Consider the following 72,089-nt stretch of genomic DNA (forward strand, 5'->3'; position numbering starts at 1 on the left):
CAAAAAGCTTTCTTTGTAGGCATTTATACTAAGAAAGTTGAAAACAAACACATGCATTGTGCATTTTGCATTTGATAAGTTTGCATGTTGGATTTAGGGAAAGTTCATTAGAGTGTGCTGATTTCTCTTTGAGAAAAGATAGTCGCTCTCTTTTCCCTTAGTAGCTAGGATTTTCAAAGTTGAAAGATTGAAAAGCTTGCTTATCATCTTAGACTGCATTTAGGAAGTTGTATCAGACATCTCGTGGTGAACCTTGAAAGGCAAACTTTAAAACGATCAACCTAAAATAAACTGAATGAACCTAACAACGCTTTGTAACATAACGCACAACATAGAGGTCTAGGCTAGAGACGTGTTCCGACGTCGTTAAACCTAGTGACTGTCGATCTCTAAGAAGGTGGGTGATTCCTCCTGAGAGACGGTAGCGCTAGTACGGATTTGTGCTCCCACGTACCGTCGCGTATATATTGGGAGACCCCTATAGGCATATATCCTTTATCCTTAGGAAGCCGTGTCGGCCGCCCTACTGATCGCAATGCAGTGAACACAGCATTCACGAAGATCGACCACCCGTACCGTAAAAAGTATTCTATGGTTTTGCGAAAAGTTTGGCACACCCTCTGCCTAGATCTCCAGAGCAGTTTCTTTTGGCCTTTTTCAGACTCTATAACAGAAAGGGTCCATCCGAGCATTTGTCACTTCGGGCTCGTTAAAACATCGAAGGAGGCTAGAGTCATCTTTAGCTTTTTCTCGACTCTTTAAAACTGAAAAAGCAAGTTGTGTCTAAAGCGTCGTTAACAATTTATTTTAAACGGAACAATCACCCTTTATTCCTGCGTTGATCTTCGAAGTTAGTCTACCTTCATCACAAAGTTCTTGTAGAATCGCTAGGAAATCTTTTGGATAGACTAAATATGTCTGAACAACCGTCGACATCCAGGACTGTGTCATCCGACATAGCAGCGGCAGAGCCTCCTGCTGCTACTCCAACGATGTTCGCTGGTATACCATCTGTCCCGACAAATTGTCAACAACAAGCTGGAGTCCAATCAGAGACTGTTTCGACGACATGGTTAGTTCCTATTTATTCATCCGGATTATCATCTGGTATTTCTTATGTTGAAACTCAACAACTTGATCCAATGTGTCTTCAAAGGCCAATCTACCCTTTAAGCACTGGATTGCCACCATATGGAGGGCAGTATGCTTTTTCATTGTTCCCCCCCGGAGAACAACCATATGGGAGTTTACAACAAAGTTCAGGTCAAACTGGAATTACGTCTAGTGGATGGGTACCAATACTGCCTCAGCAACCAAGGGTTGCATATTCAATGCAACCAGTCCACCCTGTGTCGAATGTTGCCACTATACCTGGTATGTTGATTGCGTCGCAAGTACAAGCGCTACCTGTTGTATGTCAACCCCAAGTTTCTCAGGTTGCCATACAACAGCCTCTTGTCTCGACAACTCAATCACAACCTCCGGTTAGTGCCTCCTTATCTGGAGCGACTCAGGCTCAAACAAGTACTATGACTCCTCATCTTGGTCAATCATCCAGTATTGGACGACAGCAAATGGTCCAACAACCGGAGCTGGTTCAAACTCAACAACCGCAATTCCAGCAATCATATCAAGGACCCGAGCAACAAGTCTTTGTAAGTAATGGGCAACCGTATAATAACGGTTATGCCCATCAAACTTGTCAAAGTTGCCAGCATCAATTACATTATGCTGGTATGCAAAGACCCACTGCTCAGGCGATTCCATCTTATCCTGGGTATGCTCCGCCTAACCTGAATCAACAGTTGCCCTTTGTAGCAACTCTAGAATTACCAGATCTAAACCGGCTGATGAATGATCCAATTGCTTATGCCCCTTGGTGGCCAGCGATTCCGCATAAACTTCCATCGGATATTCCTAAATTCAATGGAAATCCAGGTGAAGACCCATCGAATCACGTCATGACTTTTCATCTGTGGTGTTCGTCGAACACCCTGAACGATGATTCGATAAGGCTTCGCCTTTTTCAGAGGACATTGACGGGTCCAGTGGCTAAATGGTATATTGAATTACCTAGAGCCTCTTTCGACAATTTCAGTTCCCTAGCCACGACTTTCTTAACCCATTTTCAATTACCGATAAGGTATGAAACTGGAACGGAAATCTTAACCAACTTCAAGCAGACGACGGCCACACATATATCCGATCATATACATGAGTGGCGTCGTCATCGCAGGATGGTAAAGACTTACGTTCCAGATCAGCTGTTAGCTGAATGGTTTATAAAGTCGTTACTTCCTGCCATAACGGAAGATGTGGCTAAGGGGGGAGTCGTAACGGTGGAGCAAGTTATTGCTCGTGCACAATATCTAGACTTAGTATATACTCAGTCCGTCATGCTCTATGATAAAATACCTGACGCCCCTAGACCGGAATTTTCAATTCCTCCTCCTCCTAAATCAAATAGTGACTCTCATGTCGGCGATGGCGTGATTGGCGCAACAGACATGAAATCGATAAAGGCTATATCTAAAAAGGCCTGTATGATTTCCGGTCAAAATGCAAATGAGGAACTTCTTGCCTCGGAAGTAAGTGCCGTGTCGGACGACAAGGGCAAACGACTGAAGCAACCAGGGGGCAAGAAGAAAAAGAAAGGGAGAAAAAGGAAACCCCCTACGGGGTGTCATATATGCGATGAGGATCATTGGACAGCAGATTGTCCATACAAAGCTGAGCTTAAAAGATTCTTTAAGAGTTCGAAAACCTCAGCTGTGTTGACTGATCCGTTTCCAAGCCCGAGAACCGAACTGGTTGCTAATCAAAATGCTTCCCGATCCCAAGTGCTTATGTTGTCTGTATCAAAGCAGCAAAATGATGCTTTGACGAGGAATAAGGATTACAGGAATCCAAAGCTGTCGAACAACAAGGCTAATGAACAACCTAGTAGTTCGACAACAACTTTGACCGAAGTTGTGCCACCCATCATTCCTGAACCAATGATAAAGTCGCCAAAGGGAGGAGTACACAAATCGACATTTAATCCTCGTGCCAAAGTAGCACAGAATTATAATATAGTAGAGGACCTGGCCCAATCGCTGTCCGCTATGTCGACACTTGAGGTACCGCAAAATTGCCTCTCCCAAGAGCAAGCTTTATTATCAGCAATAGGTGGGATTGGCCCAAGGGATTCCAATCTTGTGGCCTTTGATCATAAAGGATATGACCCTCAGTTACCAGCTCAACTAGCTTTCCTTATTCAAGTGAAAGCCCTCAACAAAACTTTTCATCGAACAATTATTGATGAGGGGGCATCTACGTGTATTATGTCGATGAGTTGCTGGAAGAATTTAGGCTCACCACCCTTGTCGAGATCGTCAATGACGTTAAAAGCATTTGATGGACGATCATACACTCCATACGGGATTTTAAGTAACTTTCAAGTTGAACTAGGGGGAAAAACAGTAGGAATTGATGTTGAAGTAATTGATGGAAACCTCGATTACAACATCCTACTGGGAAGGCCCTGGATATATGCCATGGCTGCAGTTGTGTCGACCTACTTCAGGAAGATTGCATTTCCCTTTCAAGGAGGAATTACAGTCGTCGACCAACAAAATTTCCTCCCCGACAGTTCACAAGTTACGAGAAGCATTCCAATGATCCATGGAAGCAACCATTCACTTCAAAATATTGGAGTAGGTTTCCTAAAAGACCCTACCTTAATGGGTACTTTTGCCCTACCGCCTGCAAATAATCTGGCGGAAGTGGCCACAGTGGAAACCTACAATATGAAGTCTTCTATATCTAATGGATTCAGAAGATTCCTAAACATTTTGTCAGCGTGGATCATCGCCCTAATAGAAATACTGTAAATACAGTGGGCTCCGAGGACGGTTCTAATCTCGTGTCAACCTCGTTAAAAAATGAAACAAGGAGTCATGAGGATAGTTTTTTTACTGTGTCAACCTCATTAAAAAATGAAACAATCTCCTTTCCAAATCTCAAAGGTAAACCTTCATTCCAACCACCAAGTTGAATGCAATGAAGCTTGGGGGGCATGCACCTCGATTTGCGTTGTTATGCTGGGGGCATGCAAACTTATCATCGAGCAGTTTTATCATAAAGTTCATGCTCGTTAAAAAATAAACGCAAGATTCGAGCAGTTTTAGCATAAAGTTCATGCTCGTTAAAAAATAAACGCAAGATCCGAGCAGTTTTAACGCGGTCTTCATGCTCGTTAAAAAATAAATATAAGCAGTGAGCAATGTTTCCTCCAGAGTTTAAGCTCATTTTTAAATAAAAAATGAACCTATCCTGGTAAATAACTGCTGTGATCGTAAATTTATCAGCCATAAAAGCCTTGGTCGTGTTTGCACCTGCCACCTCCACTTTCATTTGACCGATCGTTCACCTCCATATGATTGTTTACCCATTTTGAGGAACAGCTGCGAAGAGTGATTTCACCTAGCCATCCTTGTGACACTGCCATGATTGGAAAATTCCAACCTGTACCTCGAATCAGTTGCTATCCCTGTTTATCACTCGTTCCTCAAAAGACGAGTCTTCTTTAAGCTCTTTTCAACTGACTCGTAAAATATGAAAAGATTGCCGAGTTTTGGCCTTCCAGCTCGTTAAAGGACCGGAAGAGCTATCCCTCCTCTAGATTTTAACCTTTTTGGACCTGAGGGATTATTGCACAAAAAGGTCGAGCGCTTGTTTTATTCAGCTCGTTAAAGTTATCGAAAACTCATCCCTTCTGTATTGTTTTATACTTTTTCGGACTTAAGGGATTAGATGACGAAAAAGGAATTTTGGAGTTAACTTTACCTACCTTTTCAGACTCTCTAAAAATGAAAAGGACCGAGTTATCCTTGTCGTTAGACTCGTTAAAATTATTAAATAGCGACAAACTTGTCTTTAGACGAGAATGAGTTTCACTATCGCTAGGCTCGTTAAAACATAGCGATGGGCTTGCCCGAAGGGCAGGTTATAGAACAAGCATATGTTATCCTCCTCAAGCTTGACAAAAATAAAGAGGTATTGGTCAGCAATGACTGGGGAAAAATTGGGAAAAATCAAGAAAACTTTGATGGTAGCAGGTCGCTCTTGAACATGACACTTTTCCTCTGTATCACATTCGGGTTGGGTTGTTTCATTCACCAGTCACATCACCATGGTCTTGCCATACCATCCATATTTGGGGTAATGCTACCGATCCATCGCATCAGTGTCGCCATATGTTCAAGAGAAGTCGTTCAGAAAGAGTCAACCGGGTCCCATCCACTGCCATACATTATCCTTCATCCATTCATGACCGCCACCCTGAATTATATGTCACAGATTGTTTTCACCTCCATTAAAATCATTAGCTCCGTTCCGTGTCACTGATGTGGGATTCATTAAGGCCCTCCTTTAACGGATCGCTCCTTGTCGACATCAGCTCATTATCCAAGGAGTTGATCTAGGAACAACCCCTTCAGTACTTTGAAGCTTGCATGCCTCAATGGCAAGTTTCTCACTTCCGGCGACAGGTATACATCAATGACCTTCGACCAGAAGATTTTGCGTGGTGTTCGACGCCAAGTCCTTTATTCACACCACGTGAATTGTACTGTAGTACCTTGAGGGTCATTATCATTATCGGTGATTCCTCTCGCGCTTATTTACATCATTGACCGGTAATCAAGCGATGTCTTTCCATGTTCGACTTCAGCGCAATTCTCACATGGATCGACTTGTACTTAGAGTGAAGATCGAACGAGTTTGAAGACCCCGTATCTAGTTTCATCCATCTGGGCTGCGATATATATTCAGGAAAGATAAAGACATTTGACATGTACATCATTGCAGCAGATGATCATCCTACTCAAAGGATGATAATTTCACCAAAATTATCAGTCTACCATCAGACGATCGTCTGTTCCATGTACAAAAATGAATTTATAAAGCTGAGCATGGGAATGCCCGCCTCAGCTAGATCATGAAAGCAGTATGAATCATAATGTATTGTATTGTATTTTACTACAGGTCTCCTCCCAGCAGATGGATGAACTTCGGACCCTCCTGGATAAAGCATTTCACCCGATAAACGGCCTCATACTTTAGGGGGCAACTGTTATAGACATTTTTGTGCCTTGCATCACTGAGCATGAAATGTCAATAATCAAGGGATCCAAAGTCCCTAAACATGTTGTTCCTACCCCTAGAGGAACAAGGCCAGCAAACCACAGCACTTAAAAAAAGTTCTCCACCTGAAAACACTCAAAAACAAGGCAATTCTGGATCATGTCAACTGCTCCACTGAGCATCTGCGCTGAATGTCAACTGCTCCACTATCTACCTATGTTGAATGTCAACTGCAAAGAAGGCTACCTGTGCTGAGCGAGTTTGGACAAGTGGCAGAGTCATTTCTCAAGGTGTCAATGCCCAGGAAGCTTCCAAAATGACACTTGGATCAGGGAATTCGACTGGTGATGAGTAAGAGGTTCCAAATCTCCAAGTGGAAGCAAGAACCTCCAAGTGGACTCAAGAACTGAAGTGGGAGAGGACACTAGTCAGTCTCAAACCAGCCTCAAGCTGACTCATCCTCTCTCCAAAACTCCTATATATAGATCTCTCTCCATGAGGTCAGGGGAGGCTGGAATTTGGTATTTGCAAAGAATTGCTATTGATTTGTGGCTAGAAACATTGGGTGTGTTATGCTTTGAAGGGAGCTGAAGAAGGAATTCCATTCCGCTGGGAAGGAGATGCTGGGTTGGAGCCCTATGGGTTGTATCTCTTCCTGAACCCTGTTACTTTCAATAAAGCTATCTTGATTCTTTCCTATATGTTGGTGTATTTTGTATGATTGCATTAGTATATTTGATTTACTTCTAATCCTAAATCATTTATGAATATGTATATTTGCCTTTGTATTGTGTTCTTCTCTTGTTGCAAGTAGTTGTTCTCTTGTCACAGGTAGCTGTTCTCTTATGATCTCGTGGGATTCAAGTAGTTGTTCTCTTGATCAAGCGAGGATCCAAGTAGCTGTGGACACACAAAGAGAAGAGGATCTAGTTCGAGGGACAACCGAAAGACAACGGTAAGTCTGCCGATCTCCTCTCTTTCATATTTCATAAAGGAAGAAATTATGATAGTTGTATTCGTTTGTTGCTAAGGCGCTGTCACACCTTAGGTGGATAGGATCGACCTGCATAGGCATTTTTCCCCACAACAGGATGGTTCACTCCTAGGTGGTTCATGCATCCCAAAAGTGAAGGAGCTAATCCCTTGATGAGAGGAGCTATCCCTTTGAAGGAGGGATTTATCCCTTTGAAGGAGGACCTAGTAACTTCTCTCCATTGCACCATAAATTAAGGCATTGGGCTGGTTGCTAAGGAGGTTAGAAGCTGAACATTTTTTAGGGTAAATGCTAGTGGAATTGGGACTTCCTAGTTAAGCTTGAGAGGAGAGATCACATACCTTTTGGCTTCATTGGGAAGAGAGTGAGACTTGTCAAAGTAGAGGAGACTTCTTGCTGGACCCTGGGAGGAGCTCGTACAGCATCAAGGCACAGGTTGTTAAGTTCTTCTTTGATTTAAATTAAGACAATCAGATTCATTTTTCTCAACAAATTGTCTTATGTGATTTGTTTCATGAATTCCTTGATCATCATGATAAGTATGCTTTATTATATTGGCTTTTCAGGTGCTATTTAATTTGTGTGCTTGTTTGTGTTTTCAGATTCTCTATAAGGGAGTTCATTTGGATCAACGGAGCAAGGCTTCCACAAACTTGCATTAGACCCAAGGTAGGCCTAAAACACTTGTTTGCCTTTGTTTATAAATTTCATACTTAGAGAAAGATAGGATTTGATTAGCTTGCTTGTCGCTAGATATCATTAGATACTAGGGAGGTCGGTCTTGTCTGCAAGAACGACTCATTCCGTGCGACACCTAGGTTCGGCCAATCTCTAAGGATACAAGGTGTCCTGAGTTACAATAGGAAAATCTACTGTTACATGTGTATCAACCTTACCCAAATTGGTTGTTACAGCCATAACAGTTCTTTGTGGGTTGGCTGTTACAGATGTAACAACTTCCTCTATATCAGTTGTTGTAGGCACAGTAGCCACCTCAGAGCCTCCAAAATCTCCTCTGGATGGTTCACATTCCTATTTGTAAGGATACAGAATTGACTAGGGTTAACTACTATGCCCAATCGTAATTGTATTTCATTAATCCCCATGGAGGTAATAAGGTAGGTCTGGAAGGTTGTCGAAGCCTCTATGCCTTGAGCTGCTTTATTGTTTTGGTTTGGGTTAGGTTGCACAGGTAGTTGGGGTCGCACAGGTGGTGGATTAAGAGCTTGGAAAGGAGGTAACTGCAGCTACTATTGCATGGTGGTCTAGGCAAAACTGAATCCTGGGAATTTCCTCTCCAATTCTAGTTCCAAGGGTATAGTTGGGATTGAGGATATTTACTAAGAGGAGATGGATACCATTGGTTCGAGGGTGAAAGAAACTATTCTGAAGGAGGGGTAGAATATTGCCATGGATATTGCTGGTTATTACATGCATTGTTCCATGTATTGAAACATACCTGGAGGTCACAGCTACCATGGCCTCCTTGGTTTGATGAATTAAGAGGACTGCACCTCTTCACTTGACTCTCTAAGTACTGCCTTTATTCTAGGAAGCTCCGAACATTGCTTTGTCGAATGCTCCAATTCGCAGATATTACAGAAGTTGATGTTGTTCAATTCACATTCCCTGAAATGATGTTTCTTCCAACAAGTCGGAGAGAATATGGCCAGGGTTATGTCCGCTTCTGGTTGTGTCTTCTTGATTTATGCTATTGTTATCCAAACAGAGAGATTACTGAGGATATCGGTCTTGAAATTTTCAAAAAAAATCCTGATCTCCTCTCTAGTTACTCCTCCTAATGCATATTTTTGTATGGGAATAGAGGCATCTCGAATTGTACTCCTCCCTTTGGACGATCCTTGAGAGCATCTTAGGCAGATCTTTACAATTTCAGCGAATGACTCTTGCGATATATCCCATTTTCCCAATAGATTCAAGGTTTCAAGGTAGTCATCCCTCATTCCTCTAATGAATATAGTCTTCAAGGTTTTTGTTGGCTTATTGGGGCCTAACCTAGGTTCAGAACTGATTTAGCCAAACAAATCCTGCACTACAGGCCCTTTCGGCAACAGTCCGCGGAATGCAGATTGAGGTATCACCCGAGGTAGTATGGAAGGGTGCTGGAACCAGGTTTTTGCACCCTAGGGATGTCTTGATGAGGTCTGGGAAGTTCACGAACTGATCTTGTGCACTTGTACTATTCCACGCAGCTGTCTGACCTTCACGTAGCTCTTGTACCAAGCGCGAAGAGGCATTGTCTAGATCCCTTACCCTTAGTATGTTATTATTATATATCTGCTTAATTTTGTGGTCCCAGGAGTCTTTAGCAATCATTCAATATTCATAAATAGTTCATGCAACCATAAAATATAAAGAGATGCATAAGAATATAACATAAGCATAAACACACAGATCTACGAGCAGATACACAATACTTTTAGAATCAACTTATCTTTTATTAAACTTATGTTCTGTTACAACCTCAAATCTTCCCTACGCACTCAGCTGCAGGGGTTCGCGCACACAGCTACAAAGCCTCTGCTCACTATTACAAACCACGACTCGAACTTACAGACTCAGAGAAAATTCCTTATTCAGAAACCCATAACACTTCAGATCCAAACTGGAAAACCTACTTTCTACCCTTAGAGCCTCACTCTATTTATACATTCCCATGGTCCACGGACCATGGGTAGGCCGACACATTCTAAATTACATTATAATATTTTAGGGCAGACTACCCTAGACTCTCGCGCTCTGCACCCACATTTTGTGGGGTATTTACATTACATTGACCCAAAACTTCGGGCTACAAGCCCCAAAAATCCACTATGTGGGGATCCGCTGCCGAACAAATTTCCTGGTCTAAATCTTTGTGTTTAGACCTCTGTATATTATAGTGGAACCGTTCCACATAATCTTCCAGGATTTCATCTTCCTTCTGTGTCATTATAAATATCTCTTCCCTTAAGTCTCTGGTCACGCAATAGTCCTGGTACTTTGACAAGAACGTCTCCTTCATACCATTCCACGTTGAAATAGAAGTGAAGCCCAATCCCATGAACCATCTCAAGGCTTCCCCTTTTAAGATAGTAGGAAATAGCTTTAATTTCTGAGCATTTGCTATATAATCATAACTTCTACATAAGACATCAAACTCAAATAGAAATGTATCTAGATCTTCCACAGTCATCCCCTGAAAGGATGGTAAGGATGATAGAGGAATATTTTTCATAGGAGCTTCACCTTTGATATTCCTGATTCGGAACTCAAAGGTGGTGATAGTGGCGTATGTTTTAGCATTGTTATCATTGTTTTCCCCCACGACTAATTCTTCTAACCCTTGCTATAACATATGTCCTTCGAGCTGTGTTTGTGATGGCCCTATACATGTGGTCAGTGCCTCAGATACCCCTAGGGCTGGCTATTTCACCACACTACCTGTATCTGGATATTAATAAACCAACAGGTGCTTTTCCATCTTAGGTGTCCGATGTTCCCCCTCAATTTCCCCTTGCCCTTCAATCCTCAAATTCTAGCTACTAGCTTCCCCTTCTTTCTCGTGAATCGAATCCTTAGTCTTGGGGGTATGAGTGCTAGCTTTAGAATGATACGGTCTTGAGATGAAGGAATTAGAGGTTTATGCTTTCGCTATGGGAGTAACAACTTTCTGCGGCCTTGTTTTCCTTGCATTCCGTTGAGAGCTGGACTGTTATTTTTCCACCTTAGAGATTAGTTCTTGGATAAATTTCTTCCTTCCTAAATCTTCGCCCTTCCTTTCCTTTTTACGACCTGTTTTTCCTGTGACTTATTAGAGTGGGGGTAATTTCAGTGTCTCTATAATTACTACAAGAGCACACATGGACCCTATGTGTATTAAATCCCACTCTAGTAATCTCAGTCTTAGACATTGGTGAGCCCGCCCAGGTATGTTAGAGTGATTTATAGGTTCTTACCTCTCGTCTTACCGGCTAGTGACTAAAGAGCTGAAGACACACTAACAAAACATCAAAATTTCCTAAGTGTCCTAGTAATCACAATGGTGATCCCTCCTAGGTATGTTAGAGCGATGCACAGGTTCTTACCTCTCGTCTTACCACCCATCAATTGTGGACTATGAACACTCTATATCAAACAAACAACTTAGTTGACTGTATCGTCAACTACCATCCCCAGCAACGACACCAAAATGTAGTGCTTTTTAATCAATCTTAATTGACTACGACTACAACATTAATTGTCAACCTAGGGTAGGTCTTGCTATTTCAATGGATTTCACATTGTCTGTGCTGATACACTCTAGCCAAGCATAATAAAATGCAGAAAACTGTAAAAGATGTCGTTGATCTAAATTGTTGAATCAAACCATGCATGTAGACATAAAAACGCTCTACAAAATTAAATCACAACTCACAGGTACCAAAGTAAAGGCGTGCCACACAGGAACTAATATCTACTCCAGCTGGTTACTACCATTCTATTGATTAACTCAGTGTAACAACATAATATAAATAGAAACAACAGCGAATGTAATCCACGATTTGTATAGCAAGCTGAAACCCTAGTAATGGTGTAACCCTAGGTTACCATGGAGACCTGAACCTATTTACCCGCAGCAATGGAAATGGTTTTCACTGGAGGTTTTACCACATGGGTCTGACCACGTTTTATGAATACAATATTTTTTTTGACCTCATGAACAACAGACTTGTCAGTCATTGTCTTTTGTTTTGCAATAGCGTCCATCATTCTAGTGAACACCATTTTCACAATAGTCTACCATTCCCTGGTTATACGGAGGTCAGATAACTGTCGGTTAGCAATGGTAGAAGAAGACCTTGTGGGCTATGAGGAGGACTCGATACCAGAATAGGAGATTTGGGCACATCAAGTTAGACCTGACATGGGCCCCTGGCAGATAAAGTTGCCTCGGACAACAGCTGCACTACAGGTGCCACAACACCCGCCCTCCACCGAAAAACGTCTCCCCCCTGTTGTCATCGTTGAAGACATCCCCGATTTGGAATGCCCTCCACTCTCTCCGACCAATTTGAATATGCTCGGCGCTAGTCTTCAGGGCTCACCCTCTTTTGACTCTCCCCTAACTCATCTTCCGCACTTTTCCATGCCTCTGAACCCTCCGTCCTACTCTTTCGCTCCAGATGGCCCTTCAAACCCCCCGCACCCTGCTCAATCCTTTGCACATCTAAGCTCATGTAGCTACAACCCTCACTCTTTGATAAGATCTGGGTGCTTCAGTTCACCCATACCAAACCCTAGACCTACATTATCTACCCAACAAGGCTCCTCGAAAGTGTGCAGAAGTTTACTCAGAGAACATCCCATGAGTCATCGCACAGACAAGCCCAAAAAGGGTAGGTGCCTTAGAGCGGTGGACACAGACATAAATTTGACCTTTGGAGAAGACGTCCGTATGGCGGATGCAATGGACACGGCAAGGAAGGTTCTTGTTGGATGAGTTCGAGGCATGAACTATTCAGTGGAGCGTCTGCGTTAATGGACCATGGAGATCTAGAGTTCTTTGTTGAAAGAACTTCCAGTGATTAGGGTTTTGGCTAGAGGTTGGTTTGTCCTTCGCTTTCATAGGGAGGAGTATACGGACTTTATACTATCGCGCTACTGGCATATAGAGCTTGCTCCTGTACTGCTTAAGAGATGGGATCCTCTTTTCAACCTGGCGTGTGAACAGTTGGGGGTAGGACCTATTTGGGTTAGACTTCCTAGTTTTCCCATGCAGTACTGGAACCCTCAGGTCTTCAAACGTATTGGCAATGCATTGGGGACTTACCTTGAGCACGATCAATCCTATGAAAAGACCGGAATTATGAATATGGCTAGGATTTTTGTCCATCTTGATACCAGGGAGGGACTGGAAGAAAAAATCACACTTCACAGGAGACATTTCTCTCACAGACAGCTCTTGGACTATGAAGGATTCCTATTCCGTTGTAGGAGGTGCCACAAAGTAGGTCACCTATACAAGGACTATCCACTACTTTCACCGGCGACAACAGAGACCTCACGGGGGACTAAACATCATATCTCAGAGGAGCTGAACAAGGGAGACCAGCAACAAGGACAGGCTCCACCTGAGGCTACAATTCAGACTACACAGAAGGCAAAAAATCGGCAAAAGAATCCAACCTCTCCTCCTCTAACTCGCTCCAAATCTGTTGCAGAAGCGACTCCTCATCCGGGTAATGAGTCTATTACCATAACCTCTGTTCTTTTATCAGATGTTATGATTACTTCTTTGCTTTCACCTTTTACACCCCCTACCACCTCCCCTTGTTTTATCCCCACCATCCCTTGCTCCATTTTTCCCCTTCCCCCCACATTCTCTACTACACCTACCTCCCTCTGGGGTTATAGTACTCCTCCTTCTCATACATCCTCCCCATCTGGGATGGGATCTCATCCCTACAACCTGTTGTGGTCACCAACAACCCCCCCCCCCCCCTCTGCTTGATATTAGCAATAACGTCGAGCAAAGGGGGGACCCTGAACAAAAAATCCCAAAAAATATTTTGTTAAATTTTTGTATTTTTCTCCCTAAGGCTTAAATCGCATCGCAAAGAAAGGTCGAAGCATTACTTAGAGCACGAAAAGTAAAACTGCGAAAAAGTGACGCAAAGATTCATCGCGTCGCATGCATCTCACACGCGCTCCAAAAGGAAGACCTCCAAGAAGCGCCGATCGCCGATATGCGACATCACACATCGCAAACGTCACGCTATGGCACCATGAACCATTTAATAAAATCTGCGATCTGCGATATCACTAAACTGCGATCTGCGATCCGAAAAGACTCATCACACGATAAACCCAAGGCCAAGCGCGCGCCTTAAAGGAAATTAATGACCGCATGCTTGAGTATCAAGAAATGATTGCATCGCATTTATCGAAGAGTCAAGTCATGATTCATGTCACGATTATGCATTCATTAGAATTTAATGCTTTTTACGTCAATCTTTTCATTTCCCTTCTTCTTTGCGTAGACTGCAAGACACGCAACTGATATAAATCTATATGCAGGAAACATCTGAGAGAAAGGGGAAAGCGCCAATTAAATAGCAGAGAGAAGATGCCTCCGCAAACGAATGCCGCATACAGCAGGACCGCGGATTCCAGACTATCAGACAACCGGCACTGATGAAATTAGACTATCCAAGACTCAGAGTCAAAGGCACACAAAAACAGCGTGTTCACAAAAGATCTTGAGGCTCAGACTGGGTAAAGCAAAAAGAGAAACGCAAGAGAAGGAGGACGCTCCAGAAAAGCCTGGAACAAAGAGCGGAAACAATTCTTGAAACAGAGGGTTGTCCATACAGCGCGACTCCTAACCCACTCAGTCATTCGCACGACCGGAAACCAAAACTGCAATAGCAAAATCAGTTCGAGAAGAACCTGGGTTGTGCTAAGTGTACACGCGGCGAATACACCCAGCTAGAGAAAGGTTTTCGAAAATATCTTCTGGTCTATCAGAAGGAGGTGCCAGCTCTTGTCATTTCCACTTTTATCTCCCGAGTAAAAGAAGAAGGCAGCCAGTCGACTCTTCCCAGGAAAGCGTTGCGTAGTTGACAGCACTAAAGAGAATATACAAAAACGGTCAGAAATTAGATTTAAAGTTTTAGAAATAAATTTGCTTTTAGTGAAGGGTGGTCATTTGAAGCCGATTCCCTAGATTCGTGTAATTAATATCAATTAGCTAGTAGTATTTAACCCTTTTCATGGGATTTGGAGAAGGGTCCGGAAATCTGTCAAAAAACTTATCCTCAGAACATGCACTTCTGCACCCTCAGAGGAGGTTTTTGATGAATGGATGGATCGAGATTTATTTATGTTTGCATTTTAATGTCTGTTACTGATGTTGCACTTCTGTACTCTTAGCAGATATTAGAAACAAGTAGAAGTAAATCATTATTGCTTGAAGTTTATTAGTGAAATCAGTCATAAATGGTACTTTTATCTCTTGACTAAATTCTGCTAGTATCCCCAAAGTGATATACGGCTGAGTTCTTTATATGTTACTGTATGAATGTCTGTATTACCATTTGGCACTTCTGTACGGTGGAGTCATTTATTTATGCTTGACATATAGAAAACTGATTATGCGATATGCTGTTCACAACTACTCTGCCTAACTTCTTATGCAGAATGGTTTATCTTTATCGATTTATATTCTGATAACAGTTGAATGATCTTTATTACCAGCTGTTGTTAGAAATCTTTCTAGATCGCATAACAAAAGAGAACACCCCGGGTTAGCGTAGATTAGATTAATTGTTTTCTCTTCATTAGATCACATTAGTATAGAAGTAGTTTAGCTGTTAGAATTAAGACTAGTTCAGAGAAACCTTTTAGATTAATATCATCAAACTCTACAAACACACGCACACCCTTCACATTGGGAAACTGGTCCCATTATCCCCAGTCGGACCCGCTACTCCAAACGGGCAAGGAGTCGCCAACCAGGTTCTGGACTGGGTGGGTATTCCCCTTGTTGTTGACCCGACTTCGGGGCCCTCAACATTTCTGGCGCTAGAAGGAGGGCACGAGCTATGAATGGCACATAATTCAAAATCCAAATACCATTCTGAGAGCAAATCACCCTCACCAACTTCCCCGACTTCTCCAGTACGACTAAACTCAGAACTAGAAGTCGCTCGGACATCCACCGCTGCTATACACCCCGATACATTAGACCGTCCTATTATCGATCCCCCTGAAGTTCAAACTTTGATCCGTAAACTCCAGGGATTCTCTATCTTCACCCACAAGTCTGATAAATCTAAAGGCAGCTTGACTTCACAATACAACCCTGCTCATCCCCTGAACCGATTGAAGAGTGAAAAGTTTGGCATCCAACCAACTGAAACCCCTCTCCCTACTAGGAAAAGAGCAAGGAAAGCACTTCCAGAGTCTGACAGAGAGACTCTTTCATCCACTTCGTCCATCTCAACTCCCTCTCCGCGAAGTCTACCACCCACGTCGTCACCTCAAAACACTCATCCATCTCCTACAACCCTTCCTCCGCAATCGTCGAAGGTCGTAACATCTCCATCTTCTCAACATCAAAGATCATCTTCTGCACTTTTGTTAACTAGTCACTCAGCGATGGCCCAATCTCCATGGAAAAATCCTGGGGCGGTTTTAATGCCACCACCCCTAAGTCCAATACCTGCCCATCCTGAGAAATGGCTGCCGAAATTCAATCCGGAAACAGGAATGCTAGCTGAAGAACATATCAATAATTTCATGCTTTCTGTTAATCTCAACGGAGTTACCAACGAAGATGCCATGGTCTGACTTTTCCCCTATACAATGCAAGGGACAGCTGGGTCATGGTACTTTTCGCTGCCCTCCGGATCTATCATCAGCTGGGACATTTTTCAAAATCAATTTCTCACCAAATTCGGCGATGATAGATCGACAGCGACACTAATCAACGATTTATCCAATCTCAAAGCTGAGGCTAGAGAACCCATTAAAGATTTTAACTTACTGTTCTACAAGATCCTCAACAAAATCCCCGCTGCTTCTCAACCCAGCGAGGAAGTAAGATGTGAATGGTACATCACGGCCTTACCTTCAAACTTGGCCATCTTCGTAGATAGGGCGAGCAAGACAACCTTAGTCAAAAATTTGGCTGAGGCGTTGGCAGTTGAAAGACGCGTAGTAGCCCTAGAAAAGAGATCTACAATCGAAGAGCGTAAATCTAAGAAGATCTCTTTCAAAGAAGACACCAAGAAGAAGCAAATGAAAGATCCTTTCGACATGGAAGGATTACAAAAGGTATTAAAAGCCATGTCCAATGAGATGATTGATATAAGGAAACAAGTAGCAGAATCGTCCCCAAGAAAGCCTTTTAGGAGTTTTAAGAGAAATCCTCCTATGGAGACGAAGCCACCCAACGTGGTCTCAAACGTGGAATCTGAAGAAGAAGAAGAAGAGAGCACCATCGAAATTCAGACCGACGATGAAGAAGTGGTGGAACTGCAAGGAATGTGGGATTTCATCCTCCCACAAGAGGAAGATCAAGAAGCACTTCCGGTCAGCACACGAAGCAGAAATCAGCTTGATCCTCCCCAGAATATCCCAAAACAGAAGGGCGCAAGCCCTGCAGCAAAAGAAAGGGTCGCACCAAAGAAAACAACTGCTAAAGCGACCTCTTTTAGCCCAGTCCAATCAGAGCAAATGCCTCCATCAAAGACACTAATAGTGTCGGATGAAATGGAGTATAACATCATCGATGACATGAAAAAGACTAGGGCTAATATCACCCTGTACGAGTTGAGCAAATTGAAACACCAACAGAAAATCATGATGAAAGAGTTACACGCCGTACCTACTACGCCTTTACCTACAGCCGTAGCTTCCCATAATATAGGAAGACCTCCAATCAACACGATCAATAAAATTGATCCAAATGACATCGCTTTGATTGGAGGGAGATCTAGATCTCATACTCCTCCTTTCCTCCTCACTTATGAAATCTTTAACAGAAACGTGCACAACTGCTTGGTTGATTCTGGTGCTTCAACCAATATTCTACCCAAGTCAATATGTACCAAACTCAACGTTCAACCGCAAAAATCCGCAGTGCGCATAGTTCAACTTGATCGATCACAAGTCGAAGTGATAGGCGAACTGAATCAAGTGACCATAAGATTGTCGTCTAACCCCAAGGTATGCCAAGTTATCGACATCCTAGTGGCTGACATACCTGAATTTAATGGCCTGATTCTTAGCAGGGACTGGTCCGAGAAACTCCATGGATACTTTTCGACCGACTGGTCGCACATGTGGTTACCCTTCAACAGGAAACCAAATCAAATAAAGGTTGAACGAGAATTGCACCAAAAATACATAGTGACGGATTTGGAAGGAGAGAATGAAGCCATAGCATACAAAAGCAACATCATAGGCAACTATTCGGTAGACTCTTTCCTCGGAAATTTCAATGCTCACATATCACCATATTTAGAAAATTCAGTTTTGTCCCAAGTAGAAAACTTTTCCCAGACCGATGATTCAAAATGTGTTAGTTTCTTAGATAACCCTATAAATACTTCTTTATTTTGGAAATTATATTTTGATGGCTCTAAATCCAACGAGGGAGCGGGAGCAGGATGCGTTTTGATTAGCCCTAACGGAAATAAGACCATGCTCACATGCAGACTGGAGTTCGATTGCACGAACAACACAGCGGAATACGAAGCCTTGGTCCAAGGCCTATACAAAGCAATCGACTGCAACGTCAAATATCTTCAAGTCTTTGGAGATTCCGATATCGTCGTCAAACAGGTACGTAACACCATACACTTCCTGTCTAGTCATTTAAAGCACTATCAATCTTTAGTATAAGATCTCACTGCACATTTTACAGCATTCAATATTTCGTCAATCCCGAGACTTCACAACGCAAGCGCAGACCTGTTAGCTAACGTAGCCTCCAGACTCATTCCCTCAGAAGACTTTAGTCTAGATAGGTTTTCGATAGAATTGATTTTTAAACCGTCCATCCCTGACAACATCACTAACTGGAGAGTATTCAACGACGACCCAGACATCGTAAGTTTCCTCACCTCCGAAGGATCCTACTCAAACCAGATAATCGACGAAGACTGTCATGACCACCAGATACAACAAAATAGCACTGATAATGCTATACCCAAATCGGTGGTCAAACTAGAAGATTTATACGACTTGAAAAGTCGGTTCAAAAGGTCAGCTAATGCCAAACTTTACAGTTCGACTCTGAACTATGAATCAGTGAACCTAGGAACCGATGAGAAGCCACAAAACGTTAATCTAGGCCAAGGCCTGGCTCCTGAAGAAAAATCAGCATATATCCGTCTTCTACGACAGTACAAAAACGTCTTCGCCTGGAATTACGATGAGCTGAAGACCTACAACACTTCTATCATTAAACACACTATCCCCATGATTGACAACGAGAAACCTGTCCAGCAGAAGCTCAGGAAAATCCACCCCAACTTGGAAAGTCAGATAAAAACTGAGCTGAATAAATTGTTGAGAGCCAGAATAATCTTCCCGGTCAGAAATTCCAAATGGGTATCCAATATGGTACCCGTTAGGAAGAAAAACGGAGATATTAGAATCTGCATCGACTTCCGGAACCTCAACAAAGCCTGTCAGAAAGACAATTTTCCTCTCCCACCTATGGAGCAAATATTACAGGCAGTCGCAGGCTCAGAGTTAATGTCTTTCCTGGACGGATTTTCAGGATATAACCAAGTGTTGGTACACCCAGATGATCAGTTAAAAACCACCTTCCGAACTAAATGGGGTACCTACGCGTATCGAAAAATGCCGTTCGGTCTGATCAACGCCGGCGCTACTTTTCAAAGGGCTATGGACATCGTGTTTAAAGGTTTAGTCAACAAATCGGTAGTGATTTACCTGGATGATATAACTATGTACTCCAAGAACCGAAATGACCACCTCAAAGATTTGAAGCAAATCTTTCAGAGATGTTTAAGGTATGGGATCTCGCTTAACCCGAAGAAATCTTTTTTCGCGTTGAGTGAAGGAAAATTGCTAGGGTTCATAGTGTCCAAATCTGGCATTCACATTGAACCTGATAGAATCAAAGAAATTTCCGAGATATCCATGCCCCATAACAAAAAGACCATGCAATCTTTCCTAGGACAGATCAATTTTGTCAAAATATTTGTCCCAGATTTTTCATGTATTATTTCTCCTTTACAAAAAATGATAAAAAATAATTCAAACTTTAAATGGGGTCTAGATGAGCACGAAGCATTTAATTTAATCAAACAAGCCATCATCAACGCTCCATCTCTAGCAACCCCAAACTTTTCAGAGCCTTTTGTCTTATACACGTTTGCCTCAGAGAATTCTTATGCTGCAATCTTGACTCAAGCGAATCAAGAAAAGGTAGAAGCTCCGATCGCATTCTTTAGCTCAAACTTACAAGGTGCTGAGCTGAAATATTCGGACGTAGAGAAACAGGCATGTGCCATTTTTAAAGCGATTAAATATTTCAGACCATTCTTGCTAAAAGCCCATACCAAGGTCATAGTACCGTTCCCAGCGGTAAGAAATCTCTTGATACAGAAGGATGTGGGCGAAAAGAGAGCGAATTGGATCACCGCCTTGCAAGAATACGACCTGGAGATCAAGCCGGCACACATCGTTCGGGGCCAAGACTTCTGCAAGCTGTTAGCTGGAGCATCGCAAATCCCCGAAGAATCGTCTGAAGAGGTACACGCGTATGAGGTAAGCCTAAATGACGCAGAATCATTATATGCTGACATCATTTATTTTCTAAAGAACGGGCATGCTCCATTTCACCTGGATCACATCAAGAAGAGAGCCCTGAGATTAAAAGCCAAACAATACCAACTCGTGAATGATGTCCTGTTTAAAAGAAATTATGATTCTGTGCTTCTTAGATGTCTTGAGAAAACTGAAGCCAAAAAGGTTTTGCAGGAACTCCACGATGGACCAGCAGGTGGACACTATGCTGGAGAAGCCACCGCGCACAAAATCTTACGTGCAGGATACTACTGGCCCACGATGTTCAAAGACTCGTACAATCACGTAAGAAAATGCCAAGTCTGCCAAACTGCTGCAGGAAAACAAAAGAAGTCATCCATGCCACTGCAGCTGGTTAACATCGAATAGTCGTTCAGCCAATGGGGCCTGGACATAATAGGTGTGATCGTTCCTCACTCCTCTAAACAGCATAGGTATATCCTCACGGCAACTGACTATTTTACTAAATGGGTAGAGGCAGTTCCTCTCAAGACAGCTAACTCTGAAAATATTATTGAATTCATAGATCAGTTTATCATTACTAGGTTTGGATTGCCAACGGCCTTAATATTCGATAATGCTTCATATTTTTTTGGAAACACCATGACTGAGTTCGCGCTCAAAAGAGGGTTCAAACTGAAGTATTCTGCCAACTATTATCCGCAAGGTAATGGGTTGGCTGAATCAACGAACAAGAACCTAATCAGGATTATCAAAAAGACAGTCGACCAAAGCCAAAAGAATTGGCATAAAGCGCTAGTAAACGCTCTATGGGCAGACAGAATTACAAAGAAAGCCTCTATCGGCACTTCTCCCTTTAATTTAGTTTATGGGAGAGAAGCAGTTCTTCCTACTCACTTAGTCATTCCCTCCTTGTCCTTAGTACAATACATTGATGAAGTATCCACTTCTCCCTTACAACTAAGGCAAACGGAAATAATGAAGCTAGAAGAACAACGAGAACAGGCCAAGAAAACCCATGCTCACCACCAAGCGCTGATAAAATCCTCTTTTGATTCGAACATAATGACCAGAAAAAACTTTCAGATGGGAGATTTAGTTTTGAAGTGGGATAAGGCACATGAAGAAAAGGGCAAGCATACGAAATTCCAGAAGCTATGGCTTGGTCCTTTTCAGATTGTAGAGGTCATAGGCCCGTCGACTTTTGTGTTGCAGGACTTGACAGGCAGAAGAGATTCTCTGCCTGTAAATGGACAAATCCTCAAAATGTATTTTCCATAGAAGCTTATCCTTCTAAATTTTTGTAGGATAATTTTAGTTTTATTTTAGTTTTATTTTTCATAAATAAGGTTGGTTGTGAGTGATCATAAATTGTATTTATGAATAATATGCCATTTCTCTATCAGATTTTGATTTCACTTGTATAAATAGTAAAACTTTTCGAAAAATCTGACTTTTATTATTGACAGATAGAGTTAACTTTAGCCTGGATATGATGTTAGTTTCAACTTCACAAAGAAATCTGGGATGAAAGTAACTTTTGGCAAAAATTGTTTTATTCCAACGCAATGAAAAGTATCATCAATAGCAAAATAAATATTCTCTACAAAACTGCTGTTCTTAAACTCTATTATTGTCGCCCAGAGCTTTCTTAAGGAAAAACAATGACTTCCTCCCTGTTAAGGAAAATCGCAGCATCCAGAGAAACAATCCAAGAAAACACTATATCTCAAAGAATAAGAGGTCTCATCACGAGCCGGCTTATCATGATCACAGATATTATAACTTGCTGACTTTGCCACTACTGTCTATCAAAACAGGGAAATGACTCAAGATTGTTGCAATCAAAAGACAAGGGGTCTCATCACGAGCCAGCTTGTTCAGCAAAAGTGTAAATCAAGTGAATGACTGTGTCATAATTTGGCCACCAAACCAAGACATTGTTCTTTAGAGAATATAAAAAATAAAATCAAAAAAGAAAGAAAAGTGTCAAAAGGATTTTTCTCTGGAATGTTGTAGATAACCTCAAGCAGGAAAAAGGATCATTGCTGGATAATATGGTAACCCTGTCGAGGCTATGGACGCTTGCGGGCAGCAGAGGCTCTACCTACGACAAATGAGCATACTTTACAAAGCCAGTACGCAGAGAAGACCTTATTTTTTCTTTGAAAAAACTGAGTAATGTCTAGGTGTGAATATAAGAAATAACCCAGAGGAAGCAAACAATCGGAATGAAACAAAAATTTGTGAATGAAACATCATTGACAGGATAAGGGGTAATACTCTATCCGTCCATAACAAAATTTAGACATAAGAAAATTTTTTCTGTTTTGGAAGTGAAAATGCAATAGAACAAGCAGAGATAACTGGTTCCTCACAGTGAATCGCCATTGTTGTGGTCACCAACAACCCCCCCCTCTTTGTTTGATATTAGCAATAACGTCGAGCAAAGGGGGGACCCTGAACAAAAAATCCCAAAAAATATTTTGTTAAATTTTTGTATTTTTCTCCCTAAGGCTTAAATCACATCGCAAAGAAAGGTCGAAGCATTACTTAGAGCACGAAAAGTAAAACTGCGAAAAAGCGACGCGAAGATTCATCGCGTCGCATGCATCTCACACGCGCTCCAAAAGGAAGACCTCCAAGAAGCGCCGATCGTCGATATGCGACATCGCACATCGCAAACGTCACGCTATGGCACCATGAACCATTGAATAAAATCTGCGATCTGCGATCTGTGATGACTGCGATCTGCGATATCACTAAACTGCGATCTACGATCTGCGATCCGAAAAGACTCATCACACGATAAACCTAAGGCCAAGCGCGCGCCTTAAAGGAAATTAATGACCGCATGCTTGAGTATCAAGAAATGATTGCATCGCATTTATCGAAGAGTCAAGTCATGATTCATGTCAGGATTACGCATTCATTAGAATTTAATGCTTTTTACGTCAATCTTTTCGTTTCCCTTCTTCTTTGCATAGACTGCAAGACACGCAACTGATATAAATCTATATGCAGGAAACATCTGAGAGAAAGGGGAAAGCGCCAATTAAATAGCAGAGAGAAGATGCCTCCGCAAACGAATGCCACATACAGCAGGACCGCGGATTCCAGACTATCAGACAACCAGCACTGATGAAATTAGACTATCCAGGACTCAGAGTCAAAGGCGCACAAAAGCAGCGTGTTCACAAAAGATCTTGAGGCTCAGAGTAGGTAAAGCAAAAAGAGAAACGCAAGAGAAGGAGGACGCTCCAGAAAAGCCTGGAACAAAGAGCGAAAACAATTCTCGAAACAGAGGGTTATCCATACAGCGCGACTCCTAACCCACTCAGTCATTCGCACGATCGGAAACCAAAACAGCAACAGCAAAATTAGTTCGAGAAGAACCTGGGTTGGGCTAAGTGTACACGCGGCGAATACACCCAGCTAGAGAAAGGTTTTCGAAAATATCTTCTGGTCTGTCAGAAGGAGGTGCCAGCTCTTGTCATTTCCACTTTTATCTCCCGAGTAAAAGAAGAAGGCAGCCAGCCGACTCTTCCCAGGAAAGCGTTGCGCAGTTGACAACACTAAAGAGAATATACAGAAACGGTCAGAAATTAGATTTAAAGTTTTAGAAATAAATTTGCTTTTAGTGAAGGGCGGTCATTTGAAGCCGATTCCCTAGATTCGTGTAATTAATATCAATTAGCTAGTAGTATTTAACCCTTCTCATGGCATTTGGAGAAGGGTCCGGAAATCTGTCAAAAAACTTGTCCTCAGAACATGCACTTCTGCACCCTCAGAGGAGGTTTTTGATGAATGGATGGATTGAGATTTATTTATGTTTGCATTTTAATGTCTGTTACTGATGTTGCACTTCTGTACTCTTAGCAGATATTAGAAACAAGTAGAAGTAAATCATTATTGCTTGAATTTTATTAGTGAAATCAGTCATAAATGGTACTTTTATCTCTTGACTAAATTCTGCTAGTATCCCCAAAGTGATATACAGCTGAGTTCTTTATATGTTACTGTATGAATGTCTGTATTACCATTTGGCACTTCTGTATGGTGGAGTAATTTATTTATGCTTGACATATAGAAAACTGATTATGCGATATGTTGTTCACAACTACTCTGCCTAACTTCTTATGTAGAATGGTTTATCTTTATCGATTTATATTCTGATAACAGTTGAATGATCTTTATTACCAGCTGTTGTTAGAAATCTTTCTAGATCGCATAACAAAAGAGAACACCCCGGGTTAGCATAGATTAGATGTATTGTTTTCTCTTCATTAGATCACATTAGTATAGAAGTAGTTTAGCTGTTAGAATTAAGACTAGTTCAGAGAAACCTTTTAGATTAATATCATCAAACTCTACACACACACGCACACTCTTCACATTGGGAAACTGGTCCCATTATCCCCAGTCGGACCCGCTACTCCAAACGGGCAAGGAGCCACCAACCAGGTTCCGGACCGGGTGGGTATCCCCCTTGTTGTTGACCCGACTTCGGGGCCCTCAACACAACCTCAGATCTAGAACTCGACAATTATCTCCTCATTTTGGATTGGGCCACTCCCCTGGAAGGACCAAAAAAAATCCCACCAGAGGGCGCCCATCCAAGATCAAAACAGCCATCAAGACGATGGTGCCTGATGTAGTGAGGGGTCGACAATCCACTATTGAAAGGGCACTTAGAGCAATTGATCCCTCTATCCCTGTTTCCCCTTGATCTAGCTCTCCTACAACTGCAGGGGACTAGCCAACCCCAAAAAGAGATTGGCTCTAAAACGTCTTTTACACAGCTCCAACTGTGACATCCTTCTCCTTTAGGAAGCCCTTGGCTCATCTAACATCATTACCAGAACCCTCCACTCTATCCTACCGGTCTGGTATTTTCAGGGTTTGGATGCATTTGGCAGATCCGGGAGTCTAGCTATAGGAATCAATCCTAAAACTGTTAAGAATATTTCATCCTGGGGCAGTATGGGCTTCATTGGTATGGATTTATTTGCGAGTGAGCTGGGGATCCAATTAAAAGTGATAAACATATATGCCCCTAACCAGAACAGAGTTGAGTTTTGGCACAACTTATTGATCATAATCTTGTCCTGAGCACCACCATTATTGGAGGTGACTTAAATTTTTCATTGGGTATGGAGGAATCTTGGGGACATCACTCTCAGATCAACTCTATATTGGACACGATGAGCACACTACTAGATACTTTTAAACTTGTTGATGTTCCCATGAACAAGAAAATTCCCACATGGCATAACAGGAGAACAGGTGAGGTTGCCCTGGGTCGGAGACTAGATCGCTTTTTGATTCACGAAGATCTTCTCCGTACCCTACCCTTATACAAGCAATGGGTTGGTATTGGAGGCCTATCTAATCACCTCCCCATATATCTACAAATCTCTGGCCCCTTCAAAAAGCCTCGTGCCCCCTTTAAATTCTTTACTGGATTCCTAAAAGACCTAGAATACATCAATCTGGTAACTGAATATTGGTGAGCACAACCCCCTCTCAGGGAGCAGAGAATGGCAGAAGATTTCTATGGTCGACTTAAGAAACCTAGGACTATCACAGAGGAATGGTCTAAGCAGAAAAAAATGAGAGATGAGCAGAACCTAAAGGACATTGAATTGCAGATATCCTAGCTCATGGATGAATCAGGGCTTGGGTACTTAACAGATGACACAAAACTCCAACTGATAAATCTAGAAAACCAAAAGGAAAAGATTCTACTTGAAAAGGAAGAACAGTGGAGGTTGAAAAGTAGGGCTATATGGCTACAAGCTGGAGATAGAAATACTAAGATTTTCCACAATTTTGCCAATGGCAGGAAGGCCTCTAACACCATTTAGTAGTTGCCTTGTGAACAACATGGATGGACCTCTACCCACCCACAATTAGCCAGGTTGAGGAATACTCATTTCAAAAATCAATTCACTGCTCTGGCAACCATCACCCTCCTGGACATCATTAACCTGGCTGGAAACTTCCCTAGGTTTATTGATCTGGATGATGTGGATGACCTGATACAACCTGTCACTATGGAGGAATTGGAGAGCACACTAAAATGGTTCAAGAAGGACAAGAGTCCCAGTCTGGATGGCTGGCCGGTTGAGTTCTACACTGCTTTTCTGGAGCTTCTGGGACAGGACTTGCTGGCAGTCATTGAAGAAAGTAGAATTACTGGGCACATCCACCCTCCCTTAAACTTCACCTACTTGGCCTTGATCCCTAAAACTGACTCACCAACCTCTTTTAATGACTTCCAACCTATATCACTTTGCAACTACCTGTATAAAATTATCTCCAAAATCATAGCCAACCGCATTAAGCCCATTTTATCCAACCATATCTCTCAGGAGAAATTTTCTTTCCTCCACCATAGACACATTTAGGATGCTATTGGCTCGGCCCAGAAAGCCCTACACTCCATTAAGCTCAAAAAGCTCAAGGGACTTACCCTCAAAATTGATCTATCAAAGGCTTTTGACAAAGTGAGTTGGTTATATATCAAAATGATAATCACTCATTTGGGTTTTCCCCCAACTATCAACAATTGGATCATGGGTTGCATCTCCTCTATATCATTTTCCATACTCATCAATGGGTCAGCCACTACATCCTTTAATATTGACAGAGGGATAAGGCAAGGCTGCCCATTATCACCATTACTATTCCTCTTAGTTATGGAAGGATTGAGCCGACTGATTGATTCAGAAAAAAGAAGAGGGGGTCTCAGAGGACTTAAAATTATGGATCATTTCAATCTGACACACCTACTATTTGTGGATGACATTTTAATTTTCTTGAGTGGTGGTGTTCTGGACACCACATCAATGTATGAGATTCTAAATCTCTTCTGTAGAGCAACGGGAATGGAAATTAACCGAGATAAATCCACCATCTCTCTATCTGATTGTACACAATAGGAATCATTGCTCTCCCTACAAAAATTCCCATTTCATACTACTGAGCTAATGGAGGGGCTCAAATATCTGGGCTTCAGGCTAAAACAAGATGGGTACAAAATCATTCATTGGACTTGGCTTATCACAAAAGTGGAGAAAAGAATAAACTGCTGGTGTCACAAGTTCCTCTCTAGGGTAGGAAGATTAATTCTTATAAAATCAGTCCTAGAAGCCACCCTGGTTTACGGGATGTCACTGGCCTGGATTCCAAGAGGGGTTCTCCACAGAATTCAACAAATCTATTGCAAATTTCTTTGGAATGGAAGAAAGGAGGGAAAACCTTTTGCCTGGGTTAAATGGAACAGAATAGCCACTCCAAAAAAATGGGGAGGTTGGGGCCTTAAACTTCTTCCTGCTTTTGCACAAGCCTTGGCTGCAAAACAGAGCTGGTTATTACTAAAGAAAAAAAGTCTATGGTCTGAGGTTATCCTACATAAATACATCTGGCCATCAACTATCATAGACTGGATTAGAAGTCCAACCTGGAACAGAAAAGGCATCTCGGTGATCTGGAGGGCCATTCTTAATACTCTTCCAATTATCAAGGATGGTCTGCTATGGAAAATTGGAAATGGAGTATTAGTTCGCATTGGAATTGATCCCTGGACTGGAAGTGGAAACTCTCATCAGCTTCCAAATGGGCTGATAAATCACTTAAACAACAGAGGCATTATGTATATTGAACAGATAATATATCAACAAAGCACCACTTTTCTTACAAAAGCATGGCTGACTGGATAAAACTTGAACATTCCCAATGAATGGAATAGAACATGGTAAAACTACATTCAGGCACTCACAAAATCACATGTTAGACTAAAGAATGAAGCGGATGAACTTATATGGGCACACTCAAAATCCGAACACTACTCCTCAAAGCAGGGCTATGATACCATTATTGCAGATAAAAAACCAGAGGCCTTAAGGAGTTGGTGGGTATCAAATTGGAAATTAAGAGCCCCACTGTGCACCAGACAGTTGATGTGGAATATTCCAGAAAATAAGATCCCCACTGGAGCCTATTTAAAAAAGAGGGCCTTTTTGGGACCTACGTAGTGTATCCTTTGCCACTAAGAGGAGGAAATGACCCAACATCTCTTTCTCTCATGTCCGACCACCAAGAACATATGGATACAAGTTCTACTAACTCTAAATCTGAATATGAGTTAGCAGGGTGCTGATATCATTACGGCATGGGACAACTGGTGGGTTATTTCCATGGAAAAAACAAGAAACCTCCCCCTTCTGGTCTCATGGCACATTTGGCTCAAGTGAAACATCATAATATTTGAAGACAAGCCGGTTAACTGGAACCTACTCCCTCTGAAAATCTGTGCTGCTTTTGAAGAACTACCAAATGATGAGAGCTAAAAAAGACCTAGGAATATTAGATAGGAACAGATAAACAAATCAATACCTTAGGCCTATTTTGATGGTGCTACTCAGTAGCGTGGCTGTAGGGGAGGCATATACACTATTTCCAGATTAGCATGGGATTGGGACAGGGCACAAATAATCATGCTGAACTGATATCTCTTCGTCACCTGATTTACTTTTCCATTATGCAACAATGCAGAAACATACAAATTTTTGGGGACTCAAAGATTGTGACTGATTGGTTTAACAACACAGCTATTTGTAATGCATACTCTCTGAGATCTATTATGGAAGAAATTGTTTTTTTCAAAACATTCTTTGATCATATTTCTTGCTCTCATATTTACAGGGAACGAAATGAAACTGCAGACCAGCTATCGAAAGAAGCGACGCATCGCCCTCTAGGAGAGTGGATGATTGCTAAACATACACTTGCAGAAACCTAACATTACTTCCATAGGCCATACATTGACGAGAGATTACAGAGGGGCAACAACCCCTAATTATTAGCTTTTGTTTTTGAAATTTTGATACTGTTTGCAAATGATTGTAAATATGGACAGTACACACCCACGAGGGTGAATTTTTGAACTTTTTATTGTGGTCTTGGAGTTGCACAGTACACTCTTTGGGGTCTCATTAGAAATATTTAGTTTATAATAGTGGATAGACAACCACGATACAACATATGCCATTGGGCATCTACAACATGTAATTTCACCAATGAAATTATGAATTTTCTTTCAAGGAAAAAAATCCACGATTTGTACAGAAATAGCAAGAAACCATAAATCAATTAACTAAACTAGAATGTACACTACCTATATCACTGCAAGCCCTTCCAAAGAGGAGGGCCCTTCCTCCTCAGCAGGGCACAAGAAGAACAGAAAGGTGATTAACGAATCAGTTGAAGAACAATAACAACATCACCGTGCTGATTGATATTAAAAATAAACTCAGAATTACAGAAGTAGAGTAACAATACTCTTCTATATGCCATGTCCTTTTTTACATGAAAAATCAAGTCTTTTATAGTTATTACAACCTGAAATTAGAAATAGATCAGTCACGAGAATATCATGATTCTCATGCTAATAAAAAATAAAAGTAGTTACAACCTATTGCTAAATACAAATATCCATAAGTTATGATTGCAACTGCTTGAGTCTTGTTGCTTCAAAAATAAACAATCCCTACTGTTGATAGTTGTTATGTGGAATAGTACCCACATTTTCCAGCTTTGGCGCAAAAACATCGAGTAAATGGCGGTTCGGGATGACGCGACATTGCTACGACAACACTATTGGTGTGACGAAGGATAAGCGCATGGTGTAACAACATCTTGTAACAACATCGAATGTGTAACAACAACCCGTAACAACATCTAATGTGTAGCAGCAACCTATAACAACATCCAGGGTGTAACAATGAACCATTCTACCATTTTCTATAGTTAATCCTTGCTGCCCGTCTGCTTCATATCTTTGTTCTCACGAGCTGTCACCTGAAAAGAAGGACTTCCCAAAATACATCTTCAATACTCTCCCAGTTAGCCACAAAAAGGAATAAAGCCTCGTATAATTCGGTAAAATAAAACAAAGTAACATGACAGTAGAATAGGTTAAAAAAGTAAGAAAAAAGGGAATTTGGTCATATAAATTCATAGGCTTGGAGGACAGAAAGGTCAAAAACTGGGGAAAGAATGTGTAGAAAATAGGTAAAAAACCACACCCAGCACTAGGTTCATAAGAGGATGCATGCTTTGTTGTACCATCAAGCCTAGCAACAGGAAACAAAGTCTATATCATCCCTTACCTGTACATACTCGTCCTTGGGAAAGAATTTCCATGGACTTTGTAGGAGGTTTACTGACAACTAGGAAGGGACATGACTACCTTTTCATGGTAATTGACAGGTTTAGCAAGATGTGTGTTCTGATGTCTTGTAAAAAGACCATAAGTGGGCAAGAAGAAAAAACTTGTTATTTGGACAAGTCTAGGTGCACTTTGGGATACATAAGAGAATCATTTCAGATAGGGATACAATATTTATTAGTAAATTCTGGACTACATTGTGGGAGAAGATGGACACAAATTTGAAGAGATCTACAACATTCCATCCATATAAATATGGTAAGACGAAGTAGTCAACAGGACATTGGTGTAGCTTCTGAGGGGATACAACCAAAAGCATATGAATACCTAGGATGAAAATATGGTATATATATAAAATTCTTACAATAGAGCAGTCCACACTTCTATAGGAAAGTCCCCATTTGAGATTTGTTTTGGATATTTCCCACCTTCACCTTTGGATATTGCATATGGGAAAATAGGAGGAGTGATTTTAGGGCTAAAGAAATTATAGAGAAGATTAAGAAAATCCATCTACAGGTACAAGACACATTGTTAAAGTCACAGGAGAAGTGTAAGGCTAGGCATGACCAGCACAAAATAGAGAAATCATTCAAGGTGGGAGACAAAGTATGGTTACAATTGAACAAGGAGAGGTTGCAGGGGCTTGGTAAGAAAATCAAGGCTCTAAGGTATGGCCCCTTTGAGATACTAGAAGCGATGGGTGATAATGCATATCGACTCATTTTACCACCATATATGCACATTTACTTAGTTGTGAATGTGGATAATTTGAAACTCTATGAGCCTTCCATGCTATATCAGCAAGAGGAACATGTCCTACCTTCTGTGGAAGATTTGGCACCAAATGCTCAGGTAGAGTTGACATAAGATACAGTTTTGTAGAAGATGTCCAGAACTACAAGATAGGGGCTTCATGACCTTTGGTAGATTGGATTGAAGGGAGAACCTCCAAGAAAAGCTAAATGATACACTAGAGAAAAGGGGGAGGAAAATTTTCCTCACCTCATTCAGTAGAAGCTTTTTGGGACCAAAATCCTCCCAAAATGGGGAGGTGTAATCCGAATTAGATCATTATATTATTTTTCATCCATATCAATGCATTTGGACTGGAAAAAGTGGAGGAATCAGCTCATAGGACCATTTTTACCGACTGGACCCAGTTTGGCAAAGTAGGGTCTGAAACTTTCCTGGAGCATTTTGAGGCACCACACGACATTTTTTGGGGGGTAAAATTTTTTCACTATAATATAACACCATTTCATGTTATTCTACATACAGATATATTTCCAACAACATAGGAAGTACGTCAATCAGAGTCTACATGCAAAAGTTAAGGCACTAAGGAGTTCACCTTCCCATTCTCACACCTATAGTTCAGGAGGATGCCGCGTCAAACCCCATTATTCATGGAAAATGGGATAGACACATGACTATTATTGAAAAAGACTCTAGAAGATTCTATATTTTAACTCTAGCTAAGAGTTGATGTATTCCAAATTAACCACTAGTAGGCTATCGTGTTGTGTTATAACTGGGCCACTAGGGGGAAGAGGCATTCCATTCTTTCGAGAGCATTTGTTCCACAACTGATAAAAGATAGCCAGGAGAGATAGGAGGTAGAGCACATAGAGAGGATTTGTGTACTATAGAATCCCATGGGCCACAAGCATTACTTCTTTGTACTTGCAACCATATTTCTAGACAAAGAAAGAGAGCAAAGCGACCTCACCTTCCAGCTGGGTTTTCTCTTAAAAGGGTTTCCCAAAGAGCATATATTGTGTGTTATGTGTGTGTGTGTGTGATTATTTTGTCGTTGAATACCTTTTTGCATAATTTCCATTCACACGCATGCACTAATTATAGTTAAATTTATAGCTATTAAAGTTTAACAAAACTGTAATAGCGTAGAGTCTCATATTTTTAATATAATATTATCAGATATGTAGTGACAAACTGTCTGGTCGAATATCCATGGCAGTTTATGGATCAATAATATTATTCTATAAGATGCCATAATAATAAAAAAATTAGTTATATAAAATCAAATGATAAAAATACTCTACAAATTTATTAACCAGATTGACCAAGCTCTTAAGTCTCCATTACATTCAACAGATTTGCACTCTAAAGTTCCTTTGCCCTTCACTTTTCCACTTGCATTCTCTTTTATAAGAGCTAAAAACCTTCTCATTAACTATGACTCAAATACTTAAGTTTAAATTAATACAATATTAATGACCAATACCCATATCCACTATCATAACCAAATGAAATGGAGCTTTTTTGTAGGATTTAACCCTATACAGTTGATTGTTGCAAACAAATTCTTACTAAAAAAATTGGTTGCAATGGAAAACACAAACATTAACACAAATAATTTTCCCTAGAAACCCAAATAGGGAAAAATAGAAATATTTTTTAGTATATGTGTGTGTGTACACACACACATATAGACACACACAATGGTATCCATAAACCTTCAATCCATTTACCTTGGACTAGAGTGAAAACCATATTTCCTTAACCAAAAGTAGAAAATCATGGGCTAAAACACCATGCACCACAAAACCACTCAAAGTGAAAATGTTGTGCCAAAACCATAAAAAATTGCCCATTTTTTTTCCAAGACCATTGCTTTCGTACCACGGAGATGTTGAAATAAGTTGCCATTGATGTTAAAGGTTGTCAAAGAAAAAGAGAATGTAAATTTACTCTACTCACCTAGTTCACATGGAAGCATGACATAGATGGTTGGAAATATTATTCCGTGACCTTTCCAATGATATATGGCACTCCCTCTAATCTTGACGATTGAGGATACATTATTTTTGAATTTTTTATGCCCCATTTGAATACCCTATCTTTGAATGCACTTTTACTCCACTTACCTAGATCAGACTGAAAAATAACATATATGGTTGTAAAGCTTATTTTGAGAATTTTCCAAAAGTTTGTGGAACTCCCTCTAACTCCTCATGGTTGGGGATAAATTATTTTTCAAATATTCACTATACATTTTTCCAGTTACACAACCTAATCCAGCCAATATAAAATTCCATCCAATCTTGACCCCGATAAAATTCAGATCTATTCAAGGAAGCACATAAAAGAAGGGTTTCTAAGGTTCATATCTCATGAACCATAAGTCAAGATTTGAAGTGATTTTCTTGGGGAACATTTTTGGCACATGTTTAAGGTTTTTTAGGCTTGTTTTAGAATACTTTAAGGACCATCTTGCGGAGTTGATTTGCTGGAGGATAAAAACAAACTCAGAGTATCTTGGATTAGAGTCTTTCATCACAACATTCTAGGTTGCGTTGTTTCTCTTGAAGGGCCAATTGTTAGGAGCAAGTAAGATCCATATTGAAGTGTATGTGAGAGGGCCAATATCCCTAGTATGGGAGTCCTTGTTTCTCTTTATTAAATCAAGGGCAGTAGGGTAGTGCAAGAAAAAGGAGTTGTAGCTTACTTCAGATTGAAGCCTATAAATCAAGAGGTTGGTGCCTTATTATAGTAGGTGTTGGTAAACTAGGAGGTTGTAGGCTCCTTCAAGTTGATACTCATAAAAATTGAAACTATTTAAGATAAGTTTCATGAATAACTTAATGTGTTCTTGATAAGTATTATTTTCATGTTGTATTTGAAGTTTTAAACAATTTTTAGAAGTGTCCAATATTGATTCACCATCCCTCTCTGTATTGGTTATATTTTCAACAATTGGTATCAGAGCAGGTTACCTTCAAAACAATTTAATCATTGTAAGGAAGATAATGAACAAATATGGATAAAATGGAAAGCTTCTCTCCAAATACAATTAAGGTATTTGATAGAAATTATTATGCATTATGGAGAAATAACATGGAGATTTACCTAATGATTTAGGAGTGGATGTCTGGCTCTCTATTGTTAATATCTACAAAGTCGTAAAAAATCATCCAAATGATCTTCATGAGAAGAAATTATCTAGTTGTAATTCAAAGGCTCATCATGCTATCACATGTGGATTGTCAAAAACCTTTAAGACCAAGGTGGTGCGGTGCAACACAACTAAAGAGGTTTTGGATGAGCTCAAAAGTATTTATGAAGAAGTTAAAATGTCAAATAGGTCAAGCTTCAATGAAATAGAGTGTAGTTTAAAAATATGAAAATGAATGAATCATACAATATAGCAACCTATTTACTCAAAGTAGATGAAGTTGTCAATGGTATCAAAGGATTAGGAGAGGAGTGAAAATATTTGATTTTGATGAAAGTGTTGAGATTTCTTCCTTTTAGATATGATGCCAAGGTATCTTCCATAGAAGAAATTAGGGATTTGACCAAAATGACATGGGATGAACTACATGTCACCCTCACAACATATCAAATGAGAATAAATATAGAATATGTATAACCAAACAAAGAAGTAGCCTTTAAATATTGAAAGAAGACAAGGAACAAAGAAAAATGGCACAATGAAGATTGGACGATGAATCAGATGAGGAACAAGAAAATTTTGTAAGGAATCTTGAAAGGGGAACCAAAAGATACAAAGGTAAGCTACCCTTTAAATGTTTCAATTGTGGTAAAATAGGACACTATGCTAAGAGATTTTCTTTTGAAGAAAATAAAAGCTTCTACAAGAAAATAGTCTTTACTAAAAAGAGGATGATAGTTCTTCATATGAAAGTAATGGAGAAGAAGGTGATGTAAGGGAAGTTCACTTCATAACTCAAGAAACCCATAACGGTGACCATGAAACTTCTTAAACAAATGATATTGATTATGAAGAATATTTCATAAAAAATACAATTAATTCTGATGCATAACAAAAAAATATGGAACTAAACACCTTTTGGGGAATCAAAGATAATACAGAAACCAAAGAAGATGATGAGGAGAATATTGAAAACAAATTGAAGTATGCTAAAAAGAAAATGTCAAGGTTAGAAATAAAAACATAGAACTGAAAGGACAAATGAAAAGGTGTGAAGAAGAGAATAATGAGCTTGAAAATACAATTAATAGTTTGAAGGAGAAGTTAGATAAAGCCAAAGATTATGAGGAACCGAAACCAAAATTGGATCATACAAGAAAGGAGTTGATGTTGAAAACAAAAAAGTGGAATGATTACTTGAAATTTGAAAGAAGTACTGAAATATTAGATGAAATGATTAGCAAATTAATACTTCATACTGATATGACATGACTTGGTTATAACAATAATTTATAAACATCGATCATAGATAAAGAAGATACAAAACCACCAATAAGGGAAGATGAAGGGAAGTCTAGAAGCTATTCCAATTCTTTGATGGATGAAAAAAGAAAGGAGTTTCGAAACAATAGGAACATGTCACCACCAACTAGAGTAGAAGAACAAAATCCATGAAAATTGACCCACCAAGAAGCTCCATTCCTACCATGTGTATTTTTCTTGGTCATTATTATTATTGCATAAACTTTGGACATAAAAAAATTCCTTGTAAAATACAATAAACAAGTATACAATAAATGAAAATGATTATGGATATACAGAGGATGACCATACACCTGCAAATGCTGATGGATTTGTTAACAAAACTTACAATCCATTTGATCCACTGATGGATCACAACATTGTATGCTACAAATGCAATGGTTTTAGTCAAAAGGAAAAATATTATAGAAAGATAAAATAATATGCTCCTATCATAAAGAAGGAGAAACTAATTGCAATATGGGCAAATAAAAGGAAAGAAGATTATAGATTATCACAGCTTACTAAAAATAAAGAAGATGAATGGTACATACAAAAAGGGTGCTTGACACACATGACTGGGGACCAAATCAAATTTATCAATTTGGAGAAAACAAAAAAGTGGTAGTGTTGGTCATGTTATCACCCCGAGAAACTCTCCTAGGTTGTATATCAGAGATGCTCGGGAACATTACAAACTCAAAAAAAATGTTGGAATAATGGTGGATGAATGGAAGAAATTATGCATATTCAAGCCAGATAACCACTTCTACTATGCTTAACCCCAGACATGGGTGAACACCCTCATAATACAAGGCTTTAGACCACCAATTACTCACAGTTTAAGGAAAATGTGATGATGGAGAATATTGATCACACCAGCAGATGCATCAGACCTTGTGATGGCCAGCTGCAACCAGTTCAAAGGTCTGAAAATCTATTTTCTAAGGCATAGATAGGATGACAGCTCTCTGGCATTAAAACAACAAAAACCTGCATACACATTCAATAATACTAACTAGATTCTAACACAGAGGTGGGATGACAACCCCTCTAATGCTAAACATCAAGAGAAAATGAAAAATGCATAACAGGCATAGCCTGGAACAAAGAAGAAGTGGAAAGTGAGCAATTAACAACAAAATAAGTTTGTATTAGCTGAAAATGAAGACCAGACGCTGCAGGTATCACAGTAGTTACAGTCTCCAGAAGTTGAAGCTTACATCAAAATAACATTCATCAACCCTCATTACATCTTCTTTTTGGGTATATATGGAGGTTGAATACAAAAATCTTTGCTAATCTATGCGTGGAGGGGTCATAATGGACCACCAACCACATTTACTATCAGATATGGTCTTTGATACAATTTGATTGTTTTGATGGACAAAATGACCTTTCTGCTACTCTGTTGTACTTCAAGAACAGGTGGAATGTCGTGTTTATCTGCTCAAGGTTGTCCTTATCGTCCTTGGCCATGTTGCTCTTTGAATGTGGTTGCTGGGGATTCAATGTGTAGAGTACCAACTCATGGCTCCCTTTCTTCTTCGCATGCACAGGACTGCCAAAAACACGAAAATTGCATTAAAAATGAACGAGGAGCTGAGAACGAACACTAGCCGTTGGATGGCTCAGACATACGGCCGAGATCTGATGGCAAGAGGCGATGGAAGACACAGAGGCGCAATTGATTATAAGCCATCGGATCTGACAGATTGGATGACGGAGATCGGGTTACGCGGGCTATCGGAAGGGAATGCGAATGGAGGAACGTGGGCCGTCGGATCATGATCGGGCAGATCTGACGGCTGACGGGCAGCATAGATAAGAGAATGTTAGCGAGTGGGGACCGTACTGAATGGTGGTAAGTGGTTTCCCCGCACCGCTTACGAGCAACGGCGGTAAACGTACAGAAGGGGCACGATGCAATAAGATTAAGACGTGTGGTGTATGTGATGGCGAGGAAACCACTTTCCCTGCGGGCTAATGGGTGTGTAGGTCTCGGCAGCGAAGAGAGCGAATATTGTTGGATCCGCAGGAAATGATCAGATGGCCTAGGTTTAAAGCACGCGTTATTGTTTGATGTGACAAGGGAGGGCCCCACTGATAGCAGTTTTTATATGCAAACGGTCATATAACCATGGACTTATGAATTTAATAATGTGCCTGGGACCCAAGGGAAATAGAATTATAACGGGGTTTATAAGGATAATAGAGGAAAATGGAAATAACGGGGTTAAGGGAGAGAAGGGAAAATGAAAGGGAAGGAGGAAACGAAGGTGGCGGGAGTTATAAGGGTATAAAGCAAATGAAGGGAGAAATATTAAATGAACTGTTGTAAGCTTCCCTCCTTGAGAAGACACACAACCATGGTAATCATTTGGTCCTCCAAACACACAAATGCATAACAGAGCTAACAGGTCAAAGAGGAGCTATAACAACATCCTAAGGTGCCTTAGGTAGTAGCGAAGAAGGGTTGGTCTGTTAGTAAGGGACAATGAGAGTTTTGAGGTAGTTTGAGAGCTGGTTTGTTTTCCTAACTAGGTTGAAAATCTCAGGTCTAATATTTGCACAGGTCCATTAGAAACATTAGAGGAACGTGTCCTTGATCAAAGGTAAGTGTTATCCTAAGTTGATGGTTTTTCTAGGTGGTTGAGTGTCCTAGTCAAGGATAGATTATATTGGAGGAAAGCCTTATGATTTTTTGATAGCATGATTATCTCCTTGGATAAAATTCCATTTGCACATGTTGATGTATAACTTTTATGGTGGTGATAAAAATGTCTTGAAGTCAAAACTTAAAAAGTGTATTGAGTTTCGTTAACCCAATATGGGAGTGCAATCATTTTTTTAATGCTAATGATTCTAACAAATAAAAGCCAACACATGAATATTCAAGACGAATGTTGAATCCATAATTTGAAGATGTATATGAAGACACCAAGTATGCTTATGACCCTAGAAAAATATGCAGTGAAAATTCTTTAGTCATGTACCATTATCTTTTGTTTATTATTGTAGCCTTGGAATGAGACACTTTAGATGTAAAGGGAATTCTTGGGTTTTCTTGATATGGCGTGTTGTAGCTAAAAATAAAATATAACAAGAGGTTGTAAATCCTCTAGTTGTTCATTGATGAAATGTTGTTTAATGAATGTGGTGTCATAATTCCTTAAATTAGTAGGTATAGAGTGCAAGACTATTTTGGATGCATTCTATGTCTATAACATATTCCTAGAGAATTAGTTGGAACATTATTTGGGTACATAAGTGTCTTCATAGATGGAAGTATGCTTATAAAATTCCATGTTGTTTAATGTTTATAGTTAGGTCGATGTGAGGTCCCAGAGTACAATAAGTTCTTGATTATTTTGTGTAGTCCCAATGTGTGGCCAAAATGTATGATTGGTCTCCAATTTATATGTTGTTTGAGGTGAAAATCCTATAAGTAAATCATAGTGGAGGAGAAAATATGAAGAATTTGTTGTAGAGATGCTACAAATTTTATACAATGAATAACTAGTGGTTGGTTTCTATAGTGGTGAAATATAAATTGAAGCAATATTGTTTGACACCCAATGTTAATGGTAGATATTTCTTAGTTGGAACTATGAGGTTGCTATAGGGAGGACATAATTATGTTCTCGACATAATAGAGAGTTTTTGGAATTTAATCCAATATCATGGCAATGATATTCCTTGTGGTATAAATGGAGATTGGTTGGAGATGGAAACACAAGCTACACCTTATATTATATTGAATCAAAACTAGGACCATATGGAAAGTTGAATCACATCTTATATTTGGAGGAAGTCAAACATGGTGTGTAGATTATATATATTAGTCATTGATGTTTATGAACTTTATCTTAGTTAGAGTTGGTACTTGGGAGGAGTACTATAATACCATGTGATATTATAAAAGCTTGTACTTATTGCCTCCATGACACAGAGCATGTAAATAATCTATAACCATATCTAGCTATATATTATGTAAAGGGAATATCATTATATGAATCTTATAAGAACGCATACCCATTATCCATGCATCCTTAATGATCTAGATAACTTGTTTAATATAATGCACAACCTCTGATAGAATATGTGCCATGTGTTAGTTGAATTCCCTATGAGTGGATTGTGTTGGTTGTAAACTTTTTGAAGCCTCAAAATTCGTTGCGATAACATGGGGGATAACCACCCGGTCCGGACCTTAAAAGAAGCTCCTTTTCCATTTGGTATAGTAGCTTCGACTGGGGATAACGGGACTAGTTTCCTAGAGAGGATTGATTTGTTAATGTTGTTGGGGATGATATAAGATATAACAAAGAATGATTCAACTAAGTATAATCTAATCTAATTAATAAAGACATGCATATATCTTAATCTAACATTATCTGACTATAAAAATACCTGGGAATAAACTAAATTATGCGATCTACAGAGATGTCTCAAAGCAATTAGTAATAAATGTCATTCAACTGACAAAAGAAATGAAATCGTTTAAGGATAATTGTTTTGGATAAATAGTAGAAAAAACAATTGAGAAAAATATATCACATGTAGTAATTGTTCATGTATTCAAAACAAAATCTGAGCTAGAACATCATACGAAAGTGCAGTAATGTAGAACTATAACTCAAATTTTCATACATAAGACAATCAAGATAAAGAGTATTGCTAATGCATAAATAAAACACAATCATATGATAAAAGTACCATATATTAAAGGTTCTTCTCACAGGCTCAGCAATATTGATCCAATTTCATTTAATCAAATACACTCTAAGAATACATAAGTGTAATTTTAGTAGAGAATGCTCGATATTCAAAGAAAAATAGATCCTGTTCCAATAATTTCATCAAAACCTTCGCAAAAATACAGAAGTGTAATGTCTTCAAAAATGTTTTTGATAAAATTCTGGACCCCTCTCTAAATGCATGAGAGGGGTTTAAATACTAAAATACATGCCTCAAAAATAGATTATTACAAAAAAAGTCGAGGAAGTTTCAAACAACCTTCCTCAAAGTAAGAAAAAATAGAACTAAAAATATAATTAAACTATCAGACCAGGCAGTAACTCCAAATCAATTCACTATTTTCATTTAGGTTGGTCTTTATTATATACATGAGGGAGAGACTGTTCACTTCATCTCCCGGTGACTATTCATATTTCTTATTATTTATTTACATCAGTTACACTTATTCACCCAATATTGATGATTAGGTGTCAACATTCCCCCCCTTAATTTGAAGGAATGTTGGTGAGTCCAAGCATCGTTTTGAATCGTTCAAGCTTTTCTCTTCCAAGTGCTTTGGTGAAGATGTCTACAATTTGCTCATTAGTGGAACAATGGTGGAGATGGATTGTTTTGGCCTCAATATGATGTTGAATCAGATGATATGTAGTATTGATGTGATTCGTTTGATCATGGAACTTTGGGTAATTGGCTAACTTTATTGCTGAGGTATTGTCAATCATGAGTGGAGTCGATTGTTCTTGTTTTACCTACAAATCTTCAAGAATTTTCCTAAGCCACACAATTTATTTTGTTGCCTCAGCTGCTGCCACATATTCTGCTTCTATTGTGGAATCTGCTAGAATGAATTATTTGCATGATCTACAAGAGACAGCTCATGATCCAAGACTCATAGCATAACCTGAAGTAGACACCCCAATTTCTTTGTCTCCATCGAAGTTTGAATAAAAGTATCCAATCAAGCTGAAGTCGTCCACCTATGTATACTTGATTCCAAAGTCTTGAGTTCCCTTCAAGTACCTTAGAACTCTTTTTGCAGCAAACGAATGTCCCTCACAAGGATTTTGCATAAACCTGGAGAGGATTCCAACAGCAAATGAAATGTCTAGTCTAGTAGTAGTTAGGTAGTTGAGACTTCCTAGAAGCTGTCTATACTTTGTTGCATCCTCAAATTCTTTTCCTTCAATGGATGTGAGCTTTAAGTTTTGTTCCATTGGAGTAGTAAGAGGATTGCATTCTGTCATGCTAAACCTATTCAACAGATCTCCAATGTACTTCTTTTGAGAAAGGAATATGGACTTTGAATGTTGAGTTACTTCAATACCAAGATAGTAATGAACATAGCCCAAATCAATCATTTCAAAACCTTTCCTCAATTCCTTCTTTATGGATGCAATGTAGCTTTCATTGTTCCCTGTCATCAAAAGATCATCTACATATACCACAAGATATAAAACTGTTTTGCCAACTTTCTTGACAAATAAAGTTGCATCATCAAGATCATAATGTTTGAAATTGAGTTTCAGAAGATGCTCAATTAGTTTTTCAGACCAGGCTCGCGGTGCTTGTTTGAGGCCATATAAGGATTTCACAAGTTTGCATACTTTATGTTCATGTCCTTTCATAGAAAATCCTTCAGTTTGGGATATAAAAACATTCTCTTTTAGATCTCCATTCAAGAAAGAAGTTTTCACATCCATTTGATGGACTTTCCAACCGTTCTGAGTTGTTAGGGCAAAGAGTGTCCAGATGGTAACCCATTTTGCTGTGGGGGAAAAGTATCCTCATAATCGACCCCTTCCTTCTGTGCAAAACCTTTTGCCACATGCCTGGCTTTGTGCTTGTCAAGTGAGCCATCAACTTTATAGTTGTTCTTGTAGACCCACTTGTAGCCAATTGGTTTGGTTCCTAATGGAGGATCAACCAGCTTCCAAGTGCCATTCTTTATCAGGGCATCATACTCCTTTTGCATCACTTCTTTCCATTCATCATGAGAAGAAGCTTCTTTGAAGGAAGTTGGTTCAAAATCTGTAGAAAAATTCAATTCACAATCATAAGAAACATCTATATCAATAGGTGAATCAGAGTCATCTACATCACCTCCATTTTGTCGGTTTGAATTTCTAGTTCCTGTCTTTCCAACCTCATCAGGATGAACACTTTCAAGTTTCTTTATCAGCCACTTTGGAGGACCTTTCTTAGATGGTCCAGGCTACTCCGTTGATTTATTTGGGACTGAATCAAGATTGAGTCTCCCAATTCTATCAATCACATCACGTAAAGCATCATCCGTTGTTGGTGTTTCATGTGGGGGAGAGAGTTCTTCAGAAGAATATTCCACATGTTGATCTAATATAGGAATCCCCCCTTCAAGATGTGGAATCTGATTATTAAATTCTTGAAATGATTTTGCATTTGAGAATCTATCCAAGCGATCAAGTTGCCGCTTAACAACATTGTCAATTTTGGATGATTCAAGAAAGATTACATCTCTAGATACAAAAAACTTTTTATTGACTTCATCATAGAGACAATATCCTTTTGAGGTGTTTGAATACCCCAGGAAGATACACTTACGACTTCTTGCACCAAGTTTGTTTCTACGTACATTTGGTATCAAGGCATAACAGGTGGAACCAAAGACTCTGAGATGCTTTACCAAAGGAACGTGCCCATACCACATTTCATATGGAGTCTTGTTTATAATAGCATTAAATGGACATCTATTCTTTATATATATAGCACATAGAGTTGCATCAGCCCAAAACATCAACTTTACATTTTTGAAAAACATCATGGAGCTCACCATATTTAAGATTGTCCTATTCATTCCTTCAGCTACACCATTCTGTTGGGGATTATAAGGCACAATTGTTTGATGTTTGATCCCATGTTGGCAAAGATAGTTTTCAAATTCATTTGAAGTGTATTCTTTTCCATTATCAGTGCGAATAGAGCCAATATGAGATTGTGCATCATTTTCAATCCATGTATGAAAGTTCTTGAATGTTTGAAAAGCATCAAATTTGTTCTTTAATAAACATACCCAACACATTCTGGTGTAGTCATCAATAAATGTCAACATATATTTATTTCCATTTTCAAAAGAAACAGGCATTGGACCACATCAATATGAATGAATTAGTTCAAGTTTTCTATGTGCTCTTGAATGTGAATCATGGAAAGACTGTTTGCTATGCTTTCCTAGAATGCAAGCATCACATTGCTCAAGTTTCCAAGGAATTGTAGGCAAACCAGCAACACCATTTTTCTTCAACAAGCGAAGGTTGTCATAGTTCAAATGTCCAAATCTAGCATGCCATAATAAAATTGATGGAAGTGTACCTTCTTCATAATGAGAATTGTATGAGAAATATTGTGCACGAGCAGAGGTACCTTGCAGCTTGAGAATCCTTTCTTCTTCTATTCCCCTCATGACAAGTGAGTGGTCAGATGCTTTTCTCACATCAAGTTTGCCATCAAACATATGAATGGAGTGAAATTGTTGGCGGATGTGGACCAAGGACAGAAAGTTTCTCTTCAGCTGTGGGAGATATAGAACATGATGCAGAAGAAAGTCTAGAAGACCAGGCAATTTAAGCTTGATTGTGCCAAGCCTTGATGGCTTGATTTTTTATTGGTATGCAATGTATACTTCTCCATCAACATTGTCAGTAAATTCTTCAAAAAGATCTTTTCTATGGGTCATGTGGCAAGTTTATCCTGAATCAAGCAACCAATCATTTTTCCAAGAAGCAAGTCAAGCATTAAATAAGTCTTCATTTACTACAATATTACATTGTGCCACAACATAATGAGCGGATTTAGGTGCTTTAACTTTTTCTATGTCGTTAGTTTTACCTTTCTGTTGGTTTCTTTGCTGCTCAATTTTGTCCCATGGTAACTTGCATGTGGAGGCATCATGTGATCCATTTCTTTTGCAGCATATGCAATGCAAATCTGACTTTTCTCCTTGAGAGTGTCTACCCCCCTGCCTCTGAAATATCTTCCTCTTCCTCTTCGACCACCTCTTCCTCCTGAAGAATCTTGAGCAAGATTATTTTGTTTATGAGCAAGGCACACAACCTCTTCAGAAGATTCAAGGGTTGTCTTCTTTCCAAAAGCTTTCTCTCTTTCAACAATTTTTTTCACAAGAGAGTCAAAGGTAATATCTTTGAGATTTCCATTTGCTTGCAATGACTTAAGATAATTGGAGTAAGTAGGATAAAGTGCCTTGAGAAAAGAGATAAGAGGAATATCCAATTCAACCTTAGTAGCTTTGATATCATGCATTATAGATTTTACTTCGGATGCAAGAGCAAGAGGATCATTATTTTACAATTCAAGAGTGAAGAGTTTAATCATGAGTTGAACAACTTCAAGTGTAGAATATGAGTCATAGAGTTCTTTCAGCTTTTGTAAGGCTTCGAAAGCAGTTGAAAATGGTGAAATATGGCAACTCACCTCTTCACTTATAGATGCTAAAATTAATGCATAGGCTTTGCTATTCTTATTTTCCCAAATGGCGAACTCTTTGTCTGAGGTAGGTTGTTTTGGCTCTTTGTCTCTGTCTCCAATACACACTCCTTTCCACAACTCATTGAAAATGAGGGTGTTTTTTATCATTCGGGACCATTTAGGATAGTTCTCCTTGCCAGTAAGGACTATTCCCACAATAGATATGATTGAATGCATACTGTATAAAAAAAACTTCTGATGGCAAAAAAATTTGTGTACTGTAAAAATACTTCTGCTGGGAAAATGTGCTTCAAAAATAATACAGCCTTATTCTTCCTTCTTGATTTAATATACAAATATACAGCATATAGAATATCACCATTTTTTTTGCATTACAATATGGTTGCAATTCAAGAGAAATAATATCAACTGCTTAAAAGAAAATCGGAATTCTGATGCAAATCAGAATTTTCCAAACACTTGGATGGAAATATAAATCCCTTTGATCAAATCCTATGCTTTATACCTTGAGTGCATACTTTCTCATTGGAAAAATACATCTCTTTCTTTTTCTATCTCTCAGTCTTCAATGATGCTTGATGCTTGGTAAGGCATCGCCTGATAATTAAATAAGTCTTCAAACTCAGCTTCTGGACTTTCGAGCGAGTCTTGAAGGGAGCAGCGTGTATATATATATATATATAAGAAATATATATATACCATCGCTGTCACCAAGCGTATGGAGGGAGTAAGTTAAATCAGCTTAGATCTCTTCGACTCCATCTTCATCCTCAGAATCATCTTGGACTTTGACTTCCCGCTTAACTTGAATTTGGATGGATCCCACAAGTAGTAGCCGCCCTCCGCAAGCAAAAAACTTAGGCCATGTATCAGTCAATTCTGGCAATGGTATTACAATGCATGTGCCCCATGGTGGGCGCCAATGGTTATTCGGATCTACTGACAACAAAAAGTGGCGTTTTGATGAACCGTAAGAGATATGTATGAAAACCCTTGTATATTTTCTGCGAAAAATGGATCAGATTATATTGTTGTGGAGCCTTCAGTAAGGAATAGCATGGGAAGGAAAATGTATGATGAAGGTTTTTAGGAAATCTCTACGCTATACAACAGTTCAGTAAATTTCCTCAACAAAGAAGAGCAAACATGTCAAAGTATGGGAGATAAAATTAAAAACAAAGTGCGTATTCAAATGCACAACTCCCATAGAAGGCACGATTAACCAAAATGAACTAGATGCAGGTGATGGCACATTCACTAAAGCAGATAAGATCTCTGCAGCAAGATATGATCCATCTCCATTACATGAAAAGTTGTCTAGCAGGGAAGTGGCAAAAGAGCATATTATGGCAGTAAACCTGCTACAGATGAGGAAGTGAGATGCAACTATAGGAGGGAGGTCAAGGGCCTGAGGTAAGGTAGATTCATATGCAATCAATGTATCTACATAGATTTCCGAGTTGGTCTAAGGCAGCAGATTTTAAAACACATATGGTAGACTGGAGAAAGCTTCAGGAAAAGAGGCAGAATATAGGCAGAAAACTAACACTAGGAGTTACACAAAAACTAATTTCAGGAGTTGGCTCTGACACCATGTCAGACCAGGCAGTAACTCCTCCAAATCAATTCACTATTTTCATTCAGGTTGGTCTTTATTATATACACGAGGGAGAGACTGTTCACTTCATCTCCCGGTGACTATTCATATTTCTTATTACTTAATTACATCAGTTACACTTATTCACCTAATCTTGATGATTAGGTGTCAACATAAACTAATGAAAATCTCCTTTCAACTTGAACTAACTCAGTCAGCTAACTTGATCTTTGAGATTGAAAATGTCGATCATTGGTTTGAGCTGAGGTGTTTGGTCGATTGTGGATTTTAACTATCCAGCAAATATGGCATCTGACAAAACTGACACCATTTTTTTTGCAGAAGTAGTTAAATAGGAAGAGTCATCCACTGGCTATGTAGTTTTACGAGATACTGCCAATATGTTTCCCAATCTAGTTTTGTTACTTGTTTGTATTTCTTCCTCTTTCTGCACTGTTTGTTTCCACTATTGTTCCAGTTGTTTGATATTACGTAGAGACCCTAGAATGCACTCTTTAACAAAGTTGGCACTATGGAGGTTTTCATTAACGGCTTCAATTATACTGATTGTTGCACCTATTGCTGTCATTGTCGGCCTTTCTACTTGTTTTATTCGTGTATCCCAATCTGTAAATAAAATGTCTTTGTGGGATTCTTCTATTTTTTGTAGGTCATCTTTTCTTCCCTCATCTGACTCTTTCTAGGTAATAAATTCATAAATATTTTTATGGATTTCTTCATATTCAAACATCTTATCAATCACTTGGTTTGTCAATTTATCACTTGCTTCATAGTAAGGATTAATCTGTGAGATTTTCAGGAAGAACATTTCTTCTTGTTATATTAATAGGGAATTTATCTTGATTACTTCTTTGATGAACTCATCCGTTTGAGGGTTATATTTAAATATATCCACCATGGCTTATATTTGATGAATCTACGAGTCCCTTTTTGATAAGTTGGTGTTATAGACATTTTTGTGCCTTGCATCACTGAGCATGAAATGTCAATAATCAAGGGATCCAAAGTCCCTAAGAATGTTGTTCCTACCCCTAGAGGAACAAGGCCAGCAAACCACAGCAATTCACAAAAGTTCTCCACCTCAAAACACTCAAAAATAAGGCAATTCTGGATCATGTCAACTGCTCCACTGAGCATCTGCGCTGAATCTCAACTGCTCCACTGTCTACCTGCGTTGAATGTCAACTGCAACAAAGGCTACCTGCGCTGAGCGTAAGTGGACAAGTGGCAGGCTCATTTCTCAAGGTGTCAATGCCTAGGAAGCTTCCAAAATGACACTTGCATCAAGGAATTCGACTGGTGATGAGTAAGAGGTTCCAAATCTCCAAGTGGAAGCAAGAACCTCCAAGTGGACTCAAGAACTGAGAGAGGGAGAGGACACTAGTCAGTTTCATACCAGCCTCAAGCTGACTCATCCTCTCTCCAATATCCCTATATATAGATCTCTCCTACATGAGATCAGGGAGGATGGAATTTGGTATTTGCAAAGAATTGCTGTTGGTTTGTGGCTAGAAACATTGGGTGTGTTATGCTTTGAAGGGAGCTGAAGAAGGAATTCGATTCTGCTGGGAAGGAGATGCTGGATTGGAGCCCTATGGGTTGTATCTCTTCCTGAATCCTGTTACTTTCAATAAAGCTATCTTGATCCTTTCCTATATGCTGGTGTATTTTGTATGATTGCATTAGTATATTTGATTTACTTCTAATCCTGAATCATTTATGAATATGTATATTTGCCTTTGTATTGTGTTCTTCTCTTGTCACAAGTAGCTGTCCTCTTGTCACAGGTAGTTGTTCTCTTGTGATCTCGTGGGATTCAAGTAGCTGTTCTCTTGAGCAAGCGAGGAGGCAAGTAGCTGTGGACACACAAAGAGAAGAGGATCTAGTTCGAGGGACAACCAGAATACAACGATAAGTCTAGCGATCTCCCTTCTTTTACATTTCATAAAGGAAGAAATCATAATAGCTATATTCGTTTGTTGCTAAGGCATTGTCACACCTTATGTGGATAGGATCGTCCTGCATAGGAATTTTTCCCCACAACAAATTGGCGACCATACTGGGGAAGGGAAACCAAATTATCCATGTCAAATATGTGATGAAGAGGATCATTACACAAAGAATTGTCCATTCAAAGCTGAATTAAAGAGGTTCTTTAAAAGTTCCCAAATCTCAGCTGTGTTAACTGATCCATTTCCCAACCCAGGTCAAAATCTGGTTGATAGTGGAAATGCTTCCCCGTCACAAGTGCTTATGTTGTCGGTTTCAAAACAGCAGAATGATGCTTTGATTTCGACAAGGAAAAAAGATTACGGGAATCCTCAGCTATCGAACGACAAAGGTAAAGATCAACCAAGTAGTTCGACAACAACTTCGACAGAAGTTGTACCGCCCATCATTCCTGAATTAACAATAAAACCGCCAAAGGGAGTAGTACACAAGTCGACATTTAATCCTCGCGCCAGAGCGGCGCAGCATTATAACATAGTGGAATATTTGGCCCAATCGCCATCCGCTATGTCGACTCTTGAAGTACTACAGAATTGCCCATCCCAAAGGCAGGCTTTATTATCGGCTATTGGTGGGGTTGATCCTAAGGATTCCAATCTTGTATCCTTTGATCACAAAGGATACGATCCTCAGCTACCAGCTCAACTAGCTTTCCTTATTCAAGTGAAAGCCCTCAACAAAACTGTTCACAGAACAATTATTGATGAGGGGGCATCTACATGTATTATGTCGATGAGTTGCTGGAAAACTTTAGGATCTCCAACCTTGTCGCGATCTTCGATGACATTAAAATATTTCGACGGAAGGACTTATACCCCGTACAGTATCCTTAATAACTTGAAGGTTGAACTGGGAGGAAAAACAGTAGAAATTGATGTTGAGGTCATCAATGGAAATCTTGACTACAACATCCTACTGGGTAGACCATGGACCTATGCCATGGCAGCTGTTGTATCGACTTATTTTAGGAAGATCGCATTCCCGTTTGAAGGAGGGATTATGGTCGTCGACCAACAGAACTTCCTCCCTAATGGTTCACAAGTTACAGGAAGCATTCCCATGATCCATGAGAGCAACCATTCGCTTCAAGACATCGGAGTAGGATTATTGAAAGACCCCACAATGATGGGAACTTTCGCGCTACCACCTCCTATCTACCTAGGAAATATACCGTTTGTAGCAACCTGCAACATGATATCCTCCACGAAGGTCACAAAAGCCAATGTCGACATGGATCATGCAATCGTTTTGCCCCCAAGCCCTTTAGAAATATTGTAGCAATCAATGTTTCAAGCATGGGAGGCGAACCCAAATCAACGCTCGTCAAGCATTTGGGTAGATAGGTCTAGAGAATATGGTACCCCATTAGATCCTTGGTCGAAAGTACATGGGACTGACGAAGGAATCTTACAATCAATGTTGATTGAGGGGGCACTATGGAATGATCACCACCATCGTTCCCTTCTTCCAGAATATGAAGAAGATACTCAACATGACCTATATCACCCTTCAATTTTGAATTCCTATCAAATACTGTAAATACGGTGGACTCCGAGTGAAACTTATCCAATATTGAAGAGACTATAGCCATAAATATCTTGACTAAAACAAATATTGTAGAGAATATCTATGTCGGCAAAGGTTGTTCCCCTTCAGAACTGGAAATATATAACGCTCTTTCTCGCGAATTTAGAGATGTCTTCGCTTGGTCATATGATGAAATGCCAGGCATTGACTCGAGTATAGTTGAACATGAAATTAAAATGTATCCTGATGTCAAACCAGTAAGACAACGGCTTCGGCAGGTGCACCCCAAGAAAGCCGCTGCCATTAAGGTGGAAGTTGAAAAACTTCTCCATGCTGGATTCATCTACCCGGTTCCTCTAACCGATTGGGTATCGAATATTGCCCCTGTTATGAAAAAACAAGGGACGATTAGAGTGTGTGTCGATTATAGGGATGTAAACCAAGCTTGTCCAAAGGACAACTACCCTACACCCTTCATCAACCAGATAATTGATGAATGCGCCGGATGTGAAATCTTTTCATTTATGGATGGATTTTTTGGGTATAATCAAATAAATATCCGCCCACAGGACCAGTCAAAGACTGCATTTATTTGTCCGTGGGGCACATTCACTTATCGAAAATTACCCTTTGGTTTGAAGAACGCAGGGGCGACGTTTCAGAGGGCAATGAATTATGCCTTCCATGACATCAAGAACATCGTTCAACCTTATCTCGACGACCTTCCGGCTCATTCGCGAAAGCGGACTGATCATCCGCAACATTTAAGAGCGATATTTCTACGCTGCCGACACTACAAGATAAGACTCAATCCGCACAAATGTGTGTTTTGCGTCGGTTCTGGTCGATTACTTGGTTTTGTAGTCTCTAAGGATGGGATTCGTCTCGACCCTTGCAAGGTTTAGGCAATCATTAATTTGCCTCCACCTTCAAATTTGCTTCAGATTCAGAAACTCCAAGGGAAAGCAAACTTTCTGAGGAGGTTCATTCCAAATTACGCAAAACTTGCTAAAGGTTATACTCGTCTTTTGAAAAAGGATGTACCTTTCGTCTGGGACCAGGTGGCGCAAGCTTCCTTTGATGCTCTGAAAGATTGTCTAGTAAAAGCATCATTAATGTACGCCCCGGACTATCAAAGAGATTTTAACCTGTATCTGGCTGCAGCAGATACGACCATTGCAATGGTTTTAGTTCAAGAAGTCGATGGAATTGAACATCCTATATATTATTTAAGTAAAAACCTAAATGATACAGAAAGTAAATATTCTTATGTTGAAAAACTAGCGCTTGCAGCTGTTCAAGCGATTCAAAGATTTCGACATTATGTCCTCTTTCGGAAAACTACAATTTTGTCAGATTGCAACCCCATGACTTATATACTGTCGCGACAGTTGCTGGGGGGCAAATATTCAAAATGGATAGCGATCCTTCAAGAGTTTGATCTGGAATTTGTAAAATCCAAATCAAAGAAAGCTCTAGTTTTCGCAGAATTATTGTGCGATCTCCCATCGTCGTCCAACGATGAAACATCAGAAGAGTCAATCGTGGACGAAAGTTTATTTCTGATATCTACAAGCAATGAGTGGTATGGAGATATCATAATTTATCTCCAAACCCAAAAATTCAGGCCTAACACCTCTCACTCTGAACAGAAACGTATACGATACCAAGCAAAAGACTACATGATCGTCGGTGATAAACTTTATCGTCGTGGTATCGATACAGTTCTGAGGAGGTGCCTTACCCATGAGGAGGCCGAAAAAGCCCTAAATGGGTGTCATTCAGGCGCGTGTGGGGGGCATCAATCTAGATATGCAACAACACAAAAAATCTTACGAGCAGGTTACTTCTGGCCAACTATGTTCAAAGATTGCATAATCGCAGTCAGAAGTTGCCACGCTTGTCAAATTTTTGATAGCAAAACCAGAAGACCGCCCGCACCTTTACAGCCAATAGTTTCTGTTGAGCCTTTCGCCAAATGGGGCATCGATTTCATGCAATGTAACCCCACCTCGACCGGGGGGCATGGATATATTATAGTCGTTGTTGACTATTTTACCAAATGGGCCGAGGCGATGCCTACATTGGATAACACTGGTGAAACAGTTGCCCTTTTCTTTTTCAATCATGTAGTCGCCAGGTTCGGCGTACCACAGGCTATAGTTACAGATCATGGATCACATTTTCGCAATCACATGATGGTCGAATTAGCTGCCAAGCTAGGGCTATCTCACGACAGCTCTACCCTGTATTATCCGCAAGCCAATGGACAAGTTGAAGCAATCAACAAGGTCCTGAAGCGTATGTTGCAAAGGATGATCGGGGTTCGTAAAAGAAGGTGGCACCTAATCCTGTACTCAGTCTTGTGGGCTTACCGAACGTCGGTAAAGAACGCGACTAGGTTAACACCTTTCCAACTGGTGTATGGCCTGGAAGTAGTCTTGCCAATCCAGTGCGAAATTTCATCGCTTAAACTCGCAATTGATCTCCTCCCCGGAACTTCAGAAGAAGAGGCTCGTTTCTTGGAATTAATCCAGTTGGATGAAACCCGTCATGATGTCGCTCTGGCTAACGAAGCCCATAAGAAACAAGTCAAGGCGCAGTTCGACAAAAATGTCAAACCCCGTGTCTTCTCAGAAGGTGATTTGGTCTTGCTTTATGACCAAGAATCCGATAAATTGGGAGCAGGTAAATTTAATTCCTTATGGATGGGCCCCTATATTGTTAAAAGGGTGTTAGCAAAAGGAGCCTACGAGTTAATGGATTATGACGGAATTCCACTGGCGCAACCCCGCAACGGGTTGTACCTCAAGCGTTACTATGCTTAATAGTAACCTGTATGCTTTTGTTGTATTTTGTTTTCGCTAAAGTATTTGTTCTGGTCAAGTGATCCACCTTTTTCATTTGTTGCAGATGTCAAACCTTCTGGAGACATGTGTTGGATATGCCGACGGAGCGAGTCGTAGTACGCGGAACCTATCCTCCGCAGCCTGGGCCATTTTTGATCCAAGCGGCGAGTTAGTAAGTTTCAGAGGTGTGTGTATTGGGCAATCAACGAATAACATCGCTGAGTATAGCGCGTTGATAGAACTACTCTCTGATGCCATCACACGTGGCATACGCCGACTAATTGTCAGGCTAGACTCACAGCTCGTAATACTACAACTCAATGGTATATATTCCGTTCGCAATCCAGCTATTTATCGCATGTTCCTAAGGGTTAAGATTTTGGAAAGACAGTTTGATTCAATTCAATACCAGCATATTTCCAGAAACTTAAACACATTAACCGACTCATTAGCAAATTATGTGTTAGATAGACATTTGCAACATTTATAAAAGAGACACATCATCAATGATTGTACATATGGATCATATAACTCAACCAGAATAAAACTCGAAAATCAAAATATATATAAGCTGTTCATAGTTCATACATAATGTTCTGTAACCAAGACAAAATCGGTCATATGACCCAAAAACTCAAAATGCTAGGGGGCACCCTAGTCTAGTGATGCTCATGATAGCACGTCACGGCCTGTGCAATCATGCGCAAGAGACGAGTCCATCGTCTAGGCACACCAGTAGTATGTCGCTGCAACTGTAAAGGTAACTCGTCAATCCTCACATCGGGAATGCCGAGTGTAAGGCTCTCAACCTGCTCCTACACAGCTGTAAGAGTCTCTGCCACATCAAGGTCGCGGAGAATAACCCTCCCAGCAGTCTCCCCTGCTGGGGCAACAACTGGCGCTTTCGGGCGAGCTGCTGGACGAACAAGACCAACATCTGCACGCACACATGAGTTTGATTAAAATCTTGATAGAATAAATCACAAAGACATTATAAGTAAGAACAGTAAACAGTGATATGGTCAAAAGTTTTACCAATAGCGCCCCACTGTTCGCCATCCGGTAGCACCAAATCCGGATCACCTCGAAAATCCATGCCAACATATGGGCTTGGAATAGACCATCTCTTGGCGCTCGAACCACCTGAAGAAGCTATCAGTGAAAGTAATTTGAGATTGACCGGCATGCCTAGACATGTGATCAACCCATCTCTGCATGCGTGGCTCGGTAGGAGAAGGCAAGTCGAGAGCGATATACTGAGGCTGCATCAGTGGTATTTTCTCCAAGGCAAAGGCAGTCAGAATAGAACCATACCCAAAGTTCTTCAGCTTCCCGTCCTTTACCTTGGTCAATTGACTTTTCATCTGAGCAAGTACTGCATCACACCAGTTGAATACTTTCGGTTGGAGACACTCCAAGGCGTGCTGCACATAAGATCTGTTGGCAACATGTAGAGATGCGCTACCAGCCATCCTACCAATAGTATACAGAATGGAACTGAGAGACCTGTCAGTGATCTCACGGATAACAACCTTGCCGTCTCTGCTCGGCTAGGAACCTTCCCTGCAATACTGGCGGACATAATCTCTCACGGAGTCACTCCCCCGGGCCGAACCTGACAAAGAAATGGGAGCACCCCGCCTTGACAATCCAGTCAAGAAGTAAATGTCCTCTATGGTCAAGGGGATGGATTTTCCCCTAATCTGGAATACTTGGTTAATGGGATCCCAAGCATCAAGCATATACTGCAGTAGAGAGATCTGTGCTCTCATGCTAGAGATACGGAAAAACTTCAGCAGGCCACAGTTCCGCAGCACGTTCACCGTGACAGGGTCATGGAGGGCAATCATGTCCTCCTCTTCATGTTCTCATTCTCGCCATGTAAGGGACATTTTGCTCAAATATCCCTGCAAAACAAACAAGAGGAAGAGTAAGTTCCTGAATTTGATGAGAAACTGGCAAAATTTCATCAAAAAATTGTGCATAGGACTGTTTTTTCTGAGATCAGCGCAGTTGGCAAGTGTCCTACCTGTGTTGGAGGTCAAACTGCCTTAAGGCAGCTTGACATTCAGCGCAGGTTTCGAATGGACTGCCTGCGCTGATTCCAGAGCGCCCTAACAAAACCCCAGGGGCTCATGGGGGTAGGAAAAGAGGCACAAAATTGGAAAAAGAAACCATGAAAAGAAAGAGCTAGAGTTTAGCTCCTACCTAGTCCAGACGGCACTGAAAATCGTCTGCAGAATCTCCCAGAATCAACTGGTGAAAATCAAGGGGGAAGAGGCACCTCCAGAGCTCCAACAAACCAAATTCAAATGAAATGGTAAAATGAGAGGTAAAAACACCTTTTAATGGCTTTTTACGTAGTTCAAAGCGAAATATTAGGGTTATAATCTCATTTTCATGTAAATATTATTCATTTCTAACAAAGTTTGTTGTAGCAATTGAGAATGCAGTACTATCCTTGAAAAGAGAAAAGCTATTTATGGTAAAAATCAAAATTTTGACTATATAATCGAGCACTTTTAGCATAAAGTTCATGCTCGTTAAAAAATAAATGCAAGATCCGAGCAGTTTTAACGCGTTCTTCATCCTCGTTAAAAAATAAATATAAGCAGTGAGCAATGTTTCCTCCAGAGTTTAAGCTCATTTTTAACTAAAAAATGAACCTATCCCGGTAAATAACCGCTGTGATCGTAAATTTATCAGCCATAAAAGCCTTGGTCGTGTTTGCACCTGCCACCTCCACTTTCCATTTGGCCGATTGTTCACCTCCATATGATTGTTTACCCATTTTGAGGAACAGATGCGAAGAGTGATTTCACCTAGCCATCCTTGTGACACTGCCGTGATTGGAAAATTCCAACCTGTACCTGGAATCAGTTGCTATCCCTGTTTATCACTCGTTCCTCAAAAGACAAGTCTTCTTTAAGCTCTTTTCAATTGACTCGTAAAATATGAAAAGATTGCCGAGTTTTGGCCTTCCAGCTCGTTAAAGGACGAGAAGAGCTATCCCTCCTCTAGATTTTAATCTTTTTGGACCTGAGGGATTATTGCACAAAAAGGTCGAGCGCTTGTTTTATTCAGCTCGTTAAAATTATCGAAGACTCATCCCTTCTGTATTGTTTTATACTTTTTCGGACTTAAGGGATTAGATGACGAAAAAGGAATTTTGGAGTTAACTTTATGTACCTTTTCAGACTCTCTAAAAATGAAAAGGACCGAGTTATCCTTGTCGTTAGACTCGTTAAAATTATTAAATAGCGACAAACTTGTCTTTAGACGAGAACGAGTTTCACTATCGCTAGGCTCGTTAAAACATAGCGATGGGCTTGCCCGAAGGGTAGGTTATAGAACAAGCATATGTTATCCTCCTCAAGCTTGACAAAAATAAAGAGGTACTGGTCAGCAATGACTCAAGAAAAATTGGGAAAAAATCAGGAAAAATTTGATGGTAGCAGGTCGCTCTTGAACATGACACTTTTCCTCCGTACCACAATCGGGTTGGGTTGTTTCATTCACCGGTCACATCACCATGGTCTTGCCATACCATCCATATTTGGGGTAATGCTACCGATCCATCGCATCAGTGTCGCCATATGTTCAAGAGAAGTCGTTCAGAAAGAGTCAACCGGGTCCCATCCACTGCCATACATTATCCTTCATCCATTCATGACCGCCACCCTGAATCATATGTCACAGATTGTTTTCACCTCCATTAAAATCATTAGCTCTGTTCCGTGTCACTGATGTGGGATTCATTAAGGCCCTCCTTTGACGGATCGCTCCTTGTCGACATCAGCTCATTATCCAAGGAGTTGATCTAGGAACAACCCCTTCAGTACTTTGAAGCTTGCATGCCTCAATGGCAAGTTTCTCACTTCCGGCGACAGGTATACATCAATGACCTTCGACCAGAAGATTTTGCGTGGTGTTCGACGCCAAGTCCTTTATTCACACCACGTGAATTGTATTGTAGTACCTTGAGGGTCATTATCATTATCCGTGATTCCTCTCGCGCTTGTTAACGGTTTACATCATTGACCGGTAATCAAGCGATGTCTTTCCATGTTCGACTTCAGCGCAATTCTCACATGGATCGACTTGTACTTAGAGTGAAGATCGAACGAGTTTGAAGACCCCAGATCTAGTTTCATCCATCCGGGCTGTGATATATATTCAGGAAAGATAAAGACATTTGACATGTACATCATTGCAGCAGATGATCATCCTACTCAAAGGATGATAATTTTGCCAAAATTATCAGTCTACCATCAGACGATCGTCTGTTCTATGTACAAAAAATGAATTTATAAAGCTGAGCATGGGAATGCCCGCCTCAGCTAGATCATGAAAGCAGTATGAATCATAATGTATTGTATTGTATTTTATTACAGGTCTCCTCCCAGCAGATGGATGAACTTCGGACCCTCCTGGATAAAGCATTTCACCCGATAAACGGCCTCATACTTTAGGGGGCAACTGTTATAGACATTTTTGTGCCTTGCATCACTGAGCATGAAATGTCAATAATCAAGGGATCCAAAGTCCCTAAACATGTTGTTCCTACCCCTAGAGGAGCAAGGCCAGCAAACCACAGCAATTCACAAAAGTTCTCCACCTGAAAACACTCAAAAACAAGGCAATTCTGGATCATGTCAACTGCTCCACTGAGCATCTGCGCTGAATGTCAACTGCTCCACTGTCTACCTGCGTTGAATGTCAACTGCAACAAAGGCTACCTGCGCTGAGCGTAACTGGACAAGTGGCAGGCTCATTTCTCAAGGTGTCAATGCCCAGGAAGCTTCCAAAATGATACTTGCATCAAGGAATTCGACTGGTGATGAGTAAGAGGTTACAAATCTCCAAGTGGAAGCAAGAACCTCCAAGTGGACTCAAGAACTGAGAGAGGGAGAGGACACTAGTCAGTTTCATACCAGCCTCAAGCTGACTCATCCTCTCTCCAATATCCCTATATATATATCTCTCCTACATGAGATCAGGGAGGCTAGAATTTGGTATTTGCAAAGAATTGTTGTTGGTTTGTGGCTAGAAACATTGGGTGTGTTATGCTTTGAAGGGAGCTGAAGAAGGAATTCCATTCTGCTGGGAAGGAGATGCTGGATTGGAGCCCTATGGGTTGTATCTCTTCCTGAATCTTGTTACTTTCAATAAAGCTATCTTGATTCTTTCCTATATGCTGGTGTATTTTGTATGATTGCATTAGTATATTTGATTTACTTCTAATCCTGAATCATTTATGAATATGTATATTTGCCTTTGTATTGTGTTCTTCTCTTGTCGCAAGTAGCTGTCCTCTTGTCACATGTAGCTATTCTCTTGTGATCTCGTGGGATTCAAGTAGCTGTTCGCTTGAGCAAGCGAGGAGGCAAGTAGCTGTGGACACACAAAGAGAAGAGGATCTAGTTCGAGGGACAACCGGAAGACAACGGTAAGTCTGCAGATCTCCCCTCTTTTACATTTCATAAAGGAAGAAATCATAATAGCTGTATTCGTTTGTTGCTAAGGCGCTGTCACACCTTAGGTGGATAGGATCGTCCTGCATAGGCATTTTTCCCCACAACAGTTGGGCTGGTGTTGTAACCCCATTTGCTTGAATTCCCTCTAAAGCTGAGCTAGTCATTGTTCTGCTTGCTTATTAGTTTTTTCTTGTTCTAATTTTTCTTCAAGCAAAAGAATTTTTTGTTCTTTTTCTTTCATTAGCAATTAGAATTCTGTTGCTTTGTCAATGGTCGTTGTGGCATATGCTCATGCAAACTATGATAGCTTCGTAATATTTTCTGATGGGTCAACAGGAGTGTCCTTCCACACAACATCCATGGATTTTTTCTCTAGAGTTGCAACAGTTGTAGTGTCTAATTTACTCTTATTTCTTTGTCTTTTAATTACAGCCTTATGAGTAGGACTGTAGAATATATCTCTTTAATTTTCAAGAAAATTTTGGAAGTGGGAAAATTAGGAATAACCTCAATATCTTGAGTGTTTGTAGCCCCTTGGTCTATTGTCTCTGGATTTTCTTTGTGCTAAGTTTGTTTGGGGGTCTGAAAATAATATGTTTCCTCAAGATTTGTGCCTGTTTGGAGCTTCTTATTGAATTTCTCCCATTCCTTGTCTAGGTCAATGACTGGAATCTTCCCTAATCGAGCTTAAGTGGAACCAACCTCTTTTTTCTTCTTGGCAAAGGCCTGTTCAGCCGTTTCCTCAGTATTTCCTTTTGTATCTTTCTCATAATATTTATTAGGATTTCCTTCTCCATTCTGAGATTTTTGTTTTGAGTGTTTTGACTCATGTGTCAACTTCTCTTGTGTTTCCTCATTATAATTTTCCTTTGAACTTCCATCCAAGCTTACGCTAGGATTCGGTTCTCTTATTGTAATAGGTCCAATGGGACCTTTTAACAATATTTTATTCCTATACACATGAAAATTATTAATATCATCTAGGATTAACTATAATGATGCCAAATGTAGGATCTATGCAAATGTTTCGGCTCCTTGAAATAGGTCATCAAAGGGATACCCTTCATGAGTAAACTGTTTGAATTTAACCATTATGGTAAAGTCTTTAGAAACTTGATTTGGGTCATACAGTCTCCCTGGAATTGTGACCAATTTTAGAGACATAATAATCTCTACTTCTTTTACTGCGTGCCCATAGTCATGTAGTGCAAAAGTACCACATTGTAATGGGAAGGTTGGCCAAATGGCTTTCTTCTGTTCCCTTAGGGGTTTGGTTAAACCACCCGACCCTGTCGCCTGGTAAGCTATCTCTCTGGCCAATATCTTGTCTGGAACATAATATGGGAGGACAGGCGGAGCAACAATGCTCCCAAAAACTTTGATATAAGTGACTTTTTCTTCACTGAACCATCTTGCAACTGGAAAGAGATCTATCTTGGCTTCCTCGAAAAGCTTGGGGGTCATTCTATCAAAAATGGTTTTATGAATAGGCAGCATAATACCCTGGTACATTTTGTAAAAATGGGGATTGAATTAGGATTCCCACAAGATTTTATGGTATACATGGATGGGGAGAGGGTTCTATATGTTCCACTTCCAACCCATGTTTGGAAATTGAGAACAAAAACAAATGGTATCCATAACATAAGCACTCATAAAAAAAGGGGGGAAAATTTATTGAGGAAACACTTCTCTTCTATCTATATTCCCTAATAGCCATTGCTAAATTGTCTAATAAAATTTGACTCCAATTCATAATTGTTGCGTTAACCACTGCATCAATTAATGGAATCCACTCTATAGAAAATTTGGTACTATCAGCTTTACCAAATAATCTACACATCATCGCAGCTACGAAATTATGTGGGGCAGAGAGGGATGAAATCAGGTACATACCAGATTTCTCCCATTTGAATTTTCCTCTGCTTGACCTCCAGTTCTGTGTAATGTCTAATGGGTCCTCGTTCTCTTTGGTGAAATGCTCAAGTAAATCTTTGTTATAGAGCTTTTGAGGCTCTGGTAGATGGTACATCTGGTGTAGATTGTCTAGTGTGAAATACCCCATGACCTCATGTCTTGAATTCTTGAAAGTTCTTTTTGAGACATCTACATCATCAATCACCCATTTTACAATATCTTTGTATGGTAATATCTTAGGTCTTGCACCTATTTTGTGTAAAAATGAATATGCTACTTCAAAATAGGAAGTGTCAGATGATTCTTCAACATCAACTGTTTCCTTCATTTCCAGTGGCCTGGGTTTCTCTTCTTCCAGGAGGTTATACATAACTTCCCATGATGTGGTTCCTCCATCTTTGTTGCTGGTGGTATCGGTGAAGAGTGGTATCATGTCTGATTTTTCAGATGCAGTAGCTTTTCCCTTCTTCGCCATCTTTTCCAACGTTGTTTTCTTTGGAGGTTCCCTGAAATGGAGCAATGGAGATTATCGGATAAACACAGAGTGAAAATGACAGTGAAAATTCAATGATACAGTTAATTCCGAAAGGTGACAAGGAAGAATCTTTTATTCGAAAATGCAAATGAAAGATATCAAATAACATCGAGCTGTTTTAAACATAAATTCCATTAAAACTCATTAAATATGCACTAATATCTTTTATCATGGCCTTTATTATTCATTTAAGCCATCACATCGCAAACGTGTGAGGAAAAACCTTTAAGGTGATGACTTTAAAGTGTGAAATGACAATTATGCGATTGCAATAAAGATTATCACAATATCACATTTTCGATTATGTATTATTTTGGAGCTATTTAGAATTTTGCGAGATGTGATGTGAGCAACGTACCTTTTATCGTTTTAAGCACATTTTGCTTAAACGAATACTTATTGCATAAAGTGACCTTTTACTATGCACCAGACTTAAGAAAAGTTATAAAAATTATTGCATCTTTCCATCGGGTTCGGGTAATATCGCGTTTCACAAACTTTTTATAGTTCACAAGATTGGCCTTTGTGTAGGTGCCATGATGTGATAAGTGTTTGACTTATTATGTCGTAATATCTCAATTTGCATATTCCAAATGTTTTGTGAGTTGTGTTTGTTGTGAATGCCGATATGCAACTGCAGTAGGCACTTTATTCTACAAGAAATACTTTAAGCCTTAGTTTTAAATGGAAATTTTAATGATACCATAAGTTTATTACGGTGATCCCTTCTTTCTGCAATTCGCAAATCCTGGTTTGTTAATTAACCTTTGACACACATGACACAATGATATGCTATAAAGCAAGAATAACTAGTTACAAAAGGATTTGGTTTGATACCTTATATTATTTAGAATTTATTTCTAATAATTCAAAAAGAAATCACTTAAGTGCTAAGTTTTTTAGAGAAGGAAATCAGATCACATCGAGCCGTTTCAAACGTAAATGCCATTAAAACTCATTAAATTCACACTAAGATCTTTTATCGTGGCCTTTATTATTCATTTAAGCCATCGCATCACAAACGTGTGAGGAAAAAAAATTAAGTTGATGAGTTTAAAGTGGAAATTTTTGATTATGTGATTGCGATAAAGATTATCACAATATCGCAAATTGCAATATCGCATTTTCGATTATGCATTATTTCGGAGTTGTTTAGAATTTTGTGAGATGCGATGTGAGTAGCGTACCCTTTATCATTTTAATTGCATTTTTCTTAAATGAATACTTATTGCATAAAGTGACCTTTTACTACGCGCCGAACTTAACCAAAATTATAACAATTATCGCATATTTCCATCGAGTCTGGGTCATATCATGTTTCAAAAACTTTTCATGGTTCACAAGATTGGCCTTTGTGTAGGTGTCATGATGTGATAAGTGTTTGACTTACTATGTCGCAATATCGCAATTCACATAATCCAAATGTTTTGTTACTTGTGTTTTTCGTGAATGCCAATATGCAATTGCGATAGGCACTTTATTCTACAAGAAATAATTTAAGCCTTAGTTTTAAATGGAAATTTTAATGATACCATAATTTTATTACGGTGATCCCTCCTTCTCGCAATTCGCAATTCCTAGTTTGTTAATTAACCTTTGACACACATGATCCAGTGATATGAGATAAAGCGAGAATAGCTAGTTACAAAGGGATTTGGTTTGATACCTTATATTATTTAGAAATTTATTTCTAATAATTCAAAAAGAAAGCGCATAAGTGCTAATTTTTTTAGAGATTTTTTATAAAGGGTCCACATTTATCAATAAATATTAATTATTAAATTAATAAATGGGGGGGTCATTGAACAGTACAACAAAACTATAGGGGGCATGATAGACCTAAAAACTTGAAGTTTCCTATACATTTAGGTGGAGTTCATTGAAAATAGGAATGAACCATGTACTTGAAGGATATCTTAATGGGTATGTTGTTGCAACAGTTAGGTGCCCATGTATTTGGATAGATTTCCACTCCATTATGTGGATGCTAACAATTTGGTAATGTTTACATGATCAAGGAATGAGATGCAAATGCCAAGTTAGATAATATATATACTTTATCGATCAAGAGTGGCTTTGATGTATTAAACCAGTAGAAGATGACAATGAAGACTTACCTAACAAAGATAAAGACATGCCCATCTCATTAAGGGTGAAAGTTGGGATTATTAACTCTTACCTATCATATAGAATTTTATGTGATTCTTATGATCATACATGAAATGGTTTTGGTTTGTTAATGTATTAATCATACTGATGTACAGTTGGTCTCAACATCTGTATTCTTTTTATGTGTCTTAAGGAGGTTGTTGGATCATGGCTTGATGAAAAATTTTGGTTAACAAGATTTTTAAGTTAGTGCATAATTGAAATTTCCTCAACAAGTTTTTAATGTGCCAAGATAGCACATCTATCTCAAAACAAACTCTTATTTATTTATATATGTACTATTGTATTGTTAAATAAATTGAACACGCACAATTTTGGTGTTTAAAATATGTTCACTATCTTATTATTTAGATTAAAATTTCAAAGATTAAAAGATTTTAATTATTTAAAAATATATATCAAGTAAAAAAAGACAAATTAATCTTACATGAATTTCATTCTATCACATGCATCCATAGGTTATTCATCCATCAGTACCTATGCGAACACATGAAAAGAGAACTCTATAGTTAGGTATATCACGATCTAGAAAATTTTCCTCGTTATCGCTCAAACAAGCTATGCCAGGAGAAATAAATGGGAAACCACTGGGCTAGACCCACAATCCACATGGATCCATATGTTTATCAAGTGAGTTAACTTTAACATATAAATGTTACTTTTATAGATGGTGTACCAATTACCATGTATAGAATATAGATTAAAAATTTAACCACCCATAGGTTTTTTATTGTTTTATTTGGATAGGAAAAGAAGAAACTTCATGCATGAAAAATAGTATGTCGACCTCTCTACCATGAAGGAGACATCTGTATATGAACATGTGTATATTAAAAGTAGTGGAAGTAAACACAAGTGTAGGTGATATATGGTTACTTTTAATGGTGCAAAAACCAAAAGTAGAGGTAATATATACATTGTTTTCAACTACAATGTCTCCTCCATCTACTCTTATTGGCTTTCCTTCTCATCTTTTGATGTAATATCTAGTTTTAGTAAGCTAAAATATTAGAAAAGTAAGTGTTTTAACAACCATTTTGACATTAAATCACAATGGAGGATATCCAGTAGGAGGGAAAAACATCGCTTATTTTTCCTTTTTAATGAACTATCTCATTATTTGAATCCTTCACATCTTTGGTTGGACATGTTTTTCCCATGTCTACGTACTTTCAAACCCAAAAGTACAACTTTGCTCTATCCCCACTTTCAGGGAAACTCCAAGTCATTAAAACCCCATCTATGCAATTATAGTTTTGCTCAACGTGCATTGTTACTCAATACCCTGGAAGAATTCCTAGTTTGGCCTCTGCAATTTTTATTGTTTCTTTCCTAAAATGTTTTCTTTAATTAATATCAAATTCAGTGGTGGTTTCGTTGAATTCCATTTTGAAGTGAAATGCTTATTTCATCGAGTGAAAATCATTATAAATATTTTTGGTAGGTTTTTGTACTGTAGATTCTCTGCGAACAAGAAAGCCGGAGATGCAAGTTGCATTAAGAGGTATTTACTGAGAATCAGTGACTCATTTCTAATTTTTATCTCGATATTTTGTTTGGAAAATTTTATAAATTCACTATGATAAAATTTCTCTATAAATGTGCATGGAGATATTTATTTATTCAAATATCTTTCGACATATAGCTAGAAAAGAAATGATTAAATTAGAGAATTAATTTGATGGTAATTTGCATAGATCAAGGATTATTTCAACATTAAATTTCACTCATGGATAATTAGCTAAGATAAGGTCTTGAGTGCCACCTCTACCAGGTCTCATGATAAGGTTTCTGTTAAGCCTTGGACAATGTTGATTGAAATATGTCTTCAAATCTTCTTTCCATCTAGGGTGCCCTAAAAATTTTAATGGTAATGTTTGTATCCAATTGGAAGAGGGTTGTAGTTCTTAGTCACCACATTCAACAATTTGAAAGAAATTAGTTGAATCTCAAATAGTGGTGAAATTTTCTATTTATTTTGATTCAACTATTTCAAACATTGGAGAAAAGTTTGCACTCTATATATTTTAGATATACATACGATGAGCCCCAAATTTGGTAACATTTTGGGCTCATTTGGCCTAACTACCTTTGCTCAATCCTTCATTTTTCATAACTTATGCATCATTTTTAAGTATGTTTATGTCATTTGTACGAATAAGGGCAGTCACTATTCCTAGGTGGCTAACACGTGCTCATTTCAGGTTTTTTGACACATGATTGGAACAAAACCGGGCAGATAAGGACCAGGAGACAGCCAAGATGGGGTTGAGGATTCGTAGGAGGGATGTCCATAGCATTAAATGGCCTTCCTCTGGATCTTCACCCCCAACTCCGAGCTCCAACAGCCACCACAACCGGATTTAGAAGGCAGCCAAATGGATTTTGAGGAATCAGCAGTTCACTCCTAGTTTGGTCAGCCAAGTCCCACTGATTTAGGAAGCCAGCTTGGGGCCTCGTGATGCATAAATGATAAGGCCTTAGCCTTCAAAAAGGACTTTTGAAACATTGTTGCACATTCTGCACTTGGAGCTGCTAGCTTGGTTTTGCTCTTTTGTAGCCATTATTGGAATGCTATTTGACTTATGATTATTATTTTTTAATGGAAAGCAGTCAGATTTGATTTCAGTTCTGAGCTTTTAAACGAGCCATAGCTCTCGGGGTTGGGCCCAACCTGAGAGCCTAAGGCCTCCTTCTCCTATATTATTATCTTTTCTTTCAGCATTATGGTTTTTCTTTACATGCATTCGAAACACAGTTTGTTGAGTTAGATTTCTTGGTGTGGTTAAGTAGGTCATTGTTATAAGACAGAGTTGCTTCAGCTATTTAGAATAGAGTGAAGAGATTGGAGTTGATAAAATTTCTAGAAAAGGGTTGCCTGCACACTCATTTTCACCTCTTTCTAGGGGCTGGAATTGCAGACAGTGCTACCCACCAAAAACATTGGTTTACGTACTCATGCAATCTTTGGTGCAATATTTTCGTTTGTAGAAGTTGTCCATGTGCTCAGACCTCTTGGAATGATTCTTTGCTTCAGTACCAATACATGGTTTTCTTTAGAAGTAACGTGCTGATCATTGGTTCTATTAAAAAGTTAGGACAAATTAGGAATGTTTTGATTATGTGCAGGACGTGGATGATTTGACTCAGTTTACACTGTGCAGTGCTACTCCCTCACCCTCTCATCCTTCTAAGCCTTGCCCAGGCCAACTGCTCACCTCCCAATTAGACCCCTTGTCTCTCAGCTACTCTACTGCCCATGTTATCCTCCCTTTTCAGCCTTCCATTCCCTCTACCCTCCTTTAGACAAACTAGCTTAGCACACCCCCTCATCATCTCATCTCTCTGTCACTAAGTCATTACAAACCCCTCTCCTATCTCCCTATCCACCCATGCAGCCTCTTCCACTCACCCATCACCCAAAATCTGATTGTAGAACATCCTGTAGGAATTACTGAACATCCTGTAGAAATTCTAAAACATCCTGTAGAACCCCTGCAGACTTCCTGTAGAAGCTCATAAGCGCGGTCTCTTGGTAGCCAAACTTTGTGAAACTCTCTGGAAGGGTGTTAGGGACCCCTTATACCCTCTCTAAACCTTCCCAACCTTTTTCAAGCCTTCCTCCTCCTTGATCCACCTCTGCACAGTAGAAAGCTAGTTAAAGGCACATGCATGATAATTATAATAATTGAAACAAAAATAAAAAGATGTTTTCTTCAGATAGAGGTAGTCTAGACACATGCATTTTACCTTCCTAGAAGTAATGGCATCTCTTTAAGTAGTTTTCATTCCCATCTCTGCATCAATAAGACTAGCTGGTAGAATTAGGGTTTGCTAGGGTTTGCGTTTCTTGTTCGCTTTCAGTTCCTTTCTGCAAATAGATTAGCTTCCTTTGAGATTAGCTTTCGTCCATCAGTTAAAAATCTTCTTATAAGAGCTCATAGAAGTTGGCTTGAGCCCCTAGCGGACTTGTGCCAGCTGACCAAGTGACAACTGCAGCAAGAGCTAGTACTTGTGCATACGACACCGTCGCTTCCAAGTTTGTTACGAACTACCGGGTTGATAAAACTAAAGAAGGAAGCTCCAGGAGTTGTAGCATTATTGCTACAATACTGGAGCCCACCATCTTTTTGGCGCCGTTTCCGGGGAAGCGTCAGAGTATTGGTGATTGTTGCTTTTCTTCTACTTTCCTACTCTCGCCTTCTGCTAAGTAGTATTTCATTTCCATTATGCAGTTTCCTTTCTGCAAAAGTAGCATAGACATTTCCTGCTTTCATAGATTAACATTTCAATCCCGCAATTTCATTTCTGTAAGCGTAGATTAGCATTTCAATTCCGCAAGCGTAACCTAGCATTTCATTCCTGCAATTTCATTTGAGCAAAATAGATTAGTTCTTTCACGCTCTCATTTCAATTCCGCATTTCCATTTCAGCAAGATAGTTAGTTGCAGTTCAATCTGTTTTAGTTTTGCAGGTACCAGAAAAAACCAAAGCAATCAGAAGTCTTTTCATTTCATGCCTCGTAGAACTCAAGATAAAACAGGCAAATTCTTACCCAACACCCCCACCACATCACTGAGTCACCCTTCTCTCTTCTTTGGTGACAGTGATCCAGAAGAACCTATAGGCGAACCTCCTGAGATATACGAAGATCCTATAGCAGAAGAAGAGTTAGAGAACACTCCATCTGAAGCTATGGCTGACAATAGGGGAGAAGATGAGAGAATTGAAGGTGCCTTCCCCATCCGAGAGACCAATGGAGACATGAAAATGAAGAACATCAGCGCCTCCGCTTTACCTCACTTCCATGGACTGACTACTGAAGACCCTGATACCTTCCTGTTTGAGTTTTTCGTCCTTTGTCGAACCTATGACTATACCAAAGATGAGCAAAAACTGAAACTCTTCCCCTCTACACTTAAGGATGCAGCATTACGCTGGTTCATGGGCTTACCTGGGAACAATATCACCACTTGGGCCCAGATGCAACAAGCTTTCAATACCAAATACCGGGACTACTGTAGGTCCAAGGAAACCAAGGGAGAAATCATTCGGATGACCATGGGGAATGATAAGTCTTTAGAAGATTACAAGGAAAGGTTCCAACTTAGCTATAAACGGGCCAGGTGCACACTTGACCCTGAATCTCTTAAGTTGGTCCTGCTCCGAGGAGTCCTTGAAGACCTCTTAGATACCCTTCACATGCTAGCTGGAGGAGATATTTACCAACTGCCTTATGAGGACATAAAGATTGTGTTTAGAAACCACTCTAGGGCAGCCCGAAAAAGAGGTAGAGGAAACCTCCTCTCAGCTGGTATTCCTTTCTCCAAACATGAGTTTGCAAATCAATTAGAGGACCTCAAGAGTGAGGTGAGACAGACCATCGCCATGCAACTTGATACATTCTGAATCCAGCAGAAGAAAGAGGAAGCTGAGAGGGATTTGGCTATCTTCTGCCCTAGGTGTACAAGGAAACACCCTAATAACGAGTGCCCATTACATTCGGTTGAGGTATGTTTTGTCTGTGAGGAGGACCACCCCACAAACCAATGTCTGACCTTACCTGGGCTTAAAGCCATGTATCAAGGGACAGAAGCACCCACTGAACCTCTCTATTTCCTCAACCAAAGGAGGCCACATGGACCTAGACCTTACCAACAGGGGATGCAAGGGACACCCCAAGCTTATTACAGCCCCAACCAATCCGCTCCTATGCCTTCCTGGGGACCCCCTGTTCATCCTTCCTGGTCTATACATCCTCCATGGTCTTACCCGCCTCAGTACCATACTCAGCCCACTACTCCTTCATTTCACTCACATGCCCAGCCACAGCCTCAGTGGAATGCACCTAAATCGGGGTGGAGGCCCCAGTACAATACTCCTCCCGCCATTTTGCCTCCACCACCAGCTCAACCACAACCATTACCTCCTGCTCCTCCAAGGAAACCCCAAATGCCTGCTCAACTGAACCCAAACCCCAACAACAGACAGACCCAGCCGGTATATACTAGGGAAACGTCATGCCCTACCTATGCTGTGGAGATCCAGGAGATCAATCTGTGATCTGGAAAGACTCTTCTGGATCGCCAACCTCCTCCCCCAGAGGATGAGGAAGATAAACAGGAAAGTGAACCAAAGGCCATTCCACCCTTTCCTGAGAGACTAACGGCCACCACACAACCCAACCCAGAGGAGGATGAGCTTCTGGGAGAACTCAAACAGTTGTGTGTGAGAATACCACTTCTCCAAGCCATCAAAGATGTACCGATATACAACAAACTGGTTAAGGAAAAGTGTTTCAGACACCCAGGCAGGCGAAAAAGAGATGCTTCAACCATCAATGTCATAGGACAACTGTCTGATCTTATGTTGGGGCAGGCCATCTGCGCAAAGTATCTGGATCTTGGGAGTCCTGTAGTGGATGTCCACATCAACGGCACCATCATACCTCACACATTGATTGATCTGGGGGCTGCCATTAATGTGATGACCAGAGATACCATGCTCAAACTCAACCTTCAGGGTTCCCTGAGAAAGACCTCGACAGTCCTACAACTCGCAGATCGCTCCACCGTGACTCCCGAAGGGATTGTAGAGGATGTCTTGGTCTCCGTTGACTCTTGGGAGTACCCTGCAGACTTCTTGGTTCTGCAACCAAAGGCAAAGCTTACTGGATACCCTCTTATTTTGGGAAGGCTTTGGTTAGCCACTGCAGATGCTTACATAAGCTGCTGTGCAGGAAACATGACCATCAAAAATGGTCCTATGTCCAAGCAGCTAGTCATGTACCCTCTTGCCCAACCCTTATTAGAGCATGACTTACCACTTTGGTTGGAGGAAGGAGAAGAGGATGAGGTGTACTCAGCACCTTTGTGCACCCTAGACACCACTAGGGGAGGCCTCCCAACCGAGGATGATTTGATTGAGACCTTGATCCAGACTCCACCTCCCAGTGCGTGTCCTTAGAGGAATTGGTGGAGGATGCCCAAGCCAGCACCTTAGTGGACATTTGTGTGACCAACCCTGTCACTCCCAGAGTCAAAAATGTGAAGTTCGGCCCTGAGAGAACGTTAAAGATCAGCTCCTCCCTATCTCCTTCCCAGGAAAAGGAGCTGTGTAGTCTGTTGGCCAGTCATCTAGATGCTTTTGCTTGGAGCTATAAGGAGATGAAAGGAATCCATCCTTCGTTCTGTACCTATCACATCTACATCAAAGAAGATTGTAAACCGGTTAGGCAACCCCAAAGGAGAATGAATCCAGCCCTTAAGGACATCGTCAAGGAGGAATTACAAAAATTGTTGGATGCCGGATTCATTTACCCCATCTCGGATAGCGAATGGGTGTCCCCTTTGGTGCTGGTTCCCAAGAAAAACGGGAAGTGGAGAATCTGTGTGGACTACCGAGAACTGAACAAGGCCACCAAGAAAGACCATTTTCCTCTACCCTTCATAGATCAAGTGTTGGATGGACTGGCAGGAAAGAAGTTTTTCTCTTTCGTGGATGGGTTTAGCGGGTATAACCAGATCCAAATCAGCCCAGAAGACCAAGATATGACCACCTTCACTTGTCCTTGGGGTACCTTTGCTTACCGAGTTCTTCCCTTTGGACTATGCAATGCTCCTGCCACCTTCCAGAGAGCCGTCTTGAGCATCTTTTCTGAGCTGGTCCATGATTCGGTGGAAATCTATATGGATGACTTCACTCCTTATGGGTCCAACTTCCAGGAAGCATTGTCCAATCTGGGAAAAGTCCTAACCAAGTGCATTGAGATGAACTTGTCCCTTAGTTCTAAAAAGTGTGAATTCTTGATGACTGAAGGGGTCGTGCTAGGCCATACCATTTCTTGCCAAGGGTTACAGGTGGATCCTAACAAAATTGCTCTCATCAAGAAGGTTCCACCTCCTGAGAAGGTAAGAGATGTTCGAAGCTTCTTAGGATTAGCAGGGTATTATAGGAGATTCATTAAAGACTTCAGCAAGCTAGCCTCGCCATTGTTTGGCCTCTTGGCAAAAGATGTTGAGTTTAAATGGACTAACGATTGTCAGAAGGCTCTGAATGAATTAAAGGACAAGTTGGTGTCTGCCCCAATCTTGAGAGGTCCAAACTAGGCCCTACCTTTCCACATCCACACTGATGCCTCGAACAAAGCCATAGGGGCAGCCTTAGGACAAGTTGAAAAAAAACTTCCATATGCCATCTACTTTGTCAGCAAAAACTTATCCAAGGCAGAACTGAATTACACTGTAACTGAGAAAGAATTCTTGGTCGTGGTCCATGCACTGAACAAATTCTGACATTATATCACTGGATATCAAACATTTGTGCATACTGATCATGCTGCAATTAGATATTTAATGAATAAACCAGATGTGAATGCTCGTATTATTAGATGGTTACTTTTGTTGCAGCAGTTTGATTTGACTATCGTTGACAAACCAGGTAAAGAAAATGTTGTTGCTGACTTTTTGTCTAGATTGGATTTACCTGCAGGATAGGATGGAACAGTGGATGACCAGATGCCAGATGAACATCTGTTTGCTATCTCAATACTCTCTCCATGGTTTGCTGATATAGCAAACTAGCTTGTCTCAGCACAGTTCCCTCCGCACCTATCCTCAAGGGAGAAGAGCAGGATCATACGAAAGAGTGCCTCATTCACTTGGATCGGGGGAAACCTGTTCAAGCTTGGCCTTGATCAGATCTTAAGGTGTTGTGTAATGGAGGAGGAAGTCTTTGATATCCTCCTAACCTGTCATGACGGGCCTTGTGGAGGACATTTTGCAGCCAAAAGGACTGCCTTCAAAATCCTGCAGGCAGGCTACTATTGGCCCACGCTTCATCAAGATGTCAGAAGGTATATCAGCCAATGTGACCTATGCCAA

Source organism: Pinus tabuliformis, chromosome 8 (assembly GCF_031772625.1).
Source record: "Pinus tabuliformis cultivar Carrire ecotype Pingquan chromosome 8, CPIR1, whole genome shotgun sequence".
Classification (NCBI taxonomy): Eukaryota; Viridiplantae; Streptophyta; class Pinopsida; order Pinales; family Pinaceae; genus Pinus; species Pinus tabuliformis.